The sequence below is a fragment of the Solea solea genome, chromosome 9, assembly GCF_958295425.1.
Source record: "Solea solea chromosome 9, fSolSol10.1, whole genome shotgun sequence".
Taxonomy (NCBI): Eukaryota; Metazoa; Chordata; class Actinopteri; order Pleuronectiformes; family Soleidae; genus Solea; species Solea solea.
In genome coordinates, this window is record NC_081142.1 from 21457962 (window position 1) to 21521248 (window position 63287).

Here is a 63287-nt window from a genome sequence, read left to right on the forward strand (position 1 = left end):
CTGCTCCAACCACAACTACTGCTCCAACCACAACTACTTCTGCTCCAACTACAACGACTATTGCATCAACAACAACTGCTCCAACCACAACTAGTACTGCTCCAACTACAACTACTGCAACAACCACTACAACTACTGCCCCAACTACAAAAACTACTACAGCAACCACTACAACTACTGCTGCAACAACAACTACTGCTCCAACTACAATAACTACTGCACCAACCACTACAACTACTGCTCCAACCACAACTACTGCACTAACCACTACAACTACCGCCCCAATTACAACAAGTACTGCCCCAACCACAACTACTACTGCACCAACCACTACAACGACTGCACCAACCACAACGACTGATCCAACCACAACTACTGCTCCGACCACAACTACTGCACCAACCACTACAACTACTGCTTCAACCACAACTACTACTGCTCCACCTACAACGACTACTCCATTAACTACAACTGCTTCAACCACAACTACCACTGCTCCAACTACAATAACTACTGCACCAACCACTACAACTACTGTACCAACCACGACAACTACTGCATCAACCACTACAACGACTGCACCAACCACAACTGCTACTGCTCCAACCACAACGACTGATCCAACCACAACTACTGCTCCGACCACAACTACTGCACCAACCACTACAACAACTGCTTCAACCACAACTACTCCTGCTCCTACCACAACTACTGCACCAACCACTACAACTACTACCCCAACAACAACAACTACTGCCCCAACCACAACTACTACTGCTCCAACTACAACGACTACTGCATCAACGACCACTGCTCCAACCTCTACAACTACTGCTCCAACCACTACAACTACTACCCCAACTACAACGACTGCTCCAACCACAAAAACTACTGCAGCAACAACCACAACTACGGCTCCAACCACTACAACTACTGCCCCAACCACAACTGCCCTAACTACAACAACTACTGCTCCGACTACAACTACTGCCCCAACCACAACTACTGTACCAACCACAACTACTGCTTCAACCACAACTACTACTGCTCAAACTATGACTACTGCATCAACTACAACTGCTCCAACCACAACTACTGCTGCTCCAACCACTACAACTACTCCCCCAACCACTACAACGACTGCACCAACCACTACGACTGATCCAACCACTACAATGACTGCTCCAACCACAACAACTACTGCTACAACCACAACAACTACTGCCCCAACTACGACAACTACTGCTCCAACCACAACTACAACTGCCCCAACCACAACAACTACTGCACCAACCACTACGACTGATCCAACTACAACTGCAACTGCCCCAACCACAATAACTACTGCTCCAACTGTAACTACTGCAGCAACCACGACAACTACTGCTTCAACCACAACTACTACTGCATCAACTACAACTGCTCCAACCACAACTATTACAGCTCCAACCACTACAGCTACTGCCCCAACCACAACTACTGCACCAACCACGACAACTACTGCCCCAACTAGAACAACTACTGCTCCAACCATAAAAACTATTGCAGCAACCACTACAACTACTGCTGTAACCACAACTACTACACCAACCACTACAACTACTGCACCAACCACAACAACTACTGCACCAACCACTACAATGACTGCTCCAACCACAACTACTACTGCTCCAACCACAACTACTACTGCTCCAACCACTGCAACGACTGCACCAACCACTACAACTGATCCAACCACTACAATGACTGCTCCAACCACAACTACAACTGCCCCAACCACAACTACTACTGCATCAACTACAACTGCTCCAACCACAACTACTGCTGCTCCAACCACAACTATTACAGCTCCAATCACTACAGCTACTGCCCCAACCACAACAAATACTGACCCAACTACAACTAAAACTGCCATGACCACAACTACTACTGCTACAACCACAACTACTGCACCAACCACGACAACTACTGCCCCAACTAGAACAACTACTGCTCCAACTACAACTTCTGCCCCAACCACAACTACTGTACCAACCATGACAACTACTGCTTCAACCACAACTACTACTGCTCAAACTACGACTACTGCATCAACTACAACTGCTCCAACCACAACTACTGCTGCTCCAACCACTACAACTACTCCCCAAACCATTACAACGACTGCACCAACCACTTCGACTGATCCAACCACTACAATGACTGCTCCAACCACAACTACAACTGCTCCAACCACAACTAGTGCTGCTTCAACCACTACGACTGATCCAACCACAACTACAACTGCTCCAACCACAACCACAACTACTGCTCCAACTACAACTACTGCACCAACCACGACAACTACTGCTTCAACCACAACTACTACTGCTCAAACTACGACTACTACATCAACTACAACTGCTCAAACCACAACTACTGCTGCTCCAACCATTACAACTACTCCCCCAACCACAACTACTGCTCCAACTACAACAACTGCCTCAACCACAACTACTACTGCTCCAACCACAACTACTCTTGCACCAACTACTACAACGACTGCAACAACCACTACGACTGCTCCAACCACAACTACAACTGCCCCAACCACAACAACTACTGCTCCAACCACTACAACTACTGCACCAACCACAACAACTACTGCACCAACCACTACAAAGACTACTCAAACCACAACTACTACTGCTCCAACCACAACTACTCTTGCACTAACCACTACAACAACAGCACCAACCACTACGACTTCTCCAACCACAACTACAAATACCCCAACCACAACAACTACCGCTCCAACTACAACTACTGCCCCAACCACAACTTCTGCACCAACCACGACAACTACTGCCCCAACTACAACTACTGCTCCAACCACAAAAACTACTGCAGCAACCACTACAACTACTGCTGCAACCACAACTACTACTGCTCCAACTACAATAACTACTGCACCAACCACTACAACTACTGCACCAACCACAACTACAGCACCAACCACTACGACTACTCCAACCACAACTACTACTGCTCCAACCACAACTACTCTTGCACTAACCACTACAACGACTGCACCAACCACTACGACTTCTCCAACCACAACTACAACTACCCCAACCACAACAACTACTGTCCCAACCACAACTACTCCTGCTCCTACCACAACTACTGCACCAACCACTACAACTACTGCTGCAACCACAACTACTACTGCTCCAACTACAATAACTACTGCACCAACAACTACAACTACTGCACCAACCACAACAACTACAGCCCCAACAACAACTACTGCCCCAACAACAACAACTACTGCCCCAACCACAACTACTACTGCTCCAACTACTGCTGCTCCAACTACAACAACTGTCCCAACTACAACTACTGCTGCATCAACGACCACTGCTCCAACCTCTACAACTACTGCTCCAACCACTACAACTACTGCCCTAACCACAACAACTATTGCCCCAACCACAACTGCTCCAGCTACAACTACTGCACCAACCACTACAACTACTGCCCCAACTACAACAACTACTGCAGCAACCACTACAACTACTGCTGCAACCACAACTACTACTGCTCCAACTACAATAACTACTGCACCAACCACTACAACTACTGCACCAACCACTACAACTACTGCACCAACCACAACTACTGCACCAACCACTACAACGACTACTCCAACCACAACTACTTTTGCACTAACCACTACAACGACTGCACCAACCACTACGACTTCTCCAACCACAACTACAACTACCCCAACCACAACAACTACTGCTCCAACTACAACTACTGCCCAAACCACAACTACTGCTCCAACCACTACAACGACTGCACCAACCACTACGACAGATCCAACCACAACTACAACTGCTCCGACCACAACAACCGCTCCAACCACTACAACTACTGCTTCAACCACAAAAACTACTTCACCAACCACTACAACTACTGCACCAACCACAACAACTACAGCAGCAACGACTACAACGACTGCTCCAACCACAACTACTACTGCTTCAACCACAACTACTACTGCTCCAACCACAACTTCCACTGCTCCAACCACAACTAGTGCTGCTTCAACCACTAAAACTACTGCCCCAACCACAACAACTTCTGCCCCAACCACAACCACTACTGCTCCAACTACAACAACTGCCCCAACTACAACTACTGCTCCAACAACAAAAACTACTGCAGCAACAACTACAACTGCAACCACTACGACTGCTCCAACCACAACTACAACTGCCTCAACCACAAAAACTACTGCCCTAACCACAACTACTGCACCAACTACTACAACGACTCCAACCACAACCACTGCACCAACCACAACTACTAGTACACCAACCACAACTACTCTTGCACCAACCACTACAACGACTGCACCAACCACTACTACTGCTCCAACTACAACTACTGCACCAACCACGACAACTACTGCTTCAACCACAAAAACTACTGCAGCAACCACTACAACTACTGCTGCAACCACAACTACTACTGCTCCAACTACAATAACTACTGCACCAACCACTACAACTACTGCACCAACCACAACTACAGCACCAACCACTACGACTACTCCAACCACAACTACTACTGCTCCAACCACAACTACTCTTGCACTAACCACTACAACGACTGCACCAACCACTACGACTTCTCCAACCACAACTACAACTACCCCAACCACAACAACTACTGTCCCAACCACAACTACTCCTGCTCCTACCACAACTACTGCACCAACCACTACAACTACTGCTGCAACCACAACTACTACTGCTCCAACTACAATAACTACTGCACCAACAACTACAACTACTGCACCAACCACAACAACTACAGCCCCAACAACAACTACTGCCCCAACAACAACAACTACTGCCCCAACCACAACTACTACTGCTCCAACTACTGCTGCTCCAACTACAACAACTGTCCCAACTACAACTACTGCTGCATCAACGACCACTGCTCCAACCTCTACAACTACTGCTCCAACCACTACAACTACTGCCCTAACCACAACAACTATTGCCCCAACCACAACTGCTCCAGCTACAACTACTGCACCAACCACTACAACTACTGCCCCAACTACAACAACTACTGCAGCAACCACTACAACTACTGCTGCAACCACAACTACTACTGCTCCAACTACAATAACTACTGCACCAACCACTACAACTACTGCACCAACCACTACAACTACTGCACCAACCACAACTACTGCACCAACCACTACAACGACTACTCCAACCACAACTACTTTTGCACTAACCACTACAACGACTGCACCAACCACTACGACTTCTCCAACCACAACTACAACTACCCCAACCACAACAACTACTGCTCCAACTACAACTACTGCCCAAACCACAACTACTGCTCCAACCACTACAACGACTGCACCAACCACTACGACAGATCCAACCACAACTACAACTGCTCCGACCACAACAACCGCTCCAACCACTACAACTACTGCTTCAACCACAAAAACTACTTCACCAACCACTACAACTACTGCACCAACCACAACAACTACAGCAGCAACGACTACAACGACTGCTCCAACCACAACTACTACTGCTTCAACCACAACTACTACTGCTCCAACCACAACTTCCACTGCTCCAACCACAACTAGTGCTGCTTCAACCACTAAAACTACTGCCCCAACCACAACAACTTCTGCCCCAACCACAACCACTACTGCTCCAACTACAACAACTGCCCCAACTACAACTACTGCTCCAACAACAAAAACTACTGCAGCAACAACTACAACTGCAACCACTACGACTGCTCCAACCACAACTACAACTGCCTCAACCACAAAAACTACTGCCCTAACCACAACTACTGCACCAACTACTACAACGACTCCAACCACAACCACTGCACCAACCACAACTACTAGTACACCAACCACAACTACTCTTGCACCAACCACTACAACGACTGCACCAACCACTACTACTGCTCCAACTACAACTACTGCACCAACCACGACAACTACTGCTTCAACCACAACTACTACTGCTCAAACTACGACTACTGCATCAAGTACAACGGCTCCAACCACAACTACTCCTGCTCTAACCACTACAACTACTGCTTCAACCACAACTACTACTGCTCCAAATACAATGACTACTGCATCAACTACAACTGCTCCAACAACAACTACCACTGCTCCAACCTCTACAACTACTGCTCCAACTACGACTACTGCTCCAACCACTACAACTACTGCCCCAACCACAACTACTGCCCCAACAACAACTACTGCCCCAACAACAACTACTGCCACAACCACAACTACTACTGCACCAACCACTACAACAACTACTCCAACCACAACTACTGCACCAACCACTACAACGACTACTCCAACCACAACTACTAGTACACCAACCACAACTACTCTTGCACCAACCACTACGACTGCACCAACCACTACTACTGCTCAAACTATGACTACTGCATCAAGTACAACTACTCCAACCACAACTACTGCTGCTCCAACCACTACAACTACTGCCCCAACCACAACAACTGCTGCTCCAACTACAACTACTGCCCCAACCACAACTACTACTGCTCCAACCACAACTACAATTACTACAACCACAACTACTGCTCCAACCACTACAACTACTGCTTCAACCACTACTACTGCTCCAACTACAATGACTACTGCATCAACTACAACTGCTCCAACCACAGCTACCACTGCTCCAACCTCTACAACTACTGCTTCAACCACAACTAGTACTGCTCCAACTACGACTACTGCTCCAACCACTACAACTACTTCCCCAACCACAACTACTGCCCCAACAACAACTACTGCCCCAACAACAACTACTGCCCCAACCACAACTACTACTGCACCAACCACTACAACAACTACTCCAACCACAACTACTGCACCAACCACTACGACTACTCCAACCACAACTACTAGTACACCAACCACAACGACTCTTGCACCAACCACTACGACTGCACCAACCACTACTACTGCTCAAACTACGACTACTGTATCAAGTACAACTGCTCCAACCACAACTACTGCTGCTCCAACCACTACAACTACTGCCCCAACCACAACAACTGCTGTTCCAACTACAACTACTGCCCCAACCACAACTACTACTGCTCCAATCACAACTACAATTACTACAACCACAACTACTGCTCCAACCACTACAACTACTGCTTCAACCACAACTACTAATTCTCCAACTACAACTGCTCCAACCACAACTACCACTGCTCCAACCTCTACAACTACTGCTCCAACTACGACTACTGCTCCAACCACTACAACTACTGTCCCAACCACAACAACTACTGCCCCAACAACAACAACTACTGCCCCAACCACAACTACTCTTGCACCAACCACTACAACGACTGCACCAACCACTACAACTGCTCCAACCACAACTACAATTACTCCAACCACAACAACTACTGCCCCAACCACAACAACTGCTGCTCCAACTACAACTACTGCCCCAACCACAACTACTACTGCTCCAACCACAACTACAATTACTACAACCACAACAACTACTGCACCAACCACTACAACGACTACTCCAACTACAACTACAACTGCTCCAACCACAACTACTCTTGCACCAACCACTACAACGCCTGCACCAACAACTACAACTGCTCCAACCACAACTACAACTACTAATGCTCCAACAACTACGACTGCACCAGCCACTACGACTGATCCAACAACAACTACAACTGCTCCAACCACAACTACAACTGCTCCAACCACAACTACGACTGCACCAACCACTACAACTGATCCAACAACAACTACAACTGCTCCAACCACAACTACTCCTGCTCCAACCACAACTACTGCACCAACCATTACAACTACTGCTTCAACCACAACTAGTACTGCTCCAACTACAACGACTACTTCTCCAACAACAACTACTGCCCCAACCACAACTACTCTTGCACCAACCACTACAACAACTACTCCTACCACAACTACTGCACCAACCACTACAACGACTACTCCAACAACAACTACTACTGCACCAACCACAACTACTCTTGCACCAACCACTACAATGACTGCACCAATCACAACTACTGCCCCAACCACAACTACTACTGCTCCAACTACAATGATTGCTGCATCAACTACAACTGCTCCAACCACAACTACCACTGCTCCAACCTCTAGAACTACTGCTCCAACTACAACGACTACTGCTCCAACCACCACAACTACTGCCCCAACCACAACAACTACTGCCCCAACAACAACAACTACTGCCCCAACCACAACTACTACTGCACCAACCACTACAACTGCTCCAACCACAACTACTGCACCAACCACTACAACAACTACTCCAACAACAACTAGTACTGCACCAACCACAACTACTCTTGCACCAACCACTACGACTGCACCAATCACAACTACTGCGCCAACCACGACAACTACTGCTTCAACCACAACAACTGCTGCTCCAACTACAACTACTGCCCCAACCACAACTACAACTACTCCAACCACAACAACTCCTGCTCCAACCACTACAACTACTGCCCCAAACACAACTACTACTGATCCAACCACAACTACTGCATCAACTACAACTACTACTGCTCCAACCACTACGACTGCACCAACCACTACGACTGCACCAATCACAACTACTGCCCCAACCACAACTACTACTGCTTCAACCACAACTACTGCTGCTCCAACCACAACTACTGCCCCAACCACAACTACTACTGCTTCAACCACAACTACTGCTGCTCCAACCACTACAACTACTGCCCCAACCACAACAACTGCTGCTCCAACTACAACTACTGCCCCAACCACAACTACTACTGCTCCAACCACAACTACTCTTGCACTAACCACTACAACGCCTGCACCAACCACTACAACTGCTCCAACCACAACTACAACTACTACTGCTCCAACCAAAACTACTACTGCACCAACCACTACAACAACTACTCCAACCACAACTACTGCACCAACCACTACAACAACTACTCCAACCACAACAATTGCACCAACCACTACAACAACTACTCCAACAACAACTAGTACTGCACCAACCACAACTACTCTTGCACCAACCACTACGACTGCACCAATCACAACTACTGCGCCAACCACGACAACTACTGCTTCAACCACAACAACTGGTGCTCCAACTACAACTACTGCCCCAACCACAACTACTACTGCTCCAACCACAACTACTCTTGCACCAACCACTACAACGCCTGCACCAACAACTACAACTGCTCCAACCACAACTACAACTACTCCAACCACAACAACTGCTCCAACCACAACTACAACTACTACTGCTCCAACCACAACTACTACTGCACCAACCACTACAACTACTTCTTCAACCACAACAACTGCTGCTCCAACTACAACTACTGCCCCAACCACAACTACTACTGCTCCAACCACAACTACTCTTGCACCAACCACTACAACGCCTGCACCAACAACTACAACTGCTCCAACCACAACTACAACTACTCCAACCACTACAACTGCTCCAACCACAACTACAACTACTACTGCTCCAACCACAACTACTACTGCACCAACCACTACAACAACTACTCCAACCACAACTACTGCCCCAACCACAACAACTGCTGCTCCAACTACAACTACTGCCACAACCACAACTACTCTTGCACTAACCACTACAACGCCTGCACCAACCACTACAACTGCTCCAACCACAACTACAACTACTACTGCTCCAACCACAACTACTACTGCACCAACCACTACAACAACTACTCCAACCACTACTACTCTTGCACCAACCACTACGACTGCACCAATCACAACTACTGCACCAACCATGACAACTACTTCTTCAACCACAACAACTGCTGCTCCAACTACAACTACTGCCCCAACCACAACTACTACTGCTCCAACCACAACTACTCTTGCACCAACCACTACAACGCCTGCACCAACAACTACAACTGCTCCAACCACAACTACAACTACTCCAACCACAACAACTGCTCCAACCACAACTACAACTACTACTGCTCCAACCACAACTACTACTGCACCAACCACTACAACTACTTCTTCAACCACAACAACTGCTGCTCCAACTACAACTACTGCCCCAACCACAACTACTACTGCTCCAACCACAACTACTCTTGCACCAACCACTACAACGCCTGCACCAACAACTACAACTGCTCCAACCACAACTACAACTACTCCAACCACTACAACTGCTCCAACCACAACTACAACTACTACTGCTCCAACCACAACTACTACTGCACCAACCACTACAACAACTACTCCAACCACAACTACTGCCCCAACCACAACAACTGCTGCTCCAACTACAACTACTGCCACAACCACAACTACTCTTGCACTAACCACTACAACGCCTGCACCAACCACTACAACTGCTCCAACCACAACTACAACTACTACTGCTCCAACCACAACTACTACTGCACCAACCACTACAACAACTACTCCAACCACTACTACTGCACCAACCACAACTACTCTTGCACCAACCACTACGACTGCACCAATCACAACTACTGCACCAACCATGACAACTACTTCTTCAACCACAACAACTGCTGCTCCAACTACAACTACTGCTGCTCCAACCACAACTACTCTTGCACCAACCACTACAACGCCTGCACCAACAACTACAACTGCTCCAACCACAACTACAACTACTCCAACCACAACAACTCCTGCTCCAACCACTACAACTACTGCCCCAACCACAACTACTACTGATCCAACCACAATTACTGCATCAACTACAACTACTACTGCTCCAACCACTACGACTGCACCAACCACTACAACGACTGCACCAATCACAACTACTGCCCCAACCACAACTACTACTGCTTCAACCACAACTACTGCTGCTCCAACCACTGCAACTACTGCCCCAACCACAACTACTACTGCTCCAACCACAACTACTCTTGCAACAACCACTACAACTGCTCCAACCACAACTACAACTACTACTGCTCCAACCACTACGACTGCACCAACCACTACGACTGATCCAACAACTACAACTGCTCCAACCACAACTACTCCTGCTCCAACCACAACTACTGCACCAACCACTACAACTACTGATTCAACCACAACTAGAACTGCTGCAACCACTACATCTACTGCCCCAACGACAACAACTACTTCTCCAACCACTACAACTACTGTCCCAACCACAACAACTACTGCCCCAACAACAACAACTACTGCCCCAACCACAACTACACTTGCACCAACCACTACAACAACTACTCCAACCACAACTACTGCACCAACCACTACAACGACTACTCCAACAACAACTACTACTGCACCAACCACAACCACTCTTGCACCAACCACTACAACAACTACTCCAACCACAACTAGTGCACCAACCACTACGACTACTCCAACAACAACTACTACTGCACCAACCACAACTACTCTTGCACCAACCACTACAATGACTGCACCAATCACAACTACTGCCCCAACCACAACTACTACTGCTCCAACTACAACGACTACTGCTCCAACCACTACAACTACTGCCCCAACCACAACAACTACTGCCCCAACAACAACAACTACTGCCCCAACCACAACTACTACTGCACCAACTACTACAACTACTCCAACCACAACTACTGCACCAACCACTACAACAACTACTCCAACAACAACTACTACTGCACCAACCACAACTACTCTTGCACCAACCACTACGACTGCACCAATCACAACTACTGCGCCAACCACGACAACTACTGCTTCAACCACAACAACTGCTGCTCCAACTACAACTACTGCCCCAACCAGAACTACAGCTACTCCAACCACAACAACTCCTGCTCCAACCACTACAACTACTGCCCCAACCACAACTACTACTGATCCAACCACAACTACTGCATCAACTACAACTACTACTGCTCCAACCACTACGACTGCACCAACCACTACAACGACTACACCAATCACAACTACTGCCCCAACCACAACTACTACTGCTTCAACCACTACAACGACTACTCCAACCACAACTACTGCACCAACCACTACAACAACTACTCCAACAACAACTACTACTGCAACAACCACAACTACTCTTGCACCAACCACAACTACTGCACCAACCACGACAACTACTGCTTCAACCACAACAACTGCTGCTCCAACTACAACTACTGCCGCAACCACAACTACTACTGCTCCAACCACAACTACTCTTGCACCAACCACTACAACGCCTGCACCAACAACTACAACTGCTCCAACCACAACTACAACTACTCCAACCACAACAACTCCTGCTCCAACCACTACAACTACTGCCCCAACCACAACTGCTGCTCCAACTACAACTACTGCCCCAACCACAACTACTACTGCTGCTTCAACCACAACTACTGCTGCTCCAACCACTACAACTACTGCCCCAACCACAACAACTGCTTCTCCAACTACAACTACTGCACCAACCACAACTACTACTGCTCCAACCACAACTACTCTTGCAAGAACCACTACAACGCCTGCACCAACCACTACAACTGCTCCAACCACAACTACAACTACTACTGCTCCAACCACTACGACTGCACCAACCACTACGACTGATCCAACAACAACTACAACTGCTCCAACCACAACTACAAATGCTCCAACCCCAATTACGACTGCCCCAACCACAACAACTGCTGCTCCACCTACAACTACTGCCCCAACCACAACTACTACTGCTCCAACCACAACTACTCTTGCACCAACCACTACAACGCCTGCACCAACCACTACAACTGCTCCAACCACAACTACAACTACTACTGCTCCAACCACAACTACTACTGCACCAACGACAACTACTCTTGCACCAACCACTACGACTGCACCAATCACAACTACTGCACCAACCACGACAAGTACTGCTTCAACCACAACTACTGCTGCTCCAACTACTACAACTACTGCCCCAACCACAACAACTGCTTCTCCAACTACAACTACTGCCCCAACCACAAATACTACTGCTCCAACCACAACTACTCTTGCAACAACCACTACAACGCCTGCACCAACCACTACAACTGCTCCAACCACAACTACAACTACTACTGCTCCAACCACTACGACTGCACCAACCACTACAACTGATCCAACAACAACTACAACTGCTCCAACCACAACTACAACTGCTCCAACCACAACTACGACTGCACCAACCACTATGACTGATCCAACAACAACTACAACTGCTCCAACCACAACTACAACTACTCCAACAACAACAACTCCTGCTCCAACCACTACAACTACTGCTTCAACCACGACTACTACTGATCCAACCACAACTACTACTGATCCAACCACAACTACTACTGATCCAACCACTACAACTACTCCAACCACAACTACTGCACCAACCACTACAACAACTACTCCAACAACTACTACTGCACCAACCACAACCAAGCTTGCACCAACCACTACGACTGCACCAATCACAACTACTGCACCAACCACGACAACTACTGCTTCAACCACAACAAATGCTGCTCCAACTACAACTACTGCCCCAACCACGACTACTAATGCTCCAACCACAACTACTCTTGCACCAACCACTACAACGCCTGCACCAACAACTACAACTGCTCCAACCACAACTACAACTACTCCAACCACAACAACTCCTGCTCCAACCACTACAACTACTGCCCCAACCACAACTGCTGCTCCAACTACAACTACTGCCCCAACCACAACTACTACTGCTCCAACCACAACTACTCTTGCACCAACCACTACAACGCCTGCACCAACCACTACAACTGCTCCAACCACAACTACAACTACAACTGCTCCAACCACAACTACAACTACTCCAACCACAACAACTCCTGCTCCAACCACTACAACTACTGCATCAACTACAACTACTACTGCTCCAACCACTACGACTGCACCAACCACTACAACGACTGCACCAATCACAACTACTGCCCCAACCACAACTACTACTGCTTCAACCACAACTACTGCTGCTCCAACTACTACAACTACTGCCCCAACCACAACAACTGCTTCTCCAACTACAACTACTGCCCCAACCACAACTACTACTGCTCCAACCACAACTACTCTTGCAACAACCACTACAACGCCTGCACCAACCACTACAACTGCTCCAACCACAACTACAACTACTACTGCTCCAACCACTACGACTGCACCAACCACTACGACTGATCCAACAACAACTACAACTGCTCCAACCACAACTACGACTGCACCAACCACTACGACTGATCCAACAACAACTACAACTGCTCCAACCACAACTACAACTACTCCAACCACAACAACTCCTGCTCCAACCACTACAACTACTGCCCCAACCACGACTACTACTGATCCAACCACAACTACTACTTATCCAACAACAACTACAACTGCTCCAACCACAACTACAACTACTCCAACAACAACAACTCCTGCTCCAACCACTACAACTACTGCTTCAACCACGACTACTACTGATCCAACCACAACTACTACTGATCCAACCACAACTACTACTGATCCAACCACTACAACTACTCCAACCACAACTACTGCACCAACCACTACAACAACTACTCCAACAACAACTACTACTGCACCAACCACAACTACTCTTGCACCAACCACTACGACTGCACCAATCACAACTACTGCACCAACCACGACAACTACTGCTTCAACCACAACAAATGCTGCTCCAACTACAACTACTGCCCCAACCACGACTACTAATGCTCCAACCACAACTACTCTTGCACCAACCACTACAACGCCTGCACCAACAACTACAACTGCTCCAACCACAACTACAACTACTCCAACCACAACTACTGCTGCTCCAACTACTACAACTACTGCCCCAACCACAACAACTGCTTCTCCAACTACAACAATTGCCCCAACCACAAATACTACTGCTCCAACCACAACTACTCTTGCAACAACCACTACAACGCCTGCACCAACCACTACAACTGCTCCAACCACAACTACAACTACTACTGCTCCAACCACTACGACTGCACCAACCACTACGACTGATCCAACAACAACTACAACTGCTCTCACCACAACTACAACTGCTCCAACCACAACTACGACTGCACCAACCACTTCGACTGATCCAACAACAACTACAACTGCTCCAACCACAACTACAACTACTCCAACAACAACAACTCCTGCTCCAACCACTACAACTACTGCTTCAACCACGACTACTACTGATCCAACCACAACTACTACTGATCCAACCACAACTACTACTGATCCAACCACTACAACTACTCCAACCACAACTACTGCACCAACCACTACAACAACTACTCCAACAACTACTACTGCACCAACCACAACTACGCTTGCACCAACCACTACGACTGCACCAATCACAACTACTGCACCAACCACGACAACTACTGCTTCAACCACAACAAATGCTGCTCCAACTACAACTCTTGCCCCAACCACGACTACTAATGCTCCAACCACAACTACTCTTGCACCAACCACTACAACGCCTGAACCAACAACTACAACTGCTCCAACCACAACTACAACTACTCCAACCACAACAACTCCTGCTCCAACCACTACAACTACTGCCCCAACCACAACTGCTGCTCCAACTACAACTACTGCCCCAACCACAACTACTACTGCTCCAACCATAACTACTCTTGCACCAACCACTACAACGCCTGCACCAACCACTACAACTGCTCCAACCACAACTACAACTACTACTGCTCCAACCACAACTACTCTTGCACCAACCACTACAATGCCTGCACCAACAACTACAACTGCTCCAACCACAACTACAACTACTCCAACCACAACAACTCCTGCTCCAACCACTACGACTGCACCAACCACTACAACGATTGCACCAATCACAACTACTGCCCCAACCACAACTACTACTGCTTCAACCACAACTACTGCTGCTCCAACTACTACAACTACTGCCCCAACCACAACTGCTTCTCCAACTACAACTACTGCCCCAACCACAACTACTACTGCTCCAACCACAACTACTCTTGCAACAACCACTACAACGCCTGCACCAACCACTACAACTGCTCCAACCACAACTACAACTACTACTGCTCCAACCACTACGACTGCACCAACCACTACGACTGATCCAACAACAACTACAACTGCTCCAACCACAACTACGACTGCACCAACCACTACGACTGATCCAACAACAAGTACAACTGCTCCAACCACAACTACAACTACTCCAACCACAACAACTCCTGCTCCAACCACTACAACTACTGCCCCAACCACGACTACTACTGATCCAACCACAACTACTACTTATCCAACAACAACTACAACTGCTCCAACCACAACTACAACTACTCCAACAACAACTCCTGCTCCAACCACTACAACTACTGCTTCAACCACGACTACTACTGATCCAACCACAACTACTACTGATCCAACCACAACTACTACTGATCCAACCACTACAACTACTCCAACCACAACTACTGCACCAACCACTACAACAACTACTCCAACAACAACTACTACTGCACTAACCACAACTACTCTTGCACCAACCACTACGACTGCACCAATCACAACAACTGCACCAACCACGACAACTACTGCTTCAACCACAACAAATGCTGCTCCAACTACAACTACTGCCCCAACCACGACTACTAATGCTCCAACCACAACTACTCTTGCACCAACCACTACAACGCCTGCACCAACAACTACAACTGCTCCAACCACAACTACAACTACTCCAACCACAACAACTCCTGCTCCAACCACTACAACTACTGCCCCAACCACAACTGCTGCTCCAACTACAACTACTGCCCCAACCACAACTACTACTGCTCCAACCACAACTACTCTTGCACCAACCACTACAACGCCTGCACCAACCACTACAACTGCTCCAACCACAACTACAACTACTACTGCTCCAACCACAACTATTCTTGCACCAACCACTACAACGCCTGCACCAACAACTACAACTGCTCCAACCACAACTACAACTACTCCAACCACAACAACTCCTGCTCCAACCACTACAACTACTGCATCAACTACAACTACTACTGCTCCAACCACTACGACTGCACCAACCACTACAACAACTGCACCAATCACAACTACTGCCCCAACCACAACTACTACTGCTTCAACCACAACTACTGCTGCTCCAACTACTACAACTACTGCCCCAACCACAACAACTGCTTCTCCAACTACAACTACTGCCCCAACCACAACTACTACTGCTCCAACCACAACTACTCTTGCAACAACCACTACAACGCCTGCACCAACCACTACAACTGCTTCAACCACAACTACAACTACTACTGCTCCAACCACTACGACTGCACCAACCACTACGACTGATCCAACAACAACTACAACTGCTCCAACCACAACTACGACTGCACCAACCACTACGACTGATCCAACAACAACTACAACTGCTCCAACCACAACTACAACTACTCCAACCACAACAACTCCTGCTCCAACCACTACAACTACTGCCCCAACCACGACTACTACTGATCCAACCACAACTACTACTTATCCAACCAGTACAACTACTCCAACCACAACTACTGCACCAACCACTACAACAACTACTCCAACAACTACTACTGCACCAACCACAACTACTCTTGCACCAACCATTACGACTGCACCAATCACAACTACTGCACCAACCACGACAACTACTGCTTCAACCACAACAAATGCTGCTCCAACTACAACTACTGCCCCAACCACAACTACTAATGCTCCAACCACAACTACTCTTGCACCAACCACTACAACGCCTGCACCAACAACTACAACAGCTCCAACAACAACTACAACTACTCCAACCACAACAACTCCTGCTCCAACCACTTCAACTACTGCTCCAACTACAACTACTGCCCCAACCAAAACTACTACTGCTCCAACCACAACTACTCTTGCACCAACAACTACAACTGCTCCAACCACAACTACAACTACTCCAACCACAACAACTCCTGCTCCAACCACTACAACTACTGCCCCAACCACAACTGCTGCTCCAACTACAACTACTGCCCCAACCACAACTACTACTGCTCCAACCACAACTACTCTTGCACCAACCACTACAACGCCTGCACCAACCACTACAACTGCTCCAACCACAACTACAACTACTACTGCTCCAACCACAACTATTCTTGCACCAACCACTACAACGCCTGCACCAACAACTACAACTGCTCCAACCACAACTACAACTACTCCAACCACAACAACTCCTGCTCCAACCACTACAACTACTGCATCAACTACAACTACTACTGCTCCAACCACTACGACTGCACCAACCACTACAACAACTGCACCAATCACAACTACTGCCCCAACCACAACTACTACTGCTTCAACCACAACTACTGCTGCTCCAACTACTACAACTACTGCCCCAACCACAACAACTGCTTCTCCAACTACAACTACTGCCCCAACCACAACTACTACTGCTCCAACCACAACTACTCTTGCAACAACCACTACAACGCCTGCACCAACCACTACAACTGCTCCAACCACAACTACAACTACTACTGCTCCAACCACTACGACTGCACCAACCACTACGACTGATCCAACAACAACTACAACTGCTCCAACCACAACTACGACTGCACCAACCACTACGACTGATCCAACAACAACTACAACTGCTCCAACCACAACTACAACTACTCCAACCACAACAACTCCTGCTCCAACCACTACAACTACTGCCCCAACCACGACTACTACTGATCCAACCACAACTACTACTTATCCAACCAGTACAACTACTCCAACCACAACTACTGCACCAACCACTACAACAACTACTCCAACAACTACTACTGCACCAACCACAACTACTCTTGCACCAACCACTACGACTGCACCAATCACAACTACTGCACCAACCACGACAACTACTGCTTCAACCACAACAAATGCTGCTCCAACTACAACTACTGCCCCAACCACAACTACTAATGCTCCAACCACAACTACTCTTGCACCAACCACTACAACGCCTGCACCAACAACTACAACAGCTCCAACAACAACTACAACTACTCCAACCACAACAACTCCTGCTCCAACCACTTCAACTACTGCTCCAACTACAACTACTGCCCCAACCAAAACTACTACTGCTCCAACCACAACTACTCTTGCACCAACAACTACAACTGCTCCAACCACAACTACAACTACTCCAACCACAACAACTCCTGCTCCAACCACTACAACTACTGCCCCAACCACAACTGCTGCTCCAACTACAACTACTGCCCCAACCACAACTACTACTGCTCCAACCACAACTACTCTTGCACCAACCACTACAACGCCTGCACCAACCACTACAACTGCTCCAACCACAACTACAACTACTACTGCTCCAACCACAACTACTCTTGCACCAACCACTACAACGCCTGCACCAACAACTACAACTGCTCCAACCACAACTACAACTACTCCAACCACAACTCCTGCTCCAACCACTACAACTACTGCATCAACTACAACTACTACTGCTCCAACCACTACGACTGCACCAACCACTACAACAACTGCACCAATCACAACTACTGCCCCAACCACAACTACTACTGCTTCAACCACAACTACTGCTGCTCCAACTACTACAACTACTGCCCCAACCACAACAACTGCTTCTCCAACTACAACTACTGCCCCAACCACAACTACTACTGCTCCAACCACAACTACTCTTGCAACAACCACTACAACGCCTGCACCAACCACTACAACTGCTTCAACCACAACTACAACTACTACTGCTCCAACCACTACGACTGCACCAACCACTACGACTGATCCAACAACAACTACAACTGCTCCAACCACAACTACGACTGCACCAACCACTACGACTGATCCAACAACAACTACAACTGCTCCAACCACAACTACAACTACTCCAACCACAACAACTCCTGCTCCAACCACTACAACTACTGCCCCAACCACGACTACTACTGATCCAACCACAACTACTACTTATCCAACCACTACAACTACTCCAACCACAACTACTGCACCAACCACTACAACAACTACTCCAACAACTACTACTGCACCAACCACAACTACTCTTGCACCAACCACTACGACTGCACCAATCACAACTACTGCACCAACCACGACAACTACTGCTTCAACCACAACAAATGCTGCTCCAACTACAACTACTGCCCCAACCACAACTACTAATGCTCCAACCACAACTACTCTTGCACCAACCACTACAACGCCTGCACCAACAACTACAACTGCTCCAACAACAACTACAACTACTCCAACCACAACAACTCCTGCTCCAACCACTACAACTACTGCTCCAACTACAACTACTGCCCCAACCAAAACTACTACTGCTCCAACCACAACTACTCTTGCACCAACCACTACAACGCCTGCACCAACCACTACAACTGCTCCAACCACAACTACAACTACTACTGCTCCAACCACAACAACTCCTGCTCCAACCACTACAACTACTGCCCCAACCACAACTGCTGTTCCAACTACAACTACTGCCCCAACCACAACTACTACTGCTCCAACCACAACTACTCTGGCACCAACCACTACAACGCCTGCACCAACCACTACAACTGCTCCAACCACAACTACAACTACTACTGCTCCAACCACAACTACTACTGCACAAACCACTACAACAACTACTCCAATCACAACTACTGCACCAACCACGACAACTACTGCTTCAACCACAACAACTGCTGCTCCAACTACAACTACTGCCCCAACCACAACTACTACTTCTCCAACCACAACTACTCTTGCACCAACAACTACAACGCCTGCACCAACAACTACAACTGCTCCAACCACAACTACAACTACTCCAACCACAACAACTCCTGCTCCAACCACAACAACTCCTGCTCCAACCACTACGACTGCACCAACCACTACAACGACTGCACCAATCACAACTACTGCCCCAACCACAACTACTACTGCTTCAACCACAACTACTCCAACAACTACAACTACTGCCCCAACCACAACAACTGCTTCTCCAACTACAACTACTGCCCCAACCACAACTACTACTGCTCCTACCACAACTACTCTTGCAACAACCACTACAACGCCTGCACCAACCACTACAACTGCTCCAACCACAACTACAACTACTACTGCTTCAACCACTACGAGTGCACCAACCACTACGACTGATCCAACAACAACTGCAACTGCTCCAACCACAACCACAACTGCTCCAACCACAACTACGACTGCACCAACCAGTACGACTGATCCAACAACAACTACAACTGCTCCAACCACAACTACTCCTGCTCCAACTACAACTACTGCTTCAACCACAACTAGTACTGCTCCAACTACAACGACTACTGCTCCAACCACTACAACTACTGCCCTAAGGACAACAACTACTGCCCCAACAACTACAACTACCGCTTCAACCACAACTACTACTGCTTCAACTAAAATGACTACTGCATCAACTACAACTGCTCCAACCACAACTACCAATGCTCCAACCTCTACGACTACTGCTCCAACCACTACAACTACTGCCCCAACCACAACTACTGCCCCAACAACAACAACTACTGCCCCAACCACAACTACTACTGCACCAACCACTACAACAACTACTCCAACCACAACTACTGCACCAACCACTACAACAACTACTCCAACAACTACGACTGCACCAATCACAACTACTGCACCAATCACAACTACTGCACCAACCACGACAACTACTGCTTCAACCACAACAACTGCTGCTCCAACTACAACTACTGCCCCAACCACAACTACTACTGCTCCAACCACAACTACTCTTGCACCAACCACTACAACGCCTGCACCAACAACTTCAACTGCTCCAACCACAACTACAACTACTCCAACCACAACAACTCCTGCTCCAACCACTACAACAACTGCCCCAACCACAACTTCTACTGATCCAACCACAACTACTGCATCAACTACAACTAGTACTGCTCCAACCACTTTGACTGGACCAACCACTACGACTGATCCAACAACAACTACAACTACTCCAACCACAACTACAACTGCTCCAATCACAACTACGACTGCACCAACCACTATGACTGATCCAACAACAACTACAACTGCTCCAACCACAACTACTCCTGCTCCAACCACAACTACTGCTTGGACCACAACTACTGCACCAACCACGACAACTACTGGTTCAACCACAACAACTGCTGCTCCAACTACAACTACTACTGCTCCAACCACAACTACTCTTGCACCAACCACTACAACGCCTGCACCTACAACTAAAACTGCCCCAACCACAACTACTACTGATCCAACCACAACTACTGCATCAACTACAACTACTACTGCTCCAACCACTACGACTGCACCAACCACTACGACTGATCCAACAACAACTACAACTACAACTGCTCCAACCACAACTACGACTGCACCAACCACTACGACTGATCCAACCACAACTACTGCATCAACTACAACTACTACTGCTCCAACCACTACGACTGCACCAACCACTACGACTGATCCAACAACAACTACAACTGCTCCAACCACAACTACAACTGCTCCAACCACAACTACGACTGCACCAACCGCTATGACTGATCCAACAACTACAACTGCTCCAACCACAACTACTCCTGCTCCAACCACAACTACAGCTCCAACCACAACTACTGCACCAACCACTACAACTACTGCTTCAACCACAACTAGTACTGCTCCAACTACAACGACTTCTGCTCCAACCACTACAACTACTGCCCCAACGACAACAACTACTGCCCCAACAACAACAACTACTGCCCCAACCACAACTACTACTGCACCAACCACTACAACAACTACTCCAACCACAACTATTGCACCAACCACAACTACTCTTGCACCAACCACTACGACTGCACCAATCACAACTACTGCACCAACCACGACAACTACTGCTTCAACCACAACAACTGCTGCTCCAACTACAACTACTACTGCTCCAACCACAACTACTCTTGCACCAACCACTACAACGCCTGCACCAACAACTACAACTGCTCCAACCACAACTACAACTACTCCAACAACAACATCTCCTGCTCCAACCACTACAACAACTGCCCAAACCACAACTACTCCAACAACAACATCTCCTGCGCCAACCACTACAATAACTGCCCAAACCACAACTACTACTGATCCAACCACAACTACTGCATCAACTACAACTACTACTGCTCCAACCACTACGACTGGACCAACCACTACGACTGATCCAACAACAACTACAACTGCTCCAACCACAACTACAACTGCTCCAACCACAACTACGACTGCACCAACCACTACGACTGCACCAACCACTACGACTGATCCAACAACTACTCCTGCTCCAACCACAACTACTCCTGCTCCAACCACAACTACTGCTCCGACCACAACTACTGCACCAACCACTACAACTACTGCTTCAACCACAACTAGTACTGCTCCAACTACAACGACTACTGCCCCAACAACAACTACTGCCCCAACCACAACTACTACTGCACCAACCACTACAACAACTACTCCAACTACAACTACTGCACCAACCACAACTACTAGTACACCAACCACAACTACTCTTGCACCAACCACTACGACTGCACCAACCACTACTACTGCTCAAACTACGACTACTGAATCAAGTACAACTGCTCCAACCACAACTACTGCTGCTCCAACCACTACAACTACTTCCCTAACCACAACAACTGCTGCTCCAACTACAACTACTGCCCCAACCACAACTACTACTGCTCCAACCACAACTACTCTTGCACCAACCACTACAACGACTGCACCAACCACTACAACTGCTCCAACCACAACTACAATTACTCCAACAACAACAACTACTGCTGCTCCAACCACTACAACTACTGCTTTAACCACAACTACTACTGCTCCAACTACAATGACTACTGCATCAACTACAACTGCTCCAACCTCTACAACTACTGCATCAACTACAACTACTACTGCTCCAACCACTAGGACTGCACCAACCACAACGACTGATCCAACAACAACTACAACTGCTCCAACCACAACTACGACTGCACCAACCACTACGACTGATCCAACAACAACTACAACTGCTCCAACCACAACTACTGCTGCTCCAACCACTACAACTACTTCCCTAACCACAACAACTGCTGCTCCAACTACAACTACTGCCCCAACCACAACTACTACTGCTCCAACCACAACTACTCTTGCACCAACCACTACAACGACTGCACCAACCACTACAACTGCTCCAACCACAACTACAATTACTCCAACCACAAGTACTGCTCCAACCACTACAACTACTGCTTCAACCACAACTATTACTGCTCCAACTACAATGACTACTGCATCAACTACAACTGCTCCAACCTCTACAACTACTGCTCCAACTTCAACGACTACTGCTCCAACCACTACAACTACTGTCCCAACCACAACAGCTACTGCCCCAACAACAACAACTACTGCCCCAACCACAACTACTCTTGCACCAACCACTACAACGACTGCACCAACCACTACAACTGCTCCAACCACAACTACAATTACTCCAACAACAACTACTGCTGCTCCAACCACTACAACTACTGCTTTAACCACAACTACTACTGCTCCAACTACAATGACTACTGCATCAACTACAACTGCTCCAACCTCTACAACTACTGCATCAACTACAACTAATACTGCTCCAACCACTAGGACTGCACCAACCACTACGACTGATCCAACAACAACTACAACTGCTCCAACCACAACTACAACTGCTCCAACCACAACTACGACTGCACCAACCACTACTACTGATCCAACAACAACTACAACTGCTCCAACCACAACTACTCCTGCTCCAACCACAACTACTGCTCCGACCACAACTACTGCACCAACCACTACAACTACTGCTTCAATCACTACAACTACAGCCCCAACGACAACAACTACTGCCCCAACCACAACTACTACTGCTCCAACTACAAGTACTGCACTAACCACTACTGCTACAACCACAACAACTACTGCTCCAACCACAACTACTCTTGCAGCAACCACTACAATGACTGAACCAACCACTACGACTGCTCCAACCACAAGTACAAATGCCCCAACCACAACAACTACTGCTCCAACTACAACTACTGCCCCAACCACAACTACTACAGCAACCACTACAACTACTGCTGCAACCACAACTACTATTGCTCCAACAACATCAAATGCTGCATCAACTACAACTACAACTGCTCCAACCACAACTATTACTACTCTTACCACTACAACTACTGCCCCAACCACAACTACTGCCCCAACTACAACAAGTACTGCCCCAACCACAACTACCACTGCTCCAACCACAACTACTGCACCAACCACTACAAGTACTGCCCCAACAACAATAACTACTGCTCCAACAACAACTACTACTACTCCAACCACTATAACGACTGCATCAACCACTACGACTTATCCAACCACAACTTCAACTGCTCCAACCACAACTGCTCCAACCACAACTACTACTGCTCCAACCACAAATACTGCTTCGACCACAACTACTGCACCAACCATTACAACTATTGCTTCAACCACTACAATTACTGCCCCAACGACAACAACTACTGCCCCAACCACAACTACTACTGCTCCAACTACAACTACTGCACTAACCACTACTGCCCCAACTACAACAACTACTGCTCCAAACACAAAATCTACTGCAGCAACCACTATAACTACTGCTGCAACCACAAGTATTACTGCTCCAACTAAAATAACTACTACACCAACCACTACAACTACTGCTACAACCACAACAACTACTGCTCCAACCACAACTACTCTTGCAGCAACCACTACAACGACTGAACAAACCACTACGACTGCTCCAACCACAACTACAACTGTTCCAAACACAACTACTCCTCCTCCAAACTCTACAACTACTGATTCAACTACAACGACTAACTCTCCAACCACAACAACTACTGCCCTGACCACAACAACTACTGCCCCAACCACAACAACTACTCTTGCACCAACCACTGCAACGACTGCCTCAACCACTACGACTGCTCCAACCACAACTACAACTGTCCCAACCACAACAACTACTGCTCTTACTACAACTACTGCCCCAACCACAACTGCTGCACCAACCACGACAACTACTGCTTCAACCACAACTACTACTGCTCAAACTACGACTACTCCATCAACTACAACTTCTCCAACCACAACTACTGCTGCTCAAACCACTTCAACTACTGCCCCAACCACAACAACTACTGCACCAACCACTACAACTACAGCTCCAATCACAACAACTACTACACAAACTACGACAACTGCATCAACCACAATGACTTCTGCTCCAACCACTACAGCTACTTCCCCAACCACAAAAACTACTGCTCAAACTACAACTACTACTGCTCCAACCACAACTGCTCCAACCACAACTATTGCACCAACCACTACAACTACTGCTTCAACCACAACTAGCACTGCTTCAACCACAACTAGCACTGCTTCAACCACAACTAGCACTGCTCCAACTACGACTACTGCCCCAACCACAACAACTACTGCTTCAACCACAACTACTAGTGCACCAACCACTACAACTACTGCACCAACCACTACAACTACTGAACCAACTACTACACCAACTACAACTACTGCTCCAACCACAACTACCACTGCTCCAACCTCTACAAGTACTGCTTCAACCACAACTCGTACTGCTCCAACCACTACAACTATTGCCCCAACCACAACAACTACTGCCCAAAAAACCACTACTGCCCCAACCACAACTACTACTGCACCAACCACTACAACGACTTCTCCAATCACAACTACTACTGCTCCAACCACAACTACTGCACTAACCACTACTGCCCCAACTACAACAACTACTGCTCCAAACACAAAATCTACTGCTGCAACCACTACAACTACTGCTGCAACCACAAGTACTACTGCTCCAACTAAAATAACTACTGCACCAACCACTACAACTACTGCTACAACCACAACAACTACTGCTCCAACCACAACTACTCTTGCAGCAACCACTACAACGACTGAACCAACCACTACGACTGCTCCAACCACAACTACAACTGTTCCAACCACAACTGCTCCAACCACAACTACTCCTCCTCCAACCTCTACAACTACTGATTCAACTACAACGACTAACTCTCCAACCACAACAACTACTGCCCTGACCACAACAACTACTGCCCCAACCACAACAACTACTGCCCCAACAACAACTACCGCTCCAACTACAACTACTCTTGCACCAACCACTGCAACGACTGCCTCAACCACTACAACTGCTCCAACAACAACTACAACTGTCCCAACCACAACAACTACTGCTCTTACTATGACTACTCCATCAACTACAACTTCTCCAACCACAACGACTTCTGCTCCAACCACTACAACTACTTCCCCAACCACAAAAACTACTGCTAAAACTACAACTACTACTGCTCCAACCACAACTATTGCACCAACCACTACAACTAATGCCCCAAGAACAACTACTGCTCCAACTACAACTACTACTGCTCCAACCTCTACAACTACTGCTTCAACCACAACTAGCACTGCTTCAACGACAACTAGCACTGCTCCAACTACGACTACTGCCCCAACCACAACAACTACTGCTCCAACCACAACTACTAGTGCACCAACCACTACAACTACTGCACCAACCACTACAACTACTGAACCAACTACTACACCAACTACAACTACTGCTCCAACCACAATTACCACTGCTCCAACCTCTACAAGTACTGCTTCAACCACAACTCGTACTGCTCCAACCACTACAACTATTGCCCCAACCACAACAACTACTGCCCAAAAAACAACTACTGCTCCAACCACAACTACTCTTGCACCAACCACTACGACTGCTCCAACCACAACTACAACTGCACCAACCACTACAAAAACTGCAGCAACCACCACAACTGCTCCAACCACAACTACAACTGCCCCAACCACAACAACTACTGCTCCAACTACAACTACTGCCCCAATCGCAACGACTACTGCTTCAACCACAACTACTACTGCTCCAACTACAACTACTTCCCCAACCACAACTACTCTTGCACCAACCACTATAACGACTTCTCCAACCACAACTACAATTACTCCAACCACAACAACTACTGCTCCAACCACTACAACTAGTGCCCCAACCACAACTACTACTGCTCCAACCACTACGACTGCACCAACCACTGCGACTGATCCAACCACAACTACTCCAACCACAACTACAACTGCTCCAACCTCAACTACTGCTGCTCCAACTACTACAACTACTGCCCCAACCACAACTAGTACTGCTCCAACCACAACTACCACTGCTCCAACCACAACTACCACTGCTCCAACCTCTACAAGTACTGCTTCAACCTCAACTCGTACTGCTGCAACTACGACTACTGCTCCAACCACTACAACTATTGCCCCAACCACTACAACTACTGCCCCAACAACAACAACTACTGTCCCAACCACAACTACTACTGCACCAACCACTACAATGACTTCTCCAACCACAACGACTACTCCAACCACAACTACTACTGCACCAACCACTAAAACGACTGCAGCAACCACTACGACTGCTCCAACCACAACTACAACTGCCCCAACCACAATAACTACTGCTCCAACTACAACTACTGCCCCAACCACAACGACTACTGCTCAAACTACGACTACTGCATCAAGTACAACTGCTCCAACCACAACTACTGCTGCTCCAACCACTACGACTGCTCCAACCACAACTACCCCAACCACAATAACTACTGCTCCAACTACAACTACTGCCCCAACCACTACAACTACTGCTTCAACCACATCTACTACTGCTCCAACTACGACTACTGCATCAACTACAACTGCACTAACCACAACTACTGCTGCTCCAACCACTACAACTACTGCCCCAACCACAACAACTACTGCTTCAACCACATCTACTACTGCTCAAACTACGACTACTGCATCAACTACAACTGCACTAACCACAACTACTACTGCCCCAACCACAACAACTACTGCCCCAACCACAATTGCTGCTGCATCAACCACTACAACTAATGACCCAACTACAACTACTGCTCCAACCACAACAACCGCACCAACCACTACAACTACTGCTCCAACCACAACAACTACTGCTCCAACCAGTACAACTACTGCCCCAACCACAACTAATGCCCCAACTACAACTACTGCTTTAACCAAATCTACTACTGCTCCAACTACAACGACTACTTCTCCAACCACTACAACTACTGCACCAACCACAACAACTACTGCCCCAACCACAACAACTACTGCTTCAACTACAACTACTGCCCCAACCACAACTGCTGCTGCACCAACCACTACAACTAATGACCCAACTACAACTACTGCTCCAACCACAACTACTGCAGCAACCACTACAACTACTGCTGCAACTACTACTACAACTGCTCCAAACACAACTACTACTGCTCCAACCTCTACAACTACTGCTTCAACCACAACTACTAAAGCTACAACTACGTCTACTGCTCCAACCACTACAACTACTGCAGCAACCACTACAACTACTGCTCCAACTACAATAACTACTGCACCAACCACTACAACTACTGCCCCAACCACAACAACTACTGCATCAACCACTACAACGACTGCTCCAACCACAACTACTACTGCTCCAACCACAACTACTCTTGCACCAACAACTACAACTGCCCCAACCACAACAACTACTGCTTCAACTACAACCAAAACCACAACTACTACTGCTCAAACTACGACTACTGCATCAACTACAACTCCTCCAACCACAACTACTGCTGATCCAACCACAACAACTACTGCTCCAACCACAACAACTACTGCTCCAACGACAACTACTGCCCCAACCACAACTACTACTGCTCCAACCACAACTAATGCACCAACCAATTCAACTACTGCCCCAACTAAAACAACTACTGCACCAACCACTACAACTGCACCAACCACAACTACTGCTGCTACTACCACTACAACTAGTGCCCCAACAACTACTGCTCCAACTACAACTACTGCCCCAACCACAACTACTGCTGCACCAACGACTACAACTAATGCCCCAACTACAACTACTGCTTTAACCAAAACTACTACTGCTCCAACTACAACGACTACTTCTCCAACCACTACAACTACTGCACCAACCACAACAACTACTGCACCAACCACAACAACTACTGCAGGAACCACTACAACTACTGCTCCAACAACAATAACTACTGCTCCAACCACAACTACTTTTGCACCAACCACTACAACGACTGCTCCAACCACAACTACTTCTGCTTCAACCACAACTACTACTGCTCCAACCACTACAACTACTGCCATAACTACAACTACTGCTCCAACCACAAAAACTACTGAAGCAACCACTACAACTACTGCTGCAACCACAACTACTGCTCCAACAACAATAACTACTGCACCAACCACTACAACTACTGCACCAAACACTACAACTACTGCTCCAACCACAACTACTCTTGCACCAACCACTACAACGACAGAACCAACCACAACTATTCTTGCACCAACCACAACTACAACTGCCCCAACCACAACAACTACTGCTCCAACTACAACTACTGCCCCAACCACAACTACTGCTCCAACCACAACTACTACTGCTCAAACTACGACTACTGCATCAACTACAACTACTCCAACCACAACAACTGCTGCTCCAACCACAACAACTACTGCTCCAACTACAACTACTGCTCCAACCAAAACTAATGCACCAACCACTTCAACTACTGCTCCAACTACAACTACTGCCCCAACAACAACTACTACACCAACCACTACAACTACTGCTTCAACTACAACTGCTCCAACCACAACAACTGCTGCTCCAATCACTACAACTACTGCCCCAACCACAACAACTACTGCCCCAACAACTTCTACTGCTCCAACCACAACTACTGCACTAACCACTACAACTAATGCCCCAACTTCAACAACTACTGCACCAACCACTACAACTACTGCACCAACCACAACAACTACTGCCCCAACAACTTCTACTGCTCCAACCACAACTACTGCACCAACCACTACAACTAATGCCCCAACTTCAACAACTACTGCACCAACCACTACAACTACTGCACCAACCACAACAACTACTGCTCCAACCACTACAACAACTGCTCCAACCACAACTACAACTGCCCCAACCACAATAACTACTGCTCAAACTAAAACTACTGCATCAACTACAACTCCTACAACCACAACAACTGCTGCTCCAACCACTACAACTACTGCTCCAACCACTACAACTACTGCCCCAACCACAACAACTACTGCCCCAACAACAACAACTACTGCTCCAACCACAAATACTGCACCAACCACTACAACTAATTCTCCAACTACAATGACTACTGCACCAACCACTACAACTACTGCTACAACCACTAGAACAACTGCTCCAACCACAACTACAACTGCCCCAACCACAATAACTACTTATCCAACTACAACTACTGCCACAACAACAACTACTGCACCAACCACTACAACTACTGCTCAAACTACAACTACTGCATCAACTACAACTGCTTCAACCACAGCAACTGCTGCTCCAACCACTACAACTACTGCCCCAACCAAAACAACTACTGCCCCAACAACTACTACTGCTCCAACCAAAACTACTGCACCAACCACTACAACTAATGCCCCAACTACAACAACTACTGCTCCAACCACAACTACTGCTCCAACCACTAAGACTGCAGCAACCACTACTACTACTACTGCTTCAACCACAACTACTACTGCTCTATCTACTGCAACTACTGCCCCAACCACAACAACCACTGCCCCAACTACAACTACTACGCCAACCAGTACAACTACTGCCCCAACTACAACAACTACTGCTCCAACCACAAAAACTACTCCACCAACCACTACGACTGCTCCAACCACAACTACTGCACCAACCACTACTACTACTGCTTCAACTACACCTACTACTGCTCCAACTACAACAACTACTGCATCAACTACAACTGCTCCAACCACAACTACCACTGCTCCAACCACTATAACTACTGCACCAACCACTATAACTACTGCCCCAACATCAACTACTACTGCACCAACCACTATGACTGCTCCAACCACAACTACTACTGGTCCAACTACAACAACTACTGCATCAACTACAGCTGCTCCAACCACAACTACCACTGCTCCAACTACTACTGCACCAACCACTACAACTATTGCCCCAACCGCAACTACTATTGCACCAACCACTACGACTGCTCCAACCACAACTACTACTGCTCCAACTACAACTACTGCATCAACTACAACTACCACTGCTCCAACCACTACAACTACTGCCCCAACAACAACTACTACTGCAGCAACCACTACGACTGATCCAACCACAACTACTGCTCTAACCACAACTACTGCTCCAACCACAACTACTGCACCAACCACTACTACTACTGCTTCAATCACAACTGCTCCAACTACAACGACTACTGCGTCAACTACCACTGCCCCAACCACAACAACTACTGCTCCAAGTACTACTTCTGCCCCAACCACTACAGCTACAAAAACAACTACTCTTGCACCAACAACTACAACTGCAACAACCACTACGACTGCTCCAGCCACTACAACAACAACTGCTCCAACCACAACTACTACTGCTCCAAATACAAAAAGTACTGCATTGACTACAACAACTATTGCACCAACCACAACTACTACGGCTCCAACCACAACTACTGCCCCAACCACAACTACTGCTCCAACCACAACTAGTGCCCCAACCACAAAAACTACTGCTCCAACCACAACGACTGCACCCACCACTAGAACTACTGCCCTAACCACGACTACAACTGATCCAACTACAACAACGACTGCTCCAACCATTCCAACTACTGCACCAACCACTACAACAACTGCTTCAACTACAACTACAACTGGTCCAACCACAACACCCGCTCTAACCACGACTACTACTGCCCCAACCACAACAACAAATGCCCAAACTACAACTACTGCTCCAACCACAACTACTGCCCCAACTACAACAACTATTGCCCCAACCACAACTACAACTGCTTCAACTACAACAACTTCTGCTCCAACCACTACAACTACTGGCCCAACCACAACTGCTTCAACCACTACAACTACTGCACAAACCACTGCAACTACTGCCCCAACCACAACTACTGCCCCACCCACAACAACTAATGCCCCAACTACAACAACTGCTGGTTCAACCACAACTGATCCAACCACTACAACTATTTCCCCAACCACAATTACAACTATTGCAGCAACCACTACAACTACTGCCCCAACTACAACTACTACTGCTCCAACCACAACTACTGCTCCAACCACGAGTGCACCAACCACTACAACTAATGTCCCAACTATAATTACAACTTCCCCAACCACAACAACTACTGCCCCAACTAAAACGACTACTGCATCAACTAAGACTACAACTACTCCAACCACAACTACTTCTGCTCCAACCACTACAACTACTGCCCCAACCACAACAACTACTGATCCAAATACAACCCCAACTAAAACGACTGCTGCTTCAACTACAACTACAACTGCTCCAACCACAACTACTTCTGCTCTAACAACAACTACTATTGTTCCAACCATAACTACTACTGCTTCAACCACAACTACTACTGCTCCAAACACAACTACTGCTCCAACCACAACGACTGCACCAACAACTACAACTACTGTCCCAACTACAATTACAACTAAAACGACTACTGCAACAACTACAACTACAACTGCTCTAACCACAACTAATTCTGCTCCAACAACAATTAGTACTGCTTCAACTACAACTGCTGCAACCACAACTACTTCTACTCCAACCACAACTACTACTGCATCAACTACAACTGCTCCAACCACAACTACCACTACTCCAACCACAGCAACTACTGCCCCAACTAAAACGACTACTGCATCAACTAAGACTACCACTGCTCCAACCACAGCAACTACTGCCCCAACTAAAACGACTACTGCATCAACTAAGACTACTACTGCATCAACCACTACAACTACTGCACCAACCACTACGACTGCTCCAACCACAACTAAAACTGCACCAACCACAACAACTACTGCACCAACCACAACTACAACTGTTTTAACCACAACTACTACTGCCCCAACCACAACTACTGCCACAACCAAAACAACTAATGCCCAAACTACAACTACTGCTCCGACCACGACTGCACCAACCACTACTACTACTGCCCCAACGACAACAACTACTGCCCCAACCACAACAACTGCTGCCCCAACGACAACAACTACTGCCCCAACTACAATAACTACTGCTCCAACCACAACTTCTGCAGCAACCATTACAACAACTACTGCTCCAACCACAACTACAACTGCTCCAATCACAACTACTACTGCACCAACCACTACAACTACTGGACCAATTACAACAACTACTGCACCAATTACAACAATTACTGCCCCAACAACCACAACAACTGGTATTGCACCAACTATTGCTGCAGCAACTGCAACAACTCCTGCCCCAGTAACCACAACAACTGGTTCACCAATGACTATTGTCCCTACAACAACAACTGCTGCTCCAACTACATCTTCCTCCAGTGATGCTTGTTGTGGCAAACTGGGTATGGTCTATCTTATGTTCGGACTTGTTTTCTTTGTACTATTGTAGTACTTTGCCGTGGGTGAATGGCTTTCGAAGTCACCTAATCGACTTTCTGGTGATTTTTTTAAGCCACTTTGCCTTGTTACTTTTAAAGTGTGCAGTAGAAATGACTTACACTACAGAAAATATGAAACAAGGAAACCAATTTTTATTGGAAAATGCCTGCACAGATATGAGTGCCTTAAAGAAGTTTAATTTAAGGTAACATAAAAATAATGATTTAAATATTCATTGTGGTTATATAGTATTTTTTGTTTACTGATTGCTGCTTTCACTTATCCTTAAGCTACTAAATTGTGTAAAACTTAATATTCTGTGTATTTAAATGAATAAATAAATAAATAAATGGATGAAGGTTTTCTTCTGGTCTTCCAACCACAGCGACTGCACCAACCACTACAACTACTGCCCCAACCACAACTACAACTGCTCAAACCACAACTGCTACTGCTCCAACCACAACAACTACTGCAGCAACCACTACAACTACTGCTGAAACCACAACAACTACTGCAGCAACCACTACAACTACTGCAAAAACCACAACTGCTACTGCTCCATCTACAACAACTACTGCATCAACTACAACAACCGCTCTATCCACAACAACTACTGCTCCAACCACAACAACTACTGCAGCAAGTAGTACATCCACTGATCCGACCACAACTACTGCACCAACCACTACAACGACTACTCTAACCACAACTACTACTGCGCAAACCACAACTACTCTTGCACCAACCACTACGACTGCACCAACCACTACTATTGATCCAATCACATCGACTGCACCAACCACTACTACTACTACTATTGCCCCAACTACAACAACGACTGCCCCAACCACAACTACTGCCCCAACGACAACAACTACTGGCCCAACTACAATAACTACTGCTCCAACTACAACTTCTACTGCAGCAAACATTACAACTACTACTCCAACAACAACTAAAACTGCCCCAACCACAACTACTACTGCTCCAACCACAACTACTGCTCCTACAACAACTACTGCTCCTACCACAACTACTGCTCCAACCACTATAACTACTGGACCAACCACATCTGCCCTAACTAAAACACCTCCTTTACAAACCACTACAACTACTGCTCCAACCACAACTACTGCACAAACCACTACAACTACTGCTCAAACCACAACAACTACTGCATTAACCACTACAACCGCTACATCCAGAACTACTGCAGCAACTAGTACAACTACTGCTGCAACCACAGCTAATACTGCAGCAACCAGTTCAACTACTGCTGCAACCACAACTACTACTGCTCCAACTACAATAACTATTGCTCCAACCACAACAACTACTGCAGCAACCATTACAACAACTACTGCTCCAACCACAACAAATACTGCAGCAAGTAGTACATCCGCTGATCCAACCACAACTACTGCACCAACCACTACAACGACTGCACCAACCACTACTACTGATCCAATCACATCGACTGCTCCAACCACTCCTACTACTACTATTGCCCCAACTACAACAACGACTGCCCCAACCACAACTACTGCCCCAAGGACAACAACTACTGGCCCAACTACAACTACTACTGCTCCAACCACAACTACTGCTCCTACAACAACTAAAACTGCCCCAACCACAACTACTACTGCTCCTACCACAACTACTGCTCCAACCACTATAACTACTGCACCAACCATTATAACTACTGCACCAACCACATCTGCCCTAACTAAAACACCTCCTTTACAAACCACTACAACTACTGCTCCAACCACAACTACTGCACAAACCACTACAACTACTGCTCAAACCACAACAACTACTGCATTAACCACTACAACCGCTACATCCAGAACTACTGCAGCAACTAGTACAACTACTGCTGCAACCACAGCTAATACTGCAGCAACCAGTTCAACTATTGCTCCAACAACAACTACAACTGCTCTAACCACAACTACAACTGCTCCAACCACAACAACTACTGCCCAAACTACAACTACTGCTCCAACCACAACAACCGCACCAACCACTACAACTACTGCTCCAACCACAACAACCACTACAACTACTGCCCCAACCACAACTGCTCCAACCACAACAACTACTGCTCCAACCAGTACAACTACTGCCCCAACCACAACTAAAACTGCTCCAACCAGAACAACTACTACTCCAACTATAACAACTACTGCAGCAACCACTACAACTACTGCTGCAACCACAACAACTACTGCAGCAACCACTACAACTACTGCTGCAACCACAACTACTAGTGCTCCAACTACAACTACTACTGCACCACCTACTACTACTACTATTACTACAGCCCCAACTACAACAAATACTGCTCCAACCACAACAACTACTGCAGCAACCAGTACAACTACTGCTGCAACCACAACTACTACTGCTCCAACCACTACAACTAATGCCCAAACTACAACTACTGCTCCAACCACAACAACCGCACCAACCACTACAACTACTGCTCCAACCACAACAACTACTGCTCCAACCAGTACAACTACTGCCCCAACCACAACTAAAACTGCTCCAACCACAACAACTACTACTCCAACCATAACAACTACTGCAGCAACCACAACAACTACTGCTGCAACCAGAACTACTACTGCAGCAACCACAACTACTAGTGCTCCAACTACAACTACTGCACCAACCACTACTACTGCCCCAACTACAACAACTACTGCTCCAACCACAACAACTACTGCAGCAACCAGTACAACTAATGCTGCAACCACAACTACAACTGCAGCAACCACTACAAGTACTGCTGCAAACACAAGTACTACTACTCCAACTACAATAACTACTGCACCAACCACTACAACTACAGCTCCAAAGACAACTACTCCTGCTCCAACCACAACGACTGCACCAAGCACTTCTACTGTCCCAACAACTTCAACTGTACCAATCACTACAACTACTGCTGCAACAACAACTACTACACCAACCACTAGTACTACTGCTCCAACCACAACTACTGCACCAACCACTACAACTACTGCTCAAACCACAACTGCTACTGTTCCAACTACAACAACTACTACATCAACTACCACAACTACTTCTCCAACTACAACAACTACTGCTCCAATCACAACTACTACTCCAACTACAACAACTACTGAACCAACTACTACTACTACTACAGCCCCAACTACAACAAATACCGTTCCAACCAAAACAGCTACTGCAGCACCCAGTACAACTACTGCTGCAACCACAACTACTACTGCAGCAACCAGTACAACTACTGCTGCAACCACAAAAACGACTGCCGCAACCACTACAACTAATGCTGCAAACACTACTACTACTACTGCTCCAACTACAAATACTACTGCACCAACCACTACAACGACTGGACCAACCACTACTACTGCTGCAACCACAACTACGAATAGTCTATCTACAAAAACTACTGCACCAACCACTACTACTACTACTGCCCCAAGTACAACAACTTCTGCTCCAACCACAACAACTACTGCAGCAACCAGTACAACTACTGCTGCAACCACAACCACTACTGCTCCAACTACAATAACTACTGCACCAACCACTACTACTACTACTGCCCCAACTACAACAAATACTGCTCCAACCACAACAACTCCTGCAGCAACAAGTACAACTACTGCTGCAACCACAACTACTACTACTGCAGCAACAAGTACAACAACTGCTGCAACCACAACTACTACTGCTCAAACTACAATAACTATTGCACCAACCACTACAACTACTGATCAAACCACAACTACTGCTCCAACCACAACAACTACTGCAGCAACCACTACAACTACTGCTGCAACCACATCTAGTACTGCTCCAACCACAACAACGACTGGACCAACCACTACGACTGCTCCAACCACAACTACAACTGCTCCAACCACAACTACTGCTGCTCCAACCACAACGACTGCACCAAGCACTACTACTACTGTCCCAACTACAACTACAACTGCCTCAACCACAGCAACTAATGCCCAAACTACAACTACAACTGATCAAACCACAACTACTACTGCTCCAACTACAACAAATATACCAACCACTATAACTACTCTTCCAATCACAACTGCCCCAAATACAACATCTACTTCAGCAACCAGTACAACTACTGCTGCAACTACAACTACTGTACCAACCAGTACTACTACTACTGCCCCAAGTACAACAACTTCTGCTCCAACCACAACAACTACTGCAGCAACCAGTACAACTACTGCTGCAACCACAACCACTACTGCTCCAACTACAATAACTACTGCACCAACCACTACTACTACTACTGCCCCAACTACAACAAATACTGCTCCCACCACAACAACTCCTGCAGCAACAAGTACAACTACTGCTGCAACCACAACTACTACTACTGCAGCAACAAGTACAACAACTGCTGCAACCACAACTACTACTGCTCAAACTACAATAACTATTGCACCAACCACTACAACTACTGATCAAACCACAACTACTGCTCCAACCACAACAACTACTGCAGCAACCACGACAACTACTGCTCCAACCACAAAAACTACTGCTGCAACCACAACTAATACTGCAGCAACCAGTACAACTACTGCTGAAACCAGAACTACTCCTGCTCCAACTAGTATATCTACTGCTCCAACCACCACAACAACTACTGCAGCAACCAGTACAACTACTGCTGCAACCACAACTACTACTGCATCAACCAGTACAACTACTGCTCCAGTAACAACTACAACTGTACCCACCACTATAACTACTGCTCGAACCACAACTGCCCCAACTACAACACCTACTTCAGCACCCACTACAACTACTGCTCAAACCACAACTAATACTGCTGCAACTACAACTGCTGCATCAACTACAACAACCGCTCCATTCACAACAACGACTGCTCCAATCACAACTACTACTCCAACTACAACTACTGCACCAACCACTGCTACTACTACTGCCCCAAGTATAACTACTGCTCCAACCACAACAACTACTGCAGCAACCAGTACAACTACTGCTGCAACCACAACTACTAATGCAGCAACCAGTACAACTACTGCTGCAACCACAACTACTACTGCTCCATCCACAATAACTACTGCACCAACCACTACTACTACTACTGCCCCAACTACAACAAATACTGCTCCAACCACAACAACTACTGCAGCAACCAGTACAACTACTACTGCAACCACAACTACTACTGCCGCAACAAGTACAACAACTGCTGCAACCACAACTACTACTGCAGCAAGAACTACAACGACTGGACCAACCACTACGACTGCTCCAACCACAGCTATAGCTCCTCCAACCACAACTTCTGCTTCTTCAACCACAACGACTGCACCAAGCACTACTACCACTGTCCCAACTACAATTACAACTTCCTCAACCACAACAACTAATGCCCAAACTAGAACTACTGCCCCAACTACAACTACAACTGGTCAAACCACAACTACTACTGCTCCAACTACAACTACTGCCTCAATCACAACAACTACTGCTGCAACCAATACAACTACTGCAGCAACCACTACAACTACTGCTCCAATAACAACAACTACTGCTCCAACCACAACTACTGCAGCTACCAGTACAACTACTGCTGCAAACACAACTACTGCTGCAAACACAACTACTACTGCAGCAACCAGTACAACTACTGCTACAACCACAACTGCCCCAACTACAACACCTACTTCAGCACCCACTACAACTACTGCTCAAACCACAACTAATACTGCTGCAACTACAACTGCTGCATCAACTACAACAACTGCTCCATCCACAACAACGACTGCTCCAATCACAACTACTACTCCAACTACAATTACTGCACCAACCACTACTACTACTACTGCCCCAAGTATAACTACTGCTCCAACCACTACTACTACTACTGCCCCAAGTATAACTACTGCTCCAACCACAACAACTACTGCTGCAACCACAACTACTACTGCAGCAACCAGTACAACTACTGCTGCAACCACAACTACTACTGCTCCATCCACAATAACTACTGCACCAACCACTACTACTACTACTGCCCCAACTACAACAAATACTGCTCCAATCACAACAACTACTGCTGCAACCACTACAACTACTGCTGTAACCACAACTACTACTGCCGCAACTACAACAACTACCGCAGCAACCACTACAACTACTGCTCCAACCACAACAACTCTTGCACCAAGCACTACAACGACTGGACCAACCACTACGACTGCTCCAACCACAACTGCAACTGCTCCAACCACAACTACTGCTGCGCCACCCACAAAGACTGCACCAAGCACTACTACTACTGTCCCAACTACAATTACAACTTCCTCAACCACAACAACTAATGCCCAAACTACAACTACTGCCCCAACTACAACTGGTCAAACCACAACTACTACTGCTCCAACTACAACTACTGCCTCAATTACAACAACTATTGCTCCAACCACAACAACTACTGCAGCAACCACTACAACTACTGCTCCAATAACAACAACTACTGCTCCAACCACAACTACTGCAGCAACCAGTACAACTACTGCTGCAAACACAACTACTACTGCAGCAACCAGTACAACTACTGCTACAACCACAACTGCCCCAACTACAACACCTACTTCAGCACCCACTACAACTACTGCTCAAACCACAACTAATACTGCTGCAACTACAACTGCTGCATCAACTACAACAACTGCTCCATCCACAACAACGACTGCTCCAATCACAACTACTACTCCAACTACAATTACTGCACCAACCACTACTACTACTACTGCCCCAAGTATAACTACTGCTCCAACCACTACTACTACTACTGCCCCAAGTATAACTACTGCTCCAACCACAACAACTACTGCAGCAACCAGTACAACTACTGCTGCAACCACAACTACTACTGCAGCAACCAGTACAACTACTGCTGCAACCACAACTACTACTGCTCCATCCACAATAACTACTGCACCAACCACTACTACTACTACTGCCCCAACTACAACAAATACTGCTCCAATCACAACAACTACTGCTGCAACCACTACAACTACTGCTGCAAGCACAACTACTACTGCCGCAACTACAACAACTACCGCAGCAACCACTACAACTACTGCTCCAACCACAACAACTCTTGCACCAAGCACTACAACGACTGGACCAACCACTACGACTGCTCCAACCACAACTGCAACTGCTCCAACCACAACTACTGCTGCGCCACCCACAAAGACTGCACCAAGCACTACTACTACTGCCCCAACTACAATTACAACTTCCTCAACCACAACAACTAATGCCCAAACTACAACTACTGCCCCAACTACAACTGGTCAAACCACAACTACTATTGCTCCAACCACAACAACTACTGCAGCAACCACTACAACTACTGCTCCAATAACAACAACTACTGCTCCAACCACAACTACTGCAGCAACCAGTACAACTACTGCTGCAAACACAACTACTACTGCAGCAACCAGTACAACTACTGCTACAACCACAACTACTACTGCTCCAACTACTATTGCACCAACCACTACAACTACTGATCAAACCACAACAACTGTTCCGACCACAACAACTACTGCAGCAACCACAACTACTGCTGCAACCCCGACTACTACTGCTCCAACTACAATAACTATTGCACCAATCACTACAACTACTGCTCCAACCACAACTCCTTTTGCACCAACCACTACAACGACTAGACCAACCACTACGACTGCTCCAACCACAACTACAACTGCTCCAACCACAAATACTGCTGCTCCAACCACAACGACTGCACCAAGCACTACTACTACTGTCCCAATTACAACTGCTCAAACCACAACTACGACTGCCTCAACTACAACTGCTGCATCAACTACAACAACCGCTCCATCCACAACAACGACTGCTCCAATCACAACTACTACTCCAACTACAACTACTGGACCAACCACTACTACTACTACTGCCCCAAGTATAACTACTGCTCCAACCACAACAACTACTGCAGCAACCAGTACAACTACTGCTGCAACCACAACTACTACTGCAGCAACCAGTACAACTCCTGCTGCAACCACAACTACTACTGCTCCATCCACAATAAGTACTGCACCAACCACTACTACTACTACTGCCCCAACTACAACAACTACTGCTCCAACCACAACAACTACTGCAGCAACCAGTACAACTACTGCTGCAACCACAACTACTACTGCATCAACCAGTACAACTACTGCGCCAACTACAATAACTACTGCACCAACCACTACTACTACTACTGCTGCCCCAACTACAACAAATACTGCTCCAATCACAACAACTACTGCAGCAACCCCTACAACTACTGCTGCAACCACAACTACTACTGCCGCAACTACAACAACTACCGCAGCAACCACTACAACTACTGCTCCAACCACAACAACTCTTGCACCAAGCACAACAACGACTGGACCAACCACTACGACTGCTCCAACCACAGCTATAACTCCTCCAACCACAACTTCTGCTGCTCCAACCACAACTGCACCAAGCACATCTACTACTGTCCCAACTACAATTAAAACTTCCTCAACCACAAAAACTAATGCCCAAACTAGAACTACTGCCCCAACTACAACTGGTCAAACCACAACTACTACTGCTCCAACTACAACTACTGCCTCAGTTACAACAACTATTGCTCCAACCACAACAACTACTGCAGCAACCACTACAACTACTGCTCCAATAACAACAACTACTGCAGCAACCAGTACAACTACTGCTGCAAACACAACTACTACTGCAGCAACCAGTACAACTACTGCAGCAACCACAACTACTGCTTCAACCACGACTACTACTGCACCAATCACTACAACTACTGCTCCAACCACAACAACTCTTGCACCAAGCACAACAACGACTGGACCAACCACTACGACTGCTCCAACCACAGCTATAACTCCTCCAACCACAACTTCTGCTGCTCCAACCACAACTGCACCAAGCACAACTACTACTGTCCCAACTACAATTAAAACTTCCTCAACCACAAAAACTAATGCCCAAACTAGAACTACTGCCCCAACTACAACTGGTCAAACCACAACTACTACTGCTCCAACTACAACTACTGCCTCAGTTACAACAACTATTGCTCCAACCACAACAACTACTGCAGCAACCACTACAACTACTGCTCCAATAACAACAACTACTGCAGCAACCAGTACAACTACTGCTGCAAACACAACTACTACTGCAGCAACCAGTACAACTACTGCAGCAACCACAACTACTGCTTCAACCAAGACTACTACTGCACCAATCACTACAACTACTGCTCCAATCACAACTCCTCTTGTACCAACCACTACAACGACTAGACCAACCACTACGACTGCTCCAACCACAACTACAACTGCTCCAACCACAAATACTGCTGCTCCAACCACAACGACTGCACCAAGCACTACTACTACTGTCCCAACTACAACTACATCAATCACAAAAACTAATGCCCTAACTACAACTACTGCCCCAACTACAACTACTCAAAACACAACTACAACTGCCTCAACTACAACAACTATTGCTCCAACCACAACAACTACTGCACCAACCACTATAACTACTGCCCCAGCTACAACTACAACTGCTCAAACAGCAATTACTACTGCTCCAACTACAACAACTGCACCAACCACTACAACTACTGCCCCAACCACTACAACTACTGCTCCAATAACAACTACATCTGTACCAACCACTATAACTACTGCTCAAACCACAACTGCTACTGCTGCACCTACAACTACTGCATCAACTACAACAACCACTCCATCCACAACAACTACTGCTCCAATCACAACTACTACTCCAACTACAACTACGGCACCAACCACTACTGCTACTACTGCCCCAAGTATAACAACTACTGCTCCAACCACAACAACTACTGCAGCAACCAGTAGAACTACTGCTGCAACCACAACTAATACTGCAGCAACCAGTACAACTACTGCTGAAAACACAACTACTCCTACTTCAACTACAATAACTATTGTACCAGCCACTACAACTACTGCTCCAACTACAATAACTACTGCACCAACCACTGCAACTAACGCTCCAACCACAACAACTGCACCAACCACTACTACTACCGTCCCAACTACAACTACAACTGCCCCAACCACAACTACTACTGCTCCAACCACAACGACTGCACCAACCACTACTACTACTGTCCAAATTACAACTGCCCCAACCACAACTAATGCCCACACTATAACTAATGCTCCAACTACAATAACTACTGCACCAACCACTACAACTACTGCTCCAGCCACAACAGCTACTGCACCAACCACTACAACTACTGCTTCAACCACAACTACTACTGCTCCAACCACAACTACTGCACCAACCACTACAACTACTGCTCCAACAACTACTACTACACGAACCATTACAACTACTGCTGCAACCACAACTACAACTGCTCCAACCACTACAACTACTGCTTTAACCACAACTACTGCTGCTCCAACCACAACTACTGCACCAACAACTACAGCCCCAACCACAACTACTACTGCTCAAACTACGTCAACTATTGCATCAACTGCAACTGCTCCAACCACAACTACTACTGCTCAAACTACAACAACTACTGCACCAACCACTACAACTGCTCAAACCATAACTGCTACTGCTCCAACTTCTGCATCAACTGCCACAACCGCTCGATCCACAACAACTACTGCTCCAATCACAACTACTACTCCAACTACAACTACTACTGCCCTAACTACAACAACTACTGCTCCAACCAGTCCAACTACTGCTGCAAACAAAACTGCAACTGCAGCAACCAGTACAACTACTGCTGCAACCAAAACTACTACTGCTCCAACTACAACAACTACTGCACCAACCACTACAACGACTGGACCAACCACTACAACTGTTCCAACCACAACTGCAACTGCTCCAACCACAACTACTGCTGCTCCACCCACAACGACTGCACCAAGCACTACTACTACTGTCCCAACTACAACTGCCTCAACCACAATAACTAATGCCCAAACTACAACTACTGCCCCAACTACAACTGCTCAAACCACAACTACTATTGCCTCAACTACAACAACTATTGCTCCAACCACAACAACTACTGCAGCAACCACTACAACTACTGCTCCAATAACAACTACAAATGTACAAACCACTACAACTACTGCTCAAACCACAACTGCTACTGGTGCAACGACAACTACTGCATCAACTACAACAACCGCTCCATCCACAACAACTACTGCTCCAATCACAACTACTACTCCAACTACAAGAACTACTGCACCAACCCCTACTACTACTACTGCCCCAAGTATAACTACTGCTCCAACCTCAACAACTACTGCGGCAACCAGTACAACCACTGCTGCAACCACAACTAATACTGCTCCAACTACAATAACTATTGCACCAACCACTACTACTACTGTCCCAACTACAACTACAACTGCCTCAACCACAACAAATAATGCCCACACTGTAACTACTGCTCCAATCACAACGACTGCACCAACCACTATAACTACTGCCCCAGCTACAACTACAAGTGCTCCAACCACAACTATTGCAGCAACTACAACTACTGCTCCAATAACAACTACAACTACCCCAACCACAAAAATTACTGCCCCAACCACTACAACTACTGCCCCAACTACAACAACAACAACTACTGCTCCAACAACAACTACTACACCGACCACTACAACTACTGCTGCAACCACAACTACAACTGCTCCAACCACTACAACTACTGCACCAACCACTACAACTACTGCTCCAACTACGACTACTGCATCAACTTCAACTGCTCCAACCACAACTACTCTTGCACCAACCACTACGACAGGAAAAACCACTACGACTGCTCCAACCACAAAGACTGCACCAACCACTATAACTACTTCCCCAACTACAACTACTACTGCTCCAACTACAACAACTGCACCTACCGCCCCAACTACAACAACTATTGCTCCAACCACAACAACTATTGCAGCAACTAAAACTGCTGCTCAAATAACAACTATAACTGCCCCAACCACAAAAACTACAGCCCCAACTACAACAACTACTGCCCCAACCACAACTTCTACACCAACCACTACAACTACTGCTGCAACCACAACTACAACTACAACTGCTCCAACCACTACAACTACTGCACCAACCACTACAACTACTGCTTTAACCACAACTACTATTGTATCAACTACTACTGCAGCAACAACTACAACTACTGCCCAAACAACTACTGCTCCAACCACAACAACTACTGCAGCAACCACTACAACTACTGCACCAAATACAACAACTATTGCGTCAACTATAACTGCTCCAACCACAACTACTACTGCTCAAGCCACTACAACTACTGCTTCAACAACAAGTACTGGTCCAACCAAAACCACTGCTCCTACCACAACTACTGCTCCAACCACAACAACTACTGCATCAACCACAACTACTACTGCTCAAACTACAACAACTACTGCATCAACTACAACTGCTCAAACCACAACTACTACTGCTCAAACCACTAGAACTACTGCTCAAACCACAACAACTACTGCCCCAACCACAACAACTAGTGCATCAACCACAACTACTGCTCCAACCACAACTACTGCTCCTACCACAACTACTGCTCTAACCACAACTACTCTTACACCAACCACGACAAAGACTGCACCAACCACTACTACTGCTCCAACCACAACAACTTCCCCAAGTACTACTACTACTACTACTGCCCCAACTACAACTACTGCTAAAACCACAACTGCTACTGCTGCAACTACAACTACTGCATCAACTACAACAACCGCTCCATCCACAACTACTGCTCCAATCACAACTACTCCTCCAACCACAACAACTACTGCAACAAGTACAACTATTGCTGCAACCACAACTACTACTGCAACAACCAGTACAACTACTGCTCCAACCAAAGCGATTGCACCAACCACTACAACTACTGCCCTAACCACAACTACAACTGCTCCAACCACAACCACTACTGCACCAACCACTACAACTACTGCAAAAATCACTACGACTGCTCCAACTACAACTGCTCCTGCTCCAACCACAACTACTACTGCTCCAACCACAACTACTACTGCCCCAACCACAACTACTAATGCTCCTACCACAACTACTGCACCAACCAGTATAACTACTGCACCAACCACAACTACCACAACTGCCCTAACTAAAACACCTACTTCACAAACCACTACAACTACTGCTCCAACCACAACAACTACTGCAGCAACTAGTACAACTACTGCTGCCATCACAACTTCTACTGCAGCAACCAGTTCAACTACTGCTGCAACCACAACTACTACTGCACAAACCACAACTACTCGTGCACCAACCACTACAACAACTGCACCAACCACTACCACTGCTCCAACAACAACGACTGCACCAACCACTACTACTACTACCGCCTCAACTACAACAACTACTGCTCCAACAACAACTACTGCCCCAACCACAACAACTACTGCAGCAACCATTACAACAACAACTACAACTGCTCCAACCACAACTACTCGTGCTCCAACCACAACTACTCGTGCTCCAACTACAATAACTGCTGGACCAACCACTACAACTGCACTAACCACTACAACCACTGCTTCAACCACAACTACTACTGCCCCAACCACAACTACTGCACCAACCACAATTTCTGCTCCAACGACAACTACTTCTACTGCACCATCTACAACAACTACTGCCCCGACCACAACAACTACTACACCAACCACTTCAACTACTGCAACATTTAAAACAACCACTGCCCCAACTACTGATCCAACCACAATTACTACAGCTACTGCACCAACCAGAACAACTACTGCACCAACCACAACAACTACTGCTCCAACCACAACAACTACTGCTCCAACCACAACTACAACTGCTCCAACCACAACTACAACTGCTCCAACCACTACAACTACTGCACCAACTACAACTACTACCCCAATAACCACAACAACTGCTGCATCAACTGCAACAACTACTGCCCCAACAACCACAACAACTGCTGCGGAAACTACAACAACTGCTATGGCAATTGCACCAACTTCTGCCCTAGTAACCACAACAACTGGTTCACCAACTTCAGTGTCAGCTCATACATCAACAGCTGCAGCAACAATAACTATTGCCCCTTCAACAACAACAACTGCTGCTCCAACTACATCTTCCTCCAGTGATGTTTGTTGTGGCAAACTGGGTATGGTCTATCTTATGTTCGGACTTGTTTTATTTGTACTATTGTAGTACTTTGCCGTGGGTGAATGGCTTTCGAAGTCACCTCATCGACTTTCTGGTGATTTTTTAAGCCACTTTGCCTTGTTACTTTTAAAGTGTGCAGTAGAAATGACTTACACTACCGAAAATATGAAACAAGGAAACCAATTTTTGATTGGACAATGCCTGCACAGATATGAGTGATTTAAAGAAGTCTAATTTAAGGTTACATACAAATAATTATTTAAATATTTATTGTGGTTATATAGTATTTCTTGTTTATTGATTGCTGATTTCACTTATCCTTAAGCTACTAAATTGTGTAAAAGTTAATATTCTGGGTATTTAAATGAATGAATAAATAAATAAATAAATGGATGAAGGTTTTCTTCTGGTCTTCCTACTTTGACTAGTGTGTCAATGCAGAAGCACCTTAACTATTCCAGGAACCAAATAAAAGGGAATGTTCTATGATAACTCTCATAGAAAAATTAGAGTGTACCACAGCTGAATACTTTCAACAATTTCAGTCATATTTACTATCATATACAGTATATCGACAACTGCTGCAACTGTGATTTTATTTCTAAAATCGTTGATGAAATGAAAAAAACACATCAAAAGTATGTTTTTTTTAACTCTTAACTTCAGAAAATATGAAAGGTACCATATGCAAGAAATGCATTAAATCAGAGGTTCTCAAACATTTTATACCAAGTACCACCTGAGAAAATAATGAACTCTTGAAGTAACACCATTATCATCAACGTTAAAACCACAATGTTGTAAATAGGCCGAGCAAAGTCAGGTACAGGTCTTTTCACGGGAGGCAAATTTATTTCCAATAAGATAATTTGTTCTCTCATCATCCTCCTCTTTCTCACATATACTTCACACACTGGTATAGTGAAATTAGATTAAAATGAGGCAAGACATGAGGTGACTCAGTCAGTCATCATCTACCGCTTTATCCTCCGCCAGAGGGTCGCTGTGCCAATCTCAGCTACATTGGGCGATAGGCGGGGTACACCCTGGACAGTTCGCCAGTCCATCGCAGGGCCACACACAGATAGAGACAAACAACCATTCACTCTCACGGAGAACCCGGAGAGAACCCACACGGGGAGAACATGCAAACTCCATGCAGAAAGGCCCTTGTTCCAACCGGGGCTCGAACCCGGGTCTTCTCGCTGCAAGGCGAGAGTGCTAACCACTACACCGTGGTGGCCCCATGAGGTGACTAATTATCATTATTTTTTGGTTATTTGTTTCATTTTCTATGCACTCTGGTCAAAATTCCTCAGCTCCACTCTGATCACATACCCTGGTATATACAGTAAAACATTTTCTGATTTTCCACCAGAAGAAGCTCATGTACAGCACCATGGTATAAAATCACAAAATGAGCACAAGATGTTAATGTGACGTACTGCTCCTTAAGTTTGAGTTTGTGTTAGATCCAAAATGTTACCAGATAAAAAAGGTACTACATTAATACAAATCATGCATTGCCATCGTGCAATTGCAAAAAATAAAAAATAATAGCATGGTTTTGGAATACTTATACGATAAGTATTCCACACACCCAGATCCACTGGCAGAGGTGGCGGGACAGGTCTGCTCATCAACACCAACTGGACTTTCTTTACCCACTGCCACACTTCTCTTCACAGTCGTTTGAATGTCATGCTGTAACTGTAACTGTAACTCACCAAGTAAAACTAATCATTGTTGTCATCTACCGTCAACCAGGCCCATTGGGACACTTCTTGGATGAACTAGATCCTCCATTCAAACATCCAAGAAAATGGCCCACCACTTGTTCTTCTTGGCGACTTCAACATCCAGTCAGAGAAGTCATTCGATTTACTTATTTACTTTCCTCTCTTTCTCTCTCATTCGCTCCTTCTCCACCAACTCACAAAGCTGGCAACCACCATTACCTCATTTTCACCAGCCTCCGACCTCACGGTAACTCCACTTCATGTCTATGATAATTTCTTCATATCCTACTCTCTCCCAATCTGATGATCTCATCTCATCAGATACTGCACTCACTCACTCACTCACTCTCTCTCTGTCCTCAACTGTTCAGCACTTCCTTCAGCTGACTCCTTCTCCCTCATGCATCCCAACTCTGCCACAGACACCTTCCTCTCTACTCTGTCCTCCTCTCTTGACTCTCTCTATCCTCTTACTTCACGGCAGGTTCTAAGTCCTCCCCAGCCCCGTGGTTGTCTGACTCAGTGCGTGCTGAGAGAGCCACGATACGGGCAGCAGAAAGGAAATGGAGGAAATCAAAAGACCCTGACAACCTGCTTTCCTATCATTTTCTTCTCTCCACCTTCACTGCCTCTATCTCTGCAGCCAAACAATCTTTCTATCAGACTAAAATTCAATCCTCTTTCTCTAACCCCAAAAAACTTTTCTCGATCTTCTCTAACCTCTTTGGCCCCCCCACTCCCCCTCCTCCCTACTACCAATTCACTTTGTCAACTACTTCACAAAAAAGTAGATGACATTCACTCTTCTTTCTCAACCCCACCTCCTGATCTTACCACTCTACCAACCACAAATTCAGCTCCTTCTCTATCCTCTTTCAACCCTCTATCCCATGATCAAGTTATTTCCCTAATAACCTCTGCCCGCCCCACCTCCTGCCCCCTTGACTCTATCCCTTCTCACCTTCTTCAGTCAATTGCTTCTGATCTTCTTCCTTTCCTCACCCATCTCATTAACACATCTATATCATCTTGTTGCTTTCCTGACTCTCTTAAAGAGGCCAGAGTGACCCCCCTCCTTAAAAAACCCACCCTTGACCCGTCTTAAGTAAATAACTACAGACCTGTGTCTCTTCTTCCATTTCTTTCCAAAACTCTGGAGTGTGCTATCTTTAATCAACTCTCTTCCTACCTTCACCAGAACAACCTTCTCGATCCTCATCAGTCTGGTTTTAAGGCAGGTCACTCGACCGAAACTGCACTTCTTGCTGTCACTGAGCAACTCCACACTGCCAGGGCTGCCTCTCTCTCCTCTGTGCTCATCCTCTTGGACCTTTCTGCAGCATTTGACACAGTTAACCACCAGATCCTTACTTCCTCCCTCACAGAACTCGAGACTGTTCGCTGTCCTAGCTCCCAAATGGTGGAACGAGCTCCCCATCGACATCCGGAGAGCAGAAAGCCTCCACCAACTAAAAACACATTTCTTTCGACTGTACCTCGACTAAAAAAAAAAAAAAAAGCACTTACTTATACATCGCACTTATGACTAGCACTTTATAGTTTGGCTTACTTGAAGCACTTACTTCTAGCTCTTGTTTATACCCAATGTTTAAATGCACTTATTGTAAGTCGCTTTGGATAAAAGCGTCTGCTAAATGACATGTAATGTAATGATCACATACCCTGGTATACAGTAGAACATTATTTCTAATTTCCTTTGTTTTTGTTTCTGTTGAATAAAGTTCAAAGCCAATTAAAGAGGCCATAGCATGGTCCTATCTCACTTATATGTGAGATATGGAGGTGTACTTACAAACATGAAGTCGTTAGTCAAAAACCTCCCAGTCGCTACAAAAGAGCCGCAAATGTCTCATCCCTGACACTCTCGTCAGCCATGCTGTTTCAGACCAAAACCACACCCGCAGAACACAGACTGTCTTGTGATTGGCCAGCCAACGAGAGCTTTCCCACTGTCCTGTGATTGGCCAGTTACCTGGAACTGACGTAATTGGCACGACAGCGCTCAGACCCGCAGCTCCCCCTCTGGAAAGGCGGATACACCGCTAGCAATTAACAATACATTGAGTAATGCCGTAATCCCTTACACATTTGATCCAGAGTCTGACCCAGAGTCAGAAGACACTGTGACAAGTGAACCACCTCCATCGCAAAGACTGCTGCAGGACGCCTGTAGCTTGGATAACGTTGTGGTTACCGAGATGATAAACACACAAAAACACGAGCGTAGCGTGTAGCTTAGCCTGTAGCCGGCTATCGCTAATGCTAAATGACAAAACAAGCACACAAAGACAGTATTACGGTTTGTAAAATATGTAATATACGTATTGTTGGCACTGCTCCTTCCTTTAGGCGAAGTTTGGTGCTGTGTCCTGCTTTCAACCTTAGAAGAAGAAGAACTACTCTCATTGTAGCTGCTGCAACAAAGTAGTTCTTCTTCTGCTACGGTTGAAAGTACGTCACCGGATGTGCCCGGACTTTAGTGCCCAGACTAGGAGGCTGTTGACAGAGTAGACGCAGCGACGTGACTGACTTCCAACACACAGCAACAGCTGCGCTCACTCAAGGTGATTTATTCGACACCAATCACAGCACAGGTACACACCCATCACAGAGGTCAGAGTTACAATCAGTTCAATAAAGTAAACAAAAAAACTAAAACATCTGTATCGCATTTGGTCCTTAACTAAACAAAAACATAATACACATTAAGAGCACGCATTTAACAGAGGCACTGCTTTTTAGAGGAGTGGTGAAATTCGCCAGTGACGTAAATAGTCACCGGAAGGGCCGAGCTTCATAGAGCTCAGGAAAACAATCAAACCCTGCGCTCTCAGCAGTTGCTGAACTGATTGTTATGGATACACACAAAAACGCGCACTTCTGGGCTATGGCCTCTTTAAGAAATTCTGAATGTTAGTTTAGTTTTTAGACATTGCATTTTAGAAAGCGCCCCAACTTTTATGGTTTATCAACTTATCTCTGAATTCTGCCCATTCATTTGTTGAAAATAGGGTTTGTATTGTAACTTAAGCTGCCACACCCAGTGCAAGATTTACAGAGAGGTTCAGTGTCATTTCCTTGTTAAACAGGTTCACATATTCAAAGCTGTGGCAGTGGGGTGTGGTGAGAGCGACGGCTGCTGGAGGAGAGGGAGGAGTGGCTCAGCCAGTGATCAGACAGCTGGACAGAATCAGGTATTCAGTCAGCTATATAAGCACACTTGTAACCTGGTAATCGCGTGTAAACGTCTGTGGGAAGGAGACAGATATCACAACCTGCTATTTGCGTCTGAAGTGAACAATGAGCAAGCGAACTATTGACTCGTACTTCCGACCTGCGGCTAGTGCCAGAGTCTACAGCAGGGATGGGCAACTGCCCGCGCCCTCACTCGAAGTGGCCCTAAGATTAATTTTTTAATTACAAAAATGTGTCCTCTGCATCACTGAACCAGTTGTAATGACACAGTTGGCCACTAGATGGCACATCCAATGCAGACGCCCCCTTTTGCACACTTCCACCAGTTCTTCTCCACCAGTGAAGAAGAGATGTCGTGCCATGGCAACGAGCGGGGGAAATCGTGTTTTTAAGGTGAACTGGGAATCAGAAATGGGAATCTTCACAGAATTTTAAAGGAAAACCTATGTGCTTAGTCTGCTTAGAGATGCTATCTACCATGTAAGATTACAATTTACGTCTCAACTACAACACATTGCACAAAGCTAAATACAAGAAGTATACTGAAGCTACGAGGGCTGCTATCGTAGCCGACCTCAAATCAAAAGTACACAAACAACAGCGACTTTTTACCAGAGCCATGACCACAAAGGGGTCTGCACTCAAGGCATCTTATGCCGTTGCTCTTGAGCTCGCTAAAGCAAAGAAGCCCGTCAGATAACGAAATTGTGAAGTGCGCTGTGGAGATGGCGAGAGCTTTTGGATAACCTGGTTAAAAACTTCGATATGGTCTCCTTGTCTTGTCGCACAGTGACTGACAGAATTTTTGACATTCACGATCATGTCAAGGGGAAGCTGAAACAAGTTATGCAGGACTGCAAGTACTTCTCCTTGGCCTTGGATGAAAGTACAGATGCAAGAACTGTTGACAGTTCGTTTGAAGTGCACGAGGATGATACCACCAAGGGCACAGACATATTCAACGCCGTCTACAGTGTTGCAAACATGTATGGTGGCTTGGACAAGCTGTCAGCTGTTGTTACAGATGGCGCACCCGCGATGCAGGAAGGCACACCATTTTCGCAGGGCTTCTCCAACAGAGACAAGTAAACTGCCCGATACTGCACTGTATCGTACATCAGGTGAGTGATAATTAGTTTGGGAATTTTAAGAGACATGCAAATATAAATAATAAATAAATAATATAGGTGAATTAATTGAATTAAATGAATGCATATTTCCTTTATCTACAGGAGGCCCCCTGCGCCAAGACGCTGAACTTTAGCCACATTATGGATTTGGTGAAAAGTAAACAAAAAAAGTAAGTAATAAAAAAAAGTAACAAATCTCGTCCGAGGAGGAAACAGATCCCTCAGTTACAGGAGATTTGTAGCATTTTTGCATGAAGTGGACGCTGCCTATGAGGATTTACAAATGCACACCGAGGTCCGATGGATGAGTCGGGGAAAGTGTCTGGATCGTTTTTTGCACTGCGCTCCAAAATTCCAGTGTTTTTGGAGGACAGCGTTCCTGGTGATATGAGTGCTTACTTCTGGAAACTCAAAGACACTGCAATTCTATAGTGACATGGGTTTCCTTACTGACATTACTTCACACATAATAAACTTGAACACAAAGTTGCAGGGGAGAGACCAAACTGTGTGGGACCTGTACGCACACATGACCACATTTCAGCTCAAACTAGACCTGTTCAAAGAGGGATTATCATCCCGCCCTCTGATTTTGGCACACTTTCCCTCTTGTGAGGAGATGCAAAAAAATGTCCCTCAGTGTGAAAAATTACTAAACAAATACAAGGACAATATCGAGAGACTGCAGGAGCAGTTCAAGCATCATTTCCAAGATTTCCATGCGATGCAGCCACGGATAACGCTCTTTGTGGACCCCCTCTCCACTGCTGTCAGTGAGCAGCCTTCAGAGTTGCAGCTGGATCAGATCCGTTTTTTCTCATTGTGCGAGGCACAATGAGAAGGGAATTCCATTTTGGAGTCTGCTTCCACAGTCCCATTTTCCACTCCGAGAGTTTGCACGCTCAATGACCAGGATGTTTGGGAGCACATACATTTGTGAGAGCATTTTCTCCACAATGAAGCACATCAAGTCAAAAGAGAGAAACAGGCTCACGGATGACACACTTTTTCATCTGATGCAGACTGGATGCACAAAGATTGACATTGATATCCAGTCAATTGTGCACCAGCAGGCAAAGCCACAACTTTCTCATTAAAAGAGAACCAGTACGCCTACTATTGATAGATGTGAGGTAGAGTGGGTATACAGGGAAAATGTTAAAATCTTTAAAGTGCAGTGTACAAATGCACAAAATTAGTTCTTGCAGGTGGATGGTGATTTGTATGTTTTATTCTCATGAGAGCCCTTTGCACTGAAAAAAAAGAAATCACAGTAAGTGGTTATTTTTTGTTTGCTTCCTATGAAGAGTTCAACTGTTATACATGAATTTGAGCATGACATATGTTAAGTTACTGCACTGTATGTTGGTTCAATAAACATAGATATATATACAAACATTTAAAATGGCAGTTTTATAATATCTTGTTAAGTCCTATATGGCCCTCTGGTAGTGTCGACAAAATATTGTGGCCTTCTCCATCATTTAAGTTGCCCATCCATGGTCTACAGTGTCACAGTCGGATGATTCAGAGTCAGAGGTTTGTGTGGCAAAAAAGGCCCAAACCCACCATTTTCAGGAAGACTGGGTAAGAAATTGTACCCCACTATGCACAAATGCACGCTCCATGACGGCTCATATGGGCAGGCCTGGCCCCCCAGCCCAGACCCCAGGAAAACAAGAATTGGGTTCTGTTTTAATGATAATTTGGTTCAAAGTCCAGAAAATTATTTTTTGAAAATTGAAAATTGTGTGTTTCAGGACCAGGAAATAATTGAGATTAAATTTGGTTTGGTTGTTGTCCAAAATTATTTTCTTATTAATTTATTTTATTTAGGTTTAGGGCTGAATGACACTAAGGTCAGGTCAGGATTAAGATTAGGGTCAAATCTAAATCAAAACAATATGTTTTATGGTCAGATCAAATAATAAGGTTAAGGTTAGGCAAGATCCCAAAATGGACGACATCAGGACAAGCATACACCTGGCAAAAACAAAACCTTAACAAAGAGGACAATCTGTGTCTCAGAATGGTCCTTGGATGTCATCTAGTGGACAAAAATCCAAATTACATGCCAAAGAATATCAGCCCATATAAATGCCAAAATTGTGCACTTTGTGTGACCAAAATTGGTCATGAGTCCCAAAGCCCCTTAAAATGCCTATTATCAAAGTATTTATTAGTAATACAGTAGAAATCAGTAGAAATGTGAATATTTGGTTAGCATGTTGATTTACGCTGTCTGCCCCTAGCTTTTCTGGTTGCGCCCCTAAAATTTTCAGTTTGGGGCCACGGTGCTCAGAGTGAAAAAAGTCTGGAGCCCTGAATATCATATAATCAATAATAAAATAACATGGTGGTCCAAGACAGACATAAGCCAGCTGTGTATATAAGCTGTAATCAAGATGTACTGTAGGTCCGCTCTTTAACATATGGAGGCTGGCTGAATGTCAAAGTGAAACTGGTCAATGATTCCTCATAAAAGAGGCATATAATTAATTATAATAATTAAAACTTCTTCTTCCCTGACCCCCCAGTACAGGGGGCATTGTAGCACACAGCAACAAACCCGTCATAAAGCCATGTCTAACTTTAATAAACAGAGACATGCTGCATACCCACAGGAAGGTCAGAAGCTCGGCTAGAAGCTCGGCTAGAAGCTCATAAAAACACTTCTTATGTTCACCAAACACAGTTAAAACACCAATCAATCAAACCAGCAATGTGTCACCTAATTCACATACAACAGCCCCTATCCATTCCAGTGATGCCCCATATGTCTAGATCTACTGTGGAATTATGGAGAAAATACAGCTAAAAAATCAAGATTATTTTTTATTTTTTAGATATTCTGATCGCCAGAATAGCTCGATGTTGCGGCATGTTGGGCATCATTGGAAAGCAGATGTAGTATCAGATGACATATTCAACGGGAAACCATATTTGGCCATTAGGGGGCAGTGCAAAACCAGCAATAAAATAGTAAAAATCTTGATTTCTTTGGAATATCTCCAAAATTCTACAGTAGATATAGACATGTTGGGCATCATTGGAAAGGCTGGGATGTGTAGTATGTGAAGCAGGTGACACATTCAATGGGAAACCATATGTTGCTCCTAGGGAGCAGTGTAAATTCAGGAATTACAAATATAACATTGAATATTGATATTTGAGCTGAATTATCATGAATATCTGAATTAACATGGTTGAGCTTCAACCACGGCACGCGCAGGAGCGGTGTCGTTTTTAGTCAGGTTTCCTTCTTCTTACGAACGATAGTTGAGGAGTTGATGGTGTAGAAAGAAACCCCTCTGACACAGGACTCGTACAGAACCAAAGGGATTATATTTGGTTACAAGTCAGGCATCAGACCGAAGCTCTGCAGCAGCTCGAGAGAATGTTCCTACCGAACCTCCAAACAATTCTGTCTGCAAAAGAGCAGTTCCATACTTTTAAAGGTTTCTCTAACATCCTTATCTTATCCAAAAGTGTTAGGTTATTAATGACAACATTTTTCCAAATGTGCTCAATTACCAACTTTTATCTACTGCCTCCTATTATTACTTTTAATTTATAATAAATTATTTTACAAGTTTTGATTAATGTGCTAAACGTAGTATAATTAAGCTGTCCAAATGTACAGTAATTAAGAGGGGGGTAAAGTTTTATATAATCTATTTTGTAGAAGTAATTGTGAGTAATTTGGGTAAACAAATGCATTTAATCTCAAGCTCACTGGGTCATGTAGAAATGTGGGATAGAGAATATCTTTATGTGGAATATACAATAAGTTTTTATAGTGTAGAATTATACATTCTAATGTAAAGCCATGTTATTATCCCCAGAAACTTAATTTGTAACGTATATGGCCAGAGAAATAAAGGTGTCACTTTTACACAATGCAAGTGGATATGTAACCATGTAGACTGCACTATAGCTAACTAAAGATTCATCTTATAGTAGTTTATTTTATACATTTAGTTTTCTTACTGTTTTTACATTTAGAAATTTTGTTATTTATTTTAACCAGCAATTTTAGAAATAAAAAAAAAAGAAAAACATGCAGGAAGTTGTTTTGATGCATCTCTGGTTCTATATGTTCTGTAAAAGCTGTATATTAAGATTACATTTTTTTTAAAGTTTAATAAGAGATGTGGGGAAAAGGGTCAACAGCTAAGTATTGGGAGATTGGAACAATGTCAAAAATAAGACATTTTGTTGCTTATGTGACGGTGCGACTCGCGACTCGTCACTAATACAGTTTTTATCAGTCGCTTTGGTGCTTTTCTCACATCACTATTAACATTTACACAGCAGTTAGTGCATTTTTCAAATCAAAGTAGTGCAAACTGCAAAACCTAGTGGATAACCAGCAAAAGCATGTCACTTGCTCAAAATGTATAGTCCATTCCTCAAAACCAAGTATTCATGTCAATGAAACTGCCAGTGTCATCAAAATGAGAAGTCTTGACACCATCGTTTTGAACAAGATAGTCAAATGGCTTTGTCAAATTTTCATTATGACAGTTTATTCTCTCAGTGTTTTCCAATGCAAAAAAAAAGGTCATAACTCTTTGACCCTACCTGAAAATGCTTAAGACAGCACTATACACTACTTGTACAACCATTTGAAAACTACATTAAGGTTACACATTGCTGTAGTTAGGGGAGTAAGTGAGTACAAGACACTGAATACGTACTTTTTACATTTTTATTGTATATGCTCTTTGCAATTCTCCAGCATTGTGCAAAAGACAAATACACTACAGTCACTTATTTAGAACAAACATAAGAAAGACCCTTTTGGTAGCACTGTGCACGAATGTGAGGTTGTCATTCAATCCTATGTGGTGCACAGTAATGTACAGTAAACATGAGATGTTTGATTACTGTCCAATACTATACATACCTGTTCTCCCTACGAAATGTTTGAATGATTGAATTCACAGTGGTTCTTCCAACATTTGGTTGCACCTTCTGACCAGCCTACAGCCTTTGTGACATGGTCCACAACTGTAGCCCTAATTTCATTAGGAATCTGCCGATGTATTTGGCCTCTTCTCCCTCTTTCCCTGTTTTGTCCCCTTCCCCTTCCTCCCCGCATCCTCACCCCTCTTCCACGATGCTTCCATTTCTGTGTCACAGAATTGTAGAAATGGTACACACTATGTCCTGCTCGGTTCATACAGTATAAGCTTGCCAAATGAGGGTTCACCTCACCTGAGAGCAATTGTTCAATTTAGGAGACATTTCCAGGAAAAAATGATAAAGAAAGATATCCAATTTGCTTGACAGAATTTGATAACTAGTTTAAAAATTTTGTATGTAATGACTCAAGCAATGAAATGAAGACTATTAGTTTTATTGGGAACGACTATTCAGCATTCATAAGTATAGTTCATTTTGACTGACATGACATAAGCCAATGATAATGTTAAAAACAGCAGAGAATTGTATGAAAGCAACTGATACATGTCCACAAGCATTGGCAATTTGTTCAGAGGAACGAGAAATTGCTACTATGATGTGCATAAATGACTAAATGTTGTGGAGGTTAAATTAATATTTATGAACATTTTCATTCTGATCTGAGAAAAACTGTAAGTACACACGCTTGCTATTTTTTTTTTTTTTTTTTTAAATAAAAGTTTATTGGAAATCTTTTTTCTATATAACATAACAGTGTAAGAATAAGAGAGATACAACCTAAAAAAAGAGAGAGAAAAGAACAATAAAAATAAACAAAGAAAAAAGCAGAATGGATGTGGTATTTTTCCATTAAATGTTTTTCTGTATATTATAAGAGTCCGAACAATACATTCGTCCAATGCAAGACCAGATTCACATCAATATGTTCATGAATAAAATTGCATTTTTTCCAAAAAGTCTAGACAGTGTAGTAGAGCGCAGACACCCACTCCAATACAAAACCGCTGACAAACGCGCACAGACACACGGACACACACGCACGCCGCCGCACATTCCACAACACACACCCGGTGATAGAGCGCACTGACAGACAGACAGACACACCGAACACACACGCACACGCCTGCTTTTGCCAGTTCCATCAACATCAAAGGTGCACACTTGCCGCTCCTACATAATCATCCCGTTAAATTGTCCGTTCAAACTTACTTCACTCTTACTTCACTCAGTTTGCGTCGGCAGCATCTCAAACATTGTTTACGTCAGCGGCGCAGTTAAATGACGACGATGGCGGGACGCTTTGTTTGACGTCTCTTTGTGTAGTTCTACCTGTCAATATTGTTTACTAAAGGTGGGGACAACAGTTATTGTGGCACGATTAATTTGGGAAATATTATTATTTTTGTGGGTTGTTTGTTAGAATAATCATGCTTGTGATTTTGTGGATAATTTGTGTTTGGATTGGAGAGGCATATAAAGAGAGGTCTACCTCCCACTCCGGCAGTATGTATTTGGTTACTGAGGAGGTAACACCTGTTGCTCACAACTGGATTTGATTGTTTTGATTTGGACTTTGAAGCCTTATGCGTTGCTATTATGTCTATTTTTTTGTAAATATTTTTCAGTGTGCACCTTGGGTTCGATGAATAAAAGGGCAACACAAAATCAGTCCATTGACTACACCATCACTGTTTTGGTTAAATTGAGGAGCTGCAGCAGAGCCCTGTGACAGCTTAGTAATATTATTATTATTATTATTATTATTATTGTTATTATTATCATCATCATCGTCAATAATAATAATAATTGATGAATAAAAGGACAACATGACATTATTATTATGATGATGATGATGATGATGATTATTAGTAGTACTATTATTATCATTATTATTATTATTATTATTATTATTATTAATAATAATAATAATAATAATAATAATAATAATATTCATCAGCACATTCATGATAGTCTTTGAATTAGTCTCCTCATAGAAAATTCACTTTTACTTGCCCCAGAAATATTCAAGTGTGTTTCTACATTGGCACAATAGGCAAAATATTGAAAAAAGATATAAGGCTCTTAACCAATTATTTATTGATTTAAGATTGACAAATGCATGTGACTTTCAGACAATTTAGTAGTAGCTTAAAAGCAAATGAAAGCAGCAATATATAAAGAACAAATACTATAAAGAACCATTACATATTTTACATAATACATTAAACTTCATTAACATGTACACAAACAACATGTCAAACAACCTTAAGGTGCAATGAGGCTTTAAAAAGTCTATTTGGTGGCTTTGGTGGTCATTGTTCTATAGATTAAATATTCTAAAATAGCATAAAGAACACAAGACCTAACAGAAGATGGGACACGCAGTCTGACACAACAAGCGTCACTGGTGGTAGCTGTAGATGGGGCAGCTGAAGGATTTGTAAATCCTGCAGTAGTTGCTGTGGTTGTTGGGACAGTAGCTGTTATTGGTGCTGTAGGCGTGTTATTTGGGTGTTGTAGATGATGCAGCTGTTGTTGGAGAAGTTGCTGTAGATGCAGCAGTTGTCATAGTTGGTGGAGCAGTCTGTGTGGTAGTTGTTTGTGAAGCTGCTGTTGTGGATGCCGCAATTGTTGCAG

General features: G+C 45.3%; 7 protein-coding genes across 7 annotated transcripts; all 7 read left to right on the forward strand.

Moving 5' to 3' along the window:
* Positions 1–650: 650 nt before the first annotated feature.
* On the forward strand, positions 651–1298 carry LOC131465180 (integumentary mucin A.1-like; the record flags this gene model as incomplete). The annotated part of the gene is made up of 1 exon (XM_058637573.1): positions 651–1298. A coding segment is annotated over one exon (648 nt), but the record flags the coding sequence as incomplete, so codon positions are not given.
* A 3909-nt stretch (positions 1299–5207) lies between these two features.
* LOC131465720 (mucin-5AC-like) lies at positions 5208–8507 on the forward strand (the record flags this gene model as incomplete). The annotated part of the gene is made up of 3 exons (XM_058638589.1): positions 5208–5735; positions 6582–7338; positions 8170–8507. Coding segments are annotated over 3 exons (1623 nt in total), but the record flags the coding sequence as incomplete, so codon positions are not given.
* An 858-nt stretch (positions 8508–9365) lies between these two features.
* LOC131465181 (integumentary mucin C.1-like) lies at positions 9366–11699 on the forward strand (the record flags this gene model as incomplete). Its single annotated transcript, XM_058637574.1, has 2 exons — positions 9366–9759; positions 11626–11699. Coding segments are annotated over 2 exons (468 nt in total), but the record flags the coding sequence as incomplete, so codon positions are not given.
* Positions 11700–14095: 2396 nt separating this feature from the next.
* LOC131465724 (integumentary mucin C.1-like) lies at positions 14096–17477 on the forward strand (the record flags this gene model as incomplete). Its single annotated transcript, XM_058638592.1, has 4 exons — positions 14096–14213; positions 15178–15444; positions 16270–16890; positions 17206–17477. Coding segments are annotated over 4 exons (1278 nt in total), but the record flags the coding sequence as incomplete, so codon positions are not given.
* Positions 17478–21644: 4167 nt separating this feature from the next.
* LOC131465725 (uncharacterized) lies at positions 21645–28033 on the forward strand (the record flags this gene model as incomplete). Its single annotated transcript, XM_058638593.1, has 3 exons — positions 21645–21686; positions 27663–27737; positions 28013–28033. Coding segments are annotated over 3 exons (138 nt in total), but the record flags the coding sequence as incomplete, so codon positions are not given.
* Positions 28034–30977: 2944 nt separating this feature from the next.
* On the forward strand, positions 30978–35425 carry LOC131465726 (mucin-2-like; the record flags this gene model as incomplete). The annotated part of the gene is made up of 4 exons (XM_058638595.1): positions 30978–32090; positions 32652–32724; positions 32959–33440; positions 35420–35425. Coding segments are annotated over 4 exons (1674 nt in total), but the record flags the coding sequence as incomplete, so codon positions are not given.
* LOC131465727 (mucin-5AC-like) lies at positions 35422–40695 on the forward strand. Its single transcript, XM_058638596.1, has 5 exons — positions 35422–35450; positions 35766–35891; positions 37102–37963; positions 38120–38368; positions 40504–40695. The coding sequence occupies exons 1-5, from the start codon at positions 35422–35424 to the stop codon at positions 40693–40695; spliced, it is 1458 nt and encodes a 485-aa protein (XP_058494579.1).
* The last annotated feature ends 22592 nt before the right edge of the window (positions 40696–63287 follow it).

What these genes read in the sequence shown, in the direction of transcription:
- LOC131465727 (XM_058638596.1), top strand. Translation starts at nt 35,422, where the DNA reads ATGAGTGCCTTAAAGAAGTTTAATTTAAG. An exon ending in CACAACAACTACTGCAGCAA is followed by an intron (nt 35,892 to 37,101) that starts GTAGTACATCCA and finishes CGCTACATCCAG; the next exon opens with AACTACTGCAGCAACTAGTA. An exon ending in CCCCAACTACAACAACTACT is followed by an intron (nt 37,964 to 38,119) that starts GCTCCAACCACA and finishes ACAGCTCCAAAG; the next exon opens with ACAACTACTCCTGCTCCAAC.